Source organism: Dromiciops gliroides, chromosome 2, assembly GCF_019393635.1.
Source record: "Dromiciops gliroides isolate mDroGli1 chromosome 2, mDroGli1.pri, whole genome shotgun sequence".
In the NCBI taxonomy this organism is placed as follows: domain Eukaryota; kingdom Metazoa; phylum Chordata; class Mammalia; order Microbiotheria; family Microbiotheriidae; genus Dromiciops; species Dromiciops gliroides.
This window is the reverse complement of record NC_057862.1, coordinates 681,574,388-681,646,476: the sequence shown is the minus strand read 5'-3', so window position 1 is coordinate 681,646,476 and position 72,089 is coordinate 681,574,388. Positions and strand designations below refer to the sequence as shown.

At 39.6% G+C, this 72,089-nt stretch overlaps 1 non-coding gene and 1 pseudogene across 1 annotated transcript; one reads left to right on the top strand and one right to left on the bottom strand.

Moving 5' to 3' along the window:
- Positions 1-21,257: 21,257 nt before the first annotated feature.
- On the bottom strand, positions 21,258-60,634 carry LOC122739632 (annotated as a pseudogene).
- LOC122744895 lies at positions 42,447-42,553 on the top strand. The gene has a single exon (XR_006355231.1). It is a non-coding gene; the product is annotated as a U6 spliceosomal RNA (small nuclear RNA).
- Positions 60,635-72,089: the final 11,455 nt, after the last annotated feature.

Genomic DNA, 72,089 nt, shown 5'->3' with positions numbered 1-72,089 from the left:
ATCCTTTTATAAGGAAAAAAAATCTTGTTTCCACTCACTTCCCTCAGCAATACCCCACTAGAATCACTGCTCTACATGTTTGTGAGTGGAGAAACAATGAATAAGAGAGACAATGTGACTTAGACACCATTCCATCTCACCAGACCACAAAGATATCTTTTAGCTTTTAGAGAAGACAAAATGTATTGGGGACATAAAAATAGGACGTCAGTATCAATTAGATTCTCTCTCATTTAGTTCAAGAGCTTCCCAGTCAGTGGGGAAAAAGAGCTCCGTCTTTACAGACATTCTGATTGAAAGAATATGTCCACTCTCTCTCATTATCTCTCACACCCCGCTGGTCTCTGTCTGTTTTTCTGTTTCTTCCTTTACAAATAACGAGGGACACAATCAGGGACAGTTGGGTTATCTTTTATCCAGCTGATATATCTACTAATTAAAACATTAAAGCATAAGGTAAAAATGCAACTTTGTAGGAGAAAGGAGGAAAAGGAGGAAAAGGAGGAAGAAGAAAAAAAGGATAAAGAAAGAAACAGGAAAAGGAGGAGGAGGAAGGGAGAAGAGGAGAACACCATCATCATGTACATTAGCAAAACCAAGCAGCCAAAATATCTTTTGTCTTAGCCCCAGCTGTTGTACTATGGCTTGGTCCCTAATTGTGATATTGGCATCAAGGGCTGTGGTAGCCAGTACTTCCTCAGTCTTCTTGCCAAACCCAAATTCAAAATGCTCACACTGCTATGTGGGTATTCTGATCTTAAAACCAAAGTCTCCTTGTGGGGCAGCTAGGTGGTACAGTGGATAGAGCACCAGCCCTAGATTCAGGAGGACCTTAGTTCAAATCCAGCCTCAGACACTTGGCACTTACTAGCTGTGTGACCCTGGGCAAGTCACTTAACCCCAATTGCCTCACCAAAAGAGAAAGAATCCTTATCCCCTCATTCCCTACTTTTGTTTCCCCTCTGGTATGTGGCAGGGGCAGCATTTTCCCATTAGGATTCATGTTGACTCTTAGAAATAACTCTTCTTCCATCTGTGTGTCGCAACATGCCAAGGAATTAAATTCCACCAGAAGACCCTTGTTCCTCACTTTGGAGTTCTCCATGTCTCAGAGGCACCAAGATCTTATAAGGAAAACCAAACTAATTTAAAGAGAGAAAGAGGACTAACAAGTGAGAGCATTTATTAAAGCTCTCTTTCCCGAGTGCACTGTCTCTGTTAGATACAGGATGAAAAGACAAGCATGAACAGACAACTGGTGACTCATTGGGTTTGTTGTCCATTAAGCCTTACTACTTTTTGAAGGCAAATTGCCACATTGCTACACTTGCCTCATTTTGGATTTACAAAGTTTTTATTCCAAGTTAAACAATGAGATAAATTTGCATACAGATTCTGTGACCCAGCTTGTTAGCTGCCCCTCCCATCTCTATATCCTCTAAAAAATGGATGTGTATGTTATTTATATCTTTATTCCAAAACTTTATATTTTTAAAAAAATGTTTCCTGTGTCAGGGCCAAGACTAGATCATAGGAACATTGATTTAAAACTGTGAGGTTTCTCAGAATCCAGAGTCTAACCCATTCATTTTATAGATAAGGAAACTGAGGCCTAGAGATATTAAGTGAATTGCCCAGAGACACACACATAGCAAATAATAGAATCAGATTTGAAATTAGGTCCTCGAATTTCAGGGCCATTAGGCAAGTGAAGCAGAAAGGTTAAACAATATGCTAGTTGCATAGCTAGTAAGTATCTGAGGTATTATTTGAACCCAAATCTTCCTAATGATCCTGTGGACATAGGGGTGGTCTTAAGAGTCAGGAAGACATGAGCTCAAATCCTGCCTCAGATATTAATAACTGTGATGTCCTGGATAAGTTACTTAACTTCACTCAAGAATGAAAAGTGGCCACATTTTTCCTCTTCTCATGAAGTGAGGATAATAATAACATCTACCTCATAGGGTTATTGTGAGGATCAAATGAGATAATGCAGGTAAAGTGCAGGACTAAATAAATGCTGGTTGTTGTTGCTATTATTTATTTATTTACTCCTGCATTCATTTCTTGATTCACTTTAAAAATTGTTTATTACTAACCATTGTGACACACGGCCTCAGTCTTTAGAGCAAAGTTTCAAAACCTGTGGGTTGTAACCCCATTTGGGTTTGCATAACTGAATGTGGGAGTCACGAACAATTTGGCAACAGTCAAAGGTTATGTATGCCTATTTTATAGACCTATATACTCTGGGCCATGTAAAATTTTCTCAGGTGAAAAGGGGTCTTGAGTGGAAAAAGTTTAAGGAGCCCTGCTCTAGGGAAGTTCACTGTGGAAGCTAATAGGAAGCTGTGAGGGACTATAGCCGGTCAATCAGTCTTGAATCCACCTAGCTCTCATTTCCACATTGTCTAAAAACTTATCATCATCATCATTAGTCCTCTACACTTTGCCTGGCACAGTGCTAAGTGCTTTCCATGTGATTCCTCTCATTTGATTCCTCAGTGTAGGAAGGAGATTGCAAGATTCAGTAAGATGGGGAATCTTCAGTGCTAAACATCACTTTTCTAGTTAAACATCCTAGAAGCCTATTCTCTCTTGTTATATCTATTGTCTGGCCAGTCTCAATCATGGGGTTTCAGCATGTGGCAACTTTGTCCCCTTGTCTCTCATCTGATGATGTGGCCACTTTCCATTATCGAGCAGCTGCAGCTCCTTCCTCCATTATCGACAGCCATCTATAGAGGGTCAGGTGTGGTGGCTTGGCCCAGGCTGACCCCTGGTTAATGTGCACTGAGGTGTAATCACATCAGCTCAGGGGGGAATTGGGAGAATTGCATTAGCTTGCTGCACAAAATGACCTTTGCCAATAATTTATATGATGGCCTTGCAATTAGTCCAGAGAGCTTTTGTTTTCCCCATTATTTTCCTCTTTTTTAAAAAAAAAGGCATTGAAGTTTTGAGTCACATTTATTGGTTTGGCATAATTAATATTATTCTATGCCTTGGCTGTCTTCTCAGGTGAAGGGCATAGAAGTACAGAATGCAAGAGCTGGAATGGGCACCAGAGATTTCATCCAAAACTCCCATCTGATTTAGAAGGGAGCCAAGGCCCAGAGAGGGGGCAATCGCACTCAGGACACCGCAAAAGAAGGAGGAGGTGACAGCTCTGCTGACTTCTGCTGTCCTGGTCACATTGTATTTGGAATATCATCCTCATGTCTGGGAGCACGTTTGAGTTTATAGCTTTAACCTGGACAGTCTACAATGGAGGGCTGTCAGAAAAGAGATGAGACTGCAGTCCATACCATATGAGGATTGGATGTAGGAACAGAAAGGAGGGTTAACATGGAGTAATAATTAAGGAAAAGATGAGAGGAAGACATAATGCAATTCCTCAAGTAGTAAGACACATTTTGGATACTGGAGGAAAGTAGAATAAAGATGTGATTTTAACTTTATTTTGCTGGTTCTCCAGGTTAGAATTAAGAATAATGGGTGGAAGAGATGGATATGCAGATTAAACTTCAAAGGTCCAGCAGTATAATGAAGAGAGCTGTCCAAGAAGGGCATAGGCTGCTTTAGGACAGCGTGGAATCTCTTTCATCGGAAATCTTCAAATCAGAGCTCTGACAGCCAGTTGCCACAGCAGATAAAGCTCCAGGACAGGAATAAGTCTGAGTTCCAATCCTGCCTCAGACATTTACTAACTCTATGACCCTAGGCAAGACACTTAACCTTGCTTGCCTCAGTTTCCTCATCTGTAAAATGAATTGGAGAAGGAACTAGCAAATCACATCAGTATCTTTGCTAAAAAACAAAACAAAACAAAAACAAAAACAAAAAACAAACCAAACCAAAACAAAACAACCAATGGGGTCACAAAGAGTTGAATGGGACTGAACAACAACAATCTGATGTCAGTCAAACACTTCTAATGAAATGCCTTATTTCTTCCAAGTACTCCACCATTTTGCCAATTACTCAGGCTTGTGATTTCAGGATTATATTACACTACTCACTCTTCCTCACAGAGCTATGCTGTTGTTAAGTGGTAAGGGAAGAAGGATTTATACAGCATTTACTTTGTTGACTGTGTTAAGTGAGGTTTTTTTTTAACAAATATTATTTAATTTGATCCTCAGAAGAACCTGGGAGGTAAGTGTTATTATTGTCCTAATTTTACAGTTGAAGAGAGTGAGGAAAATATAATTAAAGTGACTTACCCAAGGTCACAGAGCTAGGCTGCTAACTGGTACAGATAATAGAGGGCTAAAATTGAACTCTATTACCTGTACCAGTTAGCAGCCTAGCTCTGTGACCTCAGGTAAGTCACTTTAACTACATTTTCCTGCATGATTTCTGAATGATGATAACATTGTCTGTGGTGCTACTGCTCAGTCTGGAGTTTGCTACCATCAAGGGTTTCTCTCTGGCCTTTTCCTATGTTCCTATTTATAAACCTATCAAACAAGGAGAGGTAATTCCAAGAATGGTTAAAATAAGGAGTCATGGTTCTAAATCTATTATCTTTTTGTTTGTTTTTGCAGGGCAGTGAGGGTTAAGTGACTTGCCCAGGGTCACACAGCCAGTAAGTGTCAAGTGTCTGAAAGCCAGATTTGAATTCAAGTCCTTCTGAATCCAGGGCTGGTGCTTTATCCACTGTGCCACCTAGCTGTCCCATAAATCTATTATCTTTTGATATTTCATAGTAATTCAATTCCAAGTAAAGTGTTACTAATCCTACTCAGACAACATGGAGATCTCTGATGGGGGCTCTCAAAGAAGGGCAAGCTCTAATAGTCACATTCCAAACAAATAATCAGGATCTTAAAGCACACACAGGGCAGGGGAAGCATTTCATCATTCATGTTTTCTTGGGGATGGAAGTCTTATTTGACCTAGATGGTGTGAATTCTTGAAAGCTAGGCCAGAAAAATGCAAGTCCTGACTGGCCCTAAAAATCAGAAATGATTCTGAATATAGACCATCCAATTTGTTGTCTGAGATTCAGCCCAGCTACACCTCAAAAAAGATATGGTGTGTCCTCATATATTGTATGATAGGACCATGGGAAAAGGCACCTCACTTGTCTGGGTCTTAGCTTCTTCATATGCCCCAGGCTACTCTCCAAGACTGTATGTTACAGAGGACTTACTGATTACCATAAGAGAAGTGAATTACACTAATGAAACCAGGATTGCACTGAAGAACAGGTCCTCCTCTCCCCTCCCCCAAAGACTGTGTGAGCTATTTTTTTTTTTCTGCTTCCATGTCACACTGTGACTTTCATTGAACTTATAATGGGAGCTTTCCAGAAAAGCGAACCTCCAACCTGAGCAAGAAAACTCTTTACAATATCACCTGAAAAGTTCAAGCTTTGCTTAAAGGTCCTTCCTGTTATTTCCCATACTCCATAAAACTACTATCCATTCTTCCTGTATTTGCCTTCTGGGGCTATGTCTAAGAAATCTAGTCCTTCTTTTAAGTAAGAGTTTTTCAAAAAATTAAAGATGACCATTATCTCCACTCCCCTCCCCAACACTAAGCCTTCTCTTCTCCAGATCAATACCCAGTCACTTCAAATGATCTCCTTATGGCATGGAGTCAATTATTCCCATATGACATGATGGCAGAATGATAGATTATTAGACTTGGAATCAGTAAGAAATAGGTTCACATCATGCCTCAGACATTTATTAGATATGTGGCCCCAAGAAAGACACTCATCAAGATAATATAAAAAGGGAAAAAAGACCTGTATATACAAAATATTTATAGCTGCTCTTTTTTTGTGGTGGTAAAGAATTGAAAATTGATAGGGTATCCATCAATTGAGAAATGACTGAAGAAGTTGTAGTATATGATTTTCATAGAATACAATTGTGCTGTAAGAAATAATGAGCAGGATGATTTCATAAAAACTTGGGAAGACATATGAACTGATGCAAAATCAAGGAAGCAGAACCAGAAGAATATTATACACAGTAATAGCAACATTGTGTAATGATCAACTATGAATGACTTAGTTATTTCCAGGAATACAAAGATCCAAAACAACTCCAAATGACTCATGATAGAAATTCTCTCCACATTAAGAGAAAGAACTGCTGGAGTCTGAATGCAGATCAAAGCATGCTATTTTCATTTTTTTCCCTTTTGGTCTGCTTCTCTCGCAATATGACTAAAATGGAAAAGTTTTATATGATTGTACATATATAACTTATATCAAATTGCTTACCATTTTAGGTAGTGGGAGGGAAGGGAGAAAGGGAGAAATTTGGAACTTAAAATTTTAAAAATAAATGATGAAAATATTCTTTATATGTAATTGAAAAATTAAAACATTATTATAAAAAAAAGAAGGTAGCAGAAAAAGAAACATATTTTCTGTCCCTTAATTTTCTCATCTGAAAAGGAGATTTTAAGGTTCCTTTTCAGATCCAAGTCTATGAACCTATCTATGATCCTTAAATTTCTTGTTTGCCCCTTTCTGAATGCATTGTATGAATATCTTTAAATCATTGTATTATTTATTTGTCCATTGTGTGTTCTTAGTTTTCAAAGAAGACCCACAACATCACAGGATGATGTCTTGACTTACTGCATTGAGGACAGAACACAAGACTCCAGATGAAGTTTCAAGGAAAGCTATTAGCTTGAAGTGGAATTCTAGAAGATGAAAATGTTTTTGAGTTGAAATATTGTTCTCATATATGTCCCTGCCTCAAGTCTCTCCCTACTCCAGTCCATCTTCCACTCAGCTGTCAAATTGACCTTGTAGAAGCACAAGTCTGAACATATCATCTACCTTCCTTCATTCAACATAAAAGGGACTTCTCACCTCCAGGAACAAATATAAAATCCTCTTTTGAACATCAGAGTCCTTTACAACTGGGATCCTTTCTACCTTTCCAAATGTTTTTTTTTTTGTTTTTTTTGTTTTTTTGTTTTTTTTTTTGTGGGGCAATGAGGGTTAAGTGGCTTGCCCAGGGTCACACAGCTAGTAAGTGTCAAGTGTCTGAGGCCGGATTTGAACGCAGGTCCTCCTGAATCAAGGGCCAGTGCTTTATCCACTGCACCACCTAGCTGCCCCTGCAAACTTTTTATATCTTCTTCTCCTCCACATATACTTCCAGCCAGCAACAACACTGGTCTCCTGGCTTTTCTATGAACAAAGACACTCCACCTCTCAGCTCTGGCTGAGAAAATCTCTGGCTTCTCTTATGCCTGGAATATTCTCTCTTCCTTTCACCTTCTGGCTTTCCTGGTTTCCCTTAAGTTCCAGCTCAATTTTTACCTTCTGCAAGAAGTCTTTTCCCATCACCCTCAATACTAATGCTTTCCCTCTGTTTATCTCCAATTTGTCCTATATATGTATGTATATATGTGTGTTTGTATATATATAAATGTGTATGTATACATACATATGTCTGTATCTATCATCTATCTATATCTTGTTTATGTATAATTATTTGCAGTTGTCTCCCTCATTTAACTATGTCCTTCTTGAGATCAGTGACCATTTGGTATTGTTGTTTCTATCCCCAGTACTTAGCACAGTGTCTGGATCATGGTAGATTCTTAATAAATGTCTTTTGGTGAAGTCATTTGTAATTGTGTCATTGGAATCCTGAGTAATTAATTTATCAACAATATTAACCATGAAAAGCCTTTTCACCATTTTTAGGGGAAATCTAAGGACATTTCCCAATTACTTGGAACTAGGCTGAGGTAGCTGGTTCAATATTCCTTTGGCACATGTTTCCATGCCCCTAGATAAACTTTACGGGTTGTGCTTTATGGCCTCAGTAGTACAGGCCTGAGATGGAGGCTATATTTGGTAGGTGTTATTTCAGCAAAACCTTCATCAATATCAGGGTCATATTTTACTGTGGAAGATGGAGAAGTCTAGTATAGGAAAAGAGCAAATCTCTCATCTTGAAAGAGAGACAGTAGCATATTGTCCAGGTTTCCCAAAGTGAACCCTGGAGCATTTCTTTTATTTGTGTGTGGCAATTGGGGTTAAGTGACTTGCCTAGGGTCATACAGCTAATAAATGTTAAATGTCTGAGGCCAGATTTGAACTCAGGTACTTCTGACTCCAGGGCTGGTACTCTATCCACTGCACCACATAGCTGACCCCTAGAGCACATCTTGGTGACATCAGTTTCTTAATCTGTGATTTGGGAAGGGGAGAAGATGGATGCATCCTTAAGAGTAGGACCACTCCTGCTTCAGGTTGACTGGAAAAAAAAGTTGATCATCTCTAAGAACTCTTTCAACTGTATGCTTAGCCCTTCATTCTAAAATCTCCATTCCCATCTCTATTTTTCTATCCTTTCTTCAAACCTCCCTTCCACTTTTCTTTCCTCTCTTTCTCCTTCCTTTCCATATTTTTATTCTTTTTTCCCACCTCAACTTTTGTATCCATTCCCTTCCTTTCTTAAACAATACAGTTTTTATTTCTTCTTTATTTTGGAAACAGAGAAAATTTGAGCTGGAAGGATATATTAGAAGTCAACTCTCCTGCTTTCCCCCAAACCACTTGTCCTCTTCTTCCTGGAAAATTAATATTTGTTTTGAGCACATTTTCCATTTTGTTATTTATCTACCTTTTGCTTCTAGCCAATAGAATGTAGGTTCCTGAGGTCAGGGAGCCTTTTTTATTATTTTGTCTAATACAGTGCCTGGGATTAGAAGGAATTTAAACAATTGTTGAATGAATGAATGAATGAATGAATGAATCTAGTACAGCAACCTTATTTATTTATTTTTTTTTTGGTGAGGCAGTTGGGGTTAAGTGACTTGCCCATGGTCACACAAGTAGTACCTGTTAAGTGTCTGAAGGTGGAATTGAACTCAGGTCCTCCTGAATCCAGGGCCAGTGCTCTATGCACTGCACCATCTAGCTGCCCTACAGCCACCTCATTTTACAGATAAACAAACTGAGAATCAGAGATGATAAATTTTTGCCCAAGGTCACACAGCTCATTAAGGGATAGAGCTGGTGTTAGCATTTAAGTCTTGATACGTAACACTGTAATCTTTCCCTTCTACCATTTTCTTTTCCTCCCCCTGTGCCTCATGCCTATCAGTGGCTCCCATGGGCTTTGCTAAGCTGCACTGTAGGCACTTGGTATGAAAACAGTAATGACTCAACATTGTTTGGAGCTAACAGAAGGAAGGGAAATAGGTGGTTTTTTTTTCCTTTAAAATGGCCTTTCCAACTTACAAAAGACCACCTCTTCAAGTCTTATTAATGTGGATCCCTGTAATTTAGAAAGTGTGATAATGCAGCAGAAGTAGATGGACGAAAGCATTTGCTATGAAAATAGGACTCTAGGCTACATAGCTTGTGATAATAGAAGTCCTTGATTTTGGAGTGGTGGAAGACAGTAGTGTTCATAGGAAGGAAGTGCCCCATCATTGGGAGGGATAGTGACCTCCCATCTGTTGGCCACATAAGTCAAAGCCCCATTCACTCTGTGCTAGCTACAGCTCTAGTGTGACATGTTTCAGAGAGCATTCCTGCTCAGCTATGGGCTGGAGCTCATGGCCACTTTGATCACTTCAAGGTCAGATCTGATGACTATATGAATCTCTGACTTTTTAAAAATCATGTAGCAAAACACAGATATAGTCATCTGAGTTATAGGATTTATAGAGGTCCCTCTTGTAAAACAGGACCATTTAAACTGTGTTTACAATATCTATTTATCATTTTTGTCTTTTCTTCTCCGGGAAAGTGTAATGCCACAGCCTTGTATTTTTTTTAAATGGGAAGCATCAACTTTATGTACTCCCAGGGGTCTCTAAGCTCTAGGCCTGCTCTTCAGCCTCCCTCCTTATTGGTTTACTGACTGGGAGTTATTTTTAGACTGCCTGAAACTCCTCTGCTGTAACAGTTCTGAGGTGGCTCCGTAAAACACCAACTGCCATCCCAGCACTGCCTTTGCTTAAGATAGTGGGGGATCTCACAGAACAACAACAATGAGACACAAAAGGAGATACAAATCCCTGCTTTGTTAGTGTCCAAGTCAGTATCAATAGGAAGCCAAATGATGCAGTAGAAAGACTCCTGAACCATTCCTATTAATTAGAATGCCAGGCTTCAAATCCTCCTTTTGTAACTTAGTTTCTGTGTTACTTTGGACAAGTCACTCCCCTTCTGGGCTTTGGTTTCCCCATATGCAGAAGGAAGGGGATTACATTAGTTGGACTGGATGATTTCTAATGCCCTACCTTAGAAGTATTATCTATATGACCTACAATATAGCTCTGTAGCCTCGAGCAAGTCACTGAGATTTTCTGGGGCTCTGTCTTCTCACCTTTAAAATGATCTTTGCTGTTGTTGCTGTTATTGAGGTGTATCATTGGTATCTGGGTGGGGGGAGGCTTTCTTGGCAAAGATAGTGTTTTCCATTTCTTTTTTTTTAACAGGTAAGGAACTGAGCAAAGGGGGTTAAGTGATTTGCCCAGGGTCACACAGCTAATAAGAGTTTGAGGTTGGATTTGAATTTAGGAAGATGAATGTTCCTGATTCCAAGCACAGTGATCTTATTCACTGAGCCATCTAGCTGCCCCCCTATAAAATGAGGGGTCGTATATTTCTAAATCTATGTTGCTACAACCTACCTGTTTCACCTTTGGCAAATAACTTGACTTTCATGGACCCAGTGTCTTCTGTGAGTCAGGCTAGAAAGCCTTTGAGGTTGTTTCTAGCTCTAAAAAAATATGATGCCATCATCTACCTGTGTGACTTTGAGCAAGGAACTTAATTTCTCTGGGCCTAGAAAGTGAAAGGGTTTTTCCCAATGACCTTGGAATTTCGTCCCAAGTCTAAATGTATGATCTTATTATCTTTAAGTTACCACTCAGCTCTATGATTTTTATTGCTTTAGCTCTGAGTCTTTGTGTCCTCATCTGTAAAATGGGGATATTGATACTGATGCTACTTAACTCCTAAAGTTGTTATGAGGGAAGTATTTTGTAAACTTCAAATTGTTTTGAACATACAAGTAGTCCCCATCCAACTTAGTCCAAGTGCTTATTATATGTAGACACTTTGGAAAGTATGGAGGATATGGAAGGATCCGTGGTTTGAAGAGTACCTAGAATTCCTCAATGAAATGACTAACTACACCAATGTAGAGTGATATATTCTCCTTAAATTAGAGTCTTAGGGAGTTGCCTAGGGCACTTAGAGATCATGGGAATTTCCCAAGGTTACACAATCAGTGTGTCCTAGAAGAGGGAGTTGAAATCAGGTCTTCCTGACTCTTAAGTCTCTCCTTCTTTTCCAGTATTTCATGCTGCATCTCCAGGTGAGAGGGTTAGAAATATAAAAAGGGAAGTGTCCTGCTTTCAAGGAGATGGCATTCCATATTGGACAACAAAATTTCACTGGATAACTAGAGGATTTTGTTGTTGTTGTACATTCTTTGTTCTTGAAGACAAAAAATGGCATCCAAAGGTGATATCTTGACTTAGGAGGGAATTGTATTTAAATGAGCCAGAACTGTGCAAAGTCATCAGCCTCACTCTTTCCTTCAGAGTCAGAAATTGGGAGTTGGGATGGGCAGGAAAGACTTCCTATAGGATGGGCTGTGCTCAGAGGGACATAGATGTAAACCTAGGTGGGAGCTTAGCAGTCCTCTAGTCCAATCTTTTCCCTTAACAGATAATGAAACTGAGGCGCGGAGATGGAAAGTCACTTTGTCAGTGTTGCACAACTCTGAGTGTCTCAGAAGAAATCAGAATGGCTCTGTCCATGATACCACATTGCCATTTAAAAGTCAAGGAAGGGATCTTTGTTTTCCTGGATATTCTCCACTTAAGCAGAAATTTATTGGATCACAAATTCCACTGAATATTTAAGATGTAATCTCCGTGAGGCCAGATGCTGTTTAACTTTTTTATTTATCTATCCAACATCTAGCCTTAGCAGACACATAGTAGGTGTTTAGTAAATGCTTAGTGAATTGAATGAATGCGTAGAAAGCCAATGATAGATTGTATTTTCCTCTGATAGTGAAGTCATATTTCCTCTTTGAGGGAAAATTATGTCATTTTGGCTGTTTGGCTTATTGCTACTAATAACACATGGTTTGTTAAGTTTTCCAATATGCCTAACACTTTGAGGCCCTTGCCAAGACTCTAAATTTGCCCTCTTTAAATACCTTGTTTTTTAAATCTCCTTTTCACCTTTTATTCTTCTTTCCCTTGAGGCTGACCATCTGTCTACCTACCTGTATTTTTCAAGAGCAGGAGGCTGAATGAGTAAGGGGGATTGAGGTATCTAGCACATGTCTCTCCATCAACTCAGTTCACAGAAGTCATCTTTGATCATCAAGGGCGAGGAGCTCAGGACCTGGGGCATCTTGTACAAAACAACCAGCATCTTGTGAGCCTGCAAGGCTGCAAAGTCAGCTGGTCAGAACAGGACAATAATGAGGCCAAGGATGTTAGCTGAACTTTAATAGAGTTTGGATACTTTGATATAGAATGAAACATTACTCCTTGGTCAGTTTCAGAGACTGTGTGTCTTATCCTGATTGGCCCATCTCAAAAATGAAATGGGTATAAGGGAACATGGTGACAAAGTGTGGAGACTCATTTGTCAGCCATATGACCTTAGACAAGTCACAAGATCTCTGGGCCCTTCCTGATCTAATTCCTAATTTTCTTAAATGGCACTTGATCAGTTGTCCTATGTGCCTGAAATGTTCTCCTTCCTCATGTCTGCCTCTTAAAATCCCTGGCTTCTGTCAAGACTCAGCTCAATTGCCAGCTTCTTCAGGAAGCCTTTCCCTGTCCCCCAAAGTTCTAGTGTTTTCACCTCCAAAGGTCATTTTGTATGTACTGTGTAGGTACTGCAGGGATCTAAGTGGTTTTAATAGATAGAATACTGGATTTAAAGTCAGGAAGACCTGAGTTCCCACAGACACTTACTAACTCTATGACCCTGGGCAAGTAACTTAATTTCTCTCAGTCTAAGTTTCTTCATATGTAAAATGTGAATAATAGGACCACTAACTAATAGAGTGTAACAATCAAATGATATGAATAAAGTGCGTTGGAAATCTTAAAGAGCTATGTAACTGCTAGTAATAATAATGAAGAAGAAGAAGAAAAAGAAGAAGGAGGAGAAAAGGAAGGACAAGGATAAGCAGAATGAGAAGGAGGAGGAGAAAGGGAAGGAGGAGAAGGAAAGGAGAAGAAGAAGAAGAAGAAGAAGAAGAAGAAGAAGAAGAAGAAGAAGAAGAAGAAGAAGAAGAAGAAGAAGAAGAAGAAAAGACTAGAAGAGGAGAGGAGAAAAGAAAAGGAACTAGACCTTTGTTTGACCACCTGACTTCCATCTCCTGCTGGGTGTACCCCTGAGGGAAGTTGGAAAGGAGCCAAATCTCTCCAGTTTATCTGCCCCAAAGCAATTTCCCCTTGCATAGGAAAACTCCAACTTCTTGCTGCACCCCATCTGATTTCCATTCTCACATAAATAAAGGAACAAAATATTCCTCTGACCATGTGCCTTCCAGTTCATGCTTTTCATGTCCCCTGAGGGAACGTAGTCAGAGGATGGGGCAGCAATTTCCATCTGGTTCTACACAAGGCAACTTCTACCTCCTGGTCTTCCAACCTTAGTATGGAAAACCTGATTGTGAAGAGGAGCAACCCTCCCTTTGACCTCAGGACTTCCATTTCCTGCTGCAGTTTCCTGCTTAATCTCTAGCCTTTAATGGGAAGATAAGAAATGAAGGGAGTAATAGCTTCCCATATGATCATTGGATCATGCACATTTTGCCTCTTTTTTTTTATCCCTAGCACTTAGTACACTAGTATGTGTTGTTATGCAAGATTTAATAATTCAGATACAAATGAGATGATTAATGAACATATGCATTACCTGGATTTGATGGAGTTGCTTTATTATCTAAAAGAATCTTATGACACCTTGGATCAACAAAATCAAAATGCCCTCCCGCCAAACCGAGACAATATACAAGTGGGTGCCAAGCAAACCCCAGAGTTATTTGGGGTGTTGAATACCATTTGCCTCTCCAAATGTCTGGGAGCTTATAGCTAGCAGATAAGCTCCTATCTATTGTGACTTCTTTCTTCAGGGTAATTGGTAGATTTTATGGCTCTCTAATGAACACCTTCATCTGCTGGAGACATCCTGTTTTCCTCTGCAATACTTGTAAAAAACATCTGGTATCCTTATCTGTGACAACTGCTTTCAAATAATATACTCTTGTCATATTGTTTGTTTTCAGGTTTGAACTATCAAACTGAGTTGTACTTCATATACTCTTGTCATAGTGTGTGCTTTTCAGTTGAACTGTCAAACTGATTTGTATCATGCTAATAAAACTGATAACATACTGTTCTAATGAGGCGGGAAAACCAAACTTTAATCAATTTGGATCTGATTGATTTACCAATAAAGGCCTAAAACGTGGATGACCAAGGTCTGTAACTAGTGAGCAAAGAAGGTTTAAATACTTTCACTCACAAAGACATGTTGAGCTCTTTTTGTTGGAAGGAGAATCCACCTGTACATGCCTGTTTGCTCTTGGGACAAAATATTGTTGCTTTCCTCACTCCTCTCTGATCCGTTCCATGAATTTCTTACTCTGATTTCCATAGGAAACAATTATGCAAATATATTTTTCTTAACACTGTTTAATAAATATTTGTTTGTTGGCTAATATGAATATTAATAATTTTGTATATGCCAATGTATGTGCATGTGTTTTCCTCCAGTAGACCACAAGATCCTCAAAGGCGGGGGTTATAGGGTCTGGCATATAGTAGGTGGTTAATAAATGTTTATTAATTGGTTGATTGTTTTTAAAATTTTAGTTATTTTATTTTTGATTTATGAAATAAAACAAACATTTTGTTATATATCAATTTCATTCATGAATATTGATGCAAAAATCCTAAATAAAATATTAGCTAAAAGATTACTACAACATATTACAAAGCTTATATATTAGAAAAAAGTGGGATTTTATACCAGGAATGCAAGGATGGCTTAACATAAGGAAAACTGTCAACATAATTGATCATATCAACAATAAAAGTTTTAAAAATACCCATATGATTATATCAATAGATGCAGAAAAATCTTTTCATAAAGTATAACACTAATTTCTATTAAAACACTTGAAAGGGGCAGCTAGGTGGTGCAGTGGATAAAGCACCTGCCCTGGATTCAGGAGGACCTGAGTTCAAATCCAGCCTTAAACACTTGACACCTTCTGGGACCCTGGGCAAGTCACTTAACCCTTCTTGCCCCACAAAAACAAAACAAAATAAAACAAAAACCCCAACAACAACAACAAACAAAAATGAACAAAAAACTTGAAAGTATAGATATAAACAGATTTTCCTTAAGTTGATAAAAAGCATTTATCTAAAACCATTGGCAAGAACTATTTGTAAGATGGATAAGCTAGATGCCTTCCCAGTAAGATCAGGCATGAAATGATGATGCCCTCGTTCACCAATATTATTCAGTCTTGTATTGGAGACCCTAGCAATAGCAATAAGTACAGAAAAGGAAGAAAAGGAATCAGAATAGTGTACGAGGTCATAAAACTCTCTTTTTGCAGATGACAAGGTTGGTTATTTTGGGCTTTTGTGTTGCGGACTCTCAGGTCATTTCCTCAAGTTGTTCTCACATTGGCAGAACGAGTCCACAGAGGACAGTTTACTACTTCTATTCTAAGGGTTCTGTGAATAATGTTGAGAGACTGGGGGTCTAGTATTCTTGCTCCTGCTTCCTACATGTATCTTCCCTTCATAAATCAACCACTGATTCAGTTTGTAGAAAGGATGTTTACTAAGAAGACAACACAGCAAGAACAACTGGTGCAAACCCTCCAAATTGGGTTATACTCTGCAACAATACATGGAGTCCATTTGGAAAAAGACACTAGCTTAAGGCCCAATGGAAGTGAAGTATACACCAATAAGATACGTATGACGCCAGGGAAACTCCTGACTCCTGGGCCTGGTTGGCATTATTTCCCTTTGTGGATTTCTCATGATTTGCTACAAAGCATGGCATTGGTGCCAGACATGTGTCTGGGTTGCTAATCTGGTCTGACTCCTTGTAGGAAGTAGCATCTCTGCTGGATGGTTCAATTGCTTATGGAGTTGGTCAGATCTGCTGTGGGGCTGAGCTATTTTTCATCAGGTCGGCTACTCTGCTCCCATTGGCCACTCTGATAACTACCACTACTCTCACCATTCAGCATCTGACACAGAAGGCCCCTCTAGCTCTTCCAAATCCACCAGGTCAGTGCCTTCACATATTTGAAGGTTTCTCAGACAAAGAAACATCTGGCAAAGAAGAAGGAATGGTCAGAAATGTGAGGGAACCCCCAAAATATAGACTCTTCTTTTGGGTACCTAATACCCTTCCAATTTGTCTCCAAGCTTGTTTTCTGGACTGATTGGACTTTATTGCTCCATACACACTCTACAATGCAGCCAAACTGTAACATTTACTGTTCCTAGTACTCTGAATTCCTCTTTGTCTTTGCACTTGTCTCCCAAGCCTGCAATGCTGCCCCTGCTCACCTTAGTCTCTTGGCTCCTTTGAAGGCTCAGTTTACCTTCCACCAGTTCTCTTCCCCAATGACTTCATATTTACTTGGAGCATTTGTCATTTTCATCCAGGAGATGGTAAGAGCCTTGAGAGGCAAGAGTACTTAATTATTTTCTTTATATTCCCAATATCTAGAACAATGCCTGCAACATAGTAGGAATTTAATAAATGGTTATTATAAATGTACCTCACAGCACAGCTGTGAGTAGAGACCTTTGTTTGCTCAAAAACCCTACAGAAGCATGGAATCTCCTCTGAATTCTGACTGGGACCCAATTTGGTACAGAATCCTCCACTGTGGCCCTAGATTGTGACCCCAGAGATGTTTCCAAAAATTGCATAGGTCCCTACTAAGAGCTAATATTTAAGGTTTGTAGAGCACTTATATATATATATATATATATATATATATATATATATATATACACACACACACACATACATACATATACACATACACATACACATACACATACACATACACATACACATATACATATACATATACATATACATATACATATACATATACATATACATATACATATACATATACATATACATATACATATACATATACATATACATATACATATATAATTTCATTTGATCCTCACAAAACTCTTTGAGGTAAATGATATTATTCCAGTTTTAAAAATTGAGAAAGAAGCCGATCAAGGTTAAGTGACTTGCATAGGGTCACACTGATAGTAAATGCTTGAGTCCAGATTTGAACTCAGCTCTTCTCAACTGTATATACAGTGTTATATGTCACCTAGTACCCTGCCTTTTTTATCCTATTAGAGAAGACCTGAGTTTCAGTCTGTTCGGCTAGCTCCTGGTAAATGGGGTCACGGCCCCCTAGTGATCCCAGGAGGGGTGATGAAAACATGACAAAGGGGTTTTCATTTCAGAACTGAGGGGCCCTCCCCCACTCCTCCACCAGAAGTAATCTCTGAATTCCCTGTTCCAATTAAAAGGAAGTCTTTATTCTACATGACTTTCATTTGCATTTTGCTGCCTTGCAAGCCCTGCTATCCCATATAATTTTTTTCTCAGAATTTTACATAATGCCCTATGCCTAGATGCAATTTAATGTCTCCTGCTGAGTACTCAGAATAATCAAGTGGGAGGGCAGCCTGGATCAGTGAGCAGCTCTTAAAATGCACAGGCAGTGACATAAACACCAGATAATTAGTACTCACAGCAAGAGACACTGAAACAAGTTAAGCTGGGTATTTCCTTCACTCCCTGACATCAATCACATGGATGGCTACCTATTTGGATCTACTGTGAGCTTTCTTGTAATGGGATTACAGATCCTTGAATGGGCTGTAGATTCCATGGAACCCAATCCCTCTTCCCCTCTATGTTATTGCAGTGACCTGTCCCCTGGATAGCAGGTCTGAGAGTTGACCATTCACTCATATTTGAATACATCAAACAATGGAGAGCTCAGCACTTTATTAGGCAACATGCAGCATGACTGTACTACCCTAGACTGAGGCTAAGACAGAAATCTGTCTCCGTGCAATATCATTGTAGCATAGACTTAGAGATGAAGGGGAAATTAGATGTCATTGAGTCAACCCCCTTCATTTTAAGGATATGTAAACCGAAGTGCAGGGAGGTGAAGACTCCCCGACACCACCACCACCATCTTTTATACAGACAATAAAATAGCAGAGCCAGAATTTGAACCTGATATCTCTAAGTCCGGATCCTTGCACTAATCTTATTTCTATCCTTTGGAGGTATATAGAGTGCATCTACTATTACTGACATTTAGTAACCTTTCAAACAGTGCTCTGAGGCTGACCCCAAGCCTTCTCTTCTCCAGACCAAGGACCAGGACTTGGAAATAGGAAGACCTGAGTTTGACTTGGGCTGCTGATCTTTATAAGTTGTTCAACCACAGATGAATTACTGAGACTGGGGTATTTATACATAAAGTGAGAGTAATGGCAGCTGGGAGACTTAACTCAGTGATCCATTGGAAGGACATCAGCTTTCAAGCATTGTTGTCAGTTATATTGTTGCTTCTAGGCAATGTGGTATAGTCTGACCTTGGAGTCAGAAGACCTGAATCAGTTCCCATCTGTGACACACATTTTGCTGTCTGACCCCAGGCAAGTCACTTAAATTCTGGACCTCAACAATTCTCTAAAACTGTAAGTTGCAGAGAATGTGCAAATGTGTAAGTGTGTCCTTGGCATTCCTCAGATGGGATATGCCCTATATTTGTATGTGTCTACATACAGATTTATGTGTGTATATCCATGTATGCCTACATGCATATGCATATGGAGAGAGAGAAAGAGAGAGAGAGAGAGAGAGAGAGAGAGAGAGAGAGAGAGAGAGACTGATTAAGTGCCTGCCAAGTGCTTGCCACCATGCTAAGTGTTGAGGATACAGAAAAAGGTAAAAACCAATCCCTGCTTTGAGGAGCTCACAATCTAATGAGGGATACATATGAAAAGACTGTGTACAAACAAGCTTTATACAAGATAAATGGGAAATGATGAACAGAGGGAAGGTGCTAGAATGGGGGGGGCAGAGCAATGAGGGTTAAGTGACTTGCCCAGGGTCACACAGCTAGTAAGTGGCAAGTATCTGAGGCTGGATTTGAACTCAAGTCCTCCTGAATCCAGGGCTGATGCTTTATCCACTGTACCACCTAGCTGCTCCCAGATGGTGCTAGTATTAAGAGGGATTGGGAAAGGTATCCTAACAAGAAAGGAAAGCTACCCCTTACTTGGGCATGACTCACTTTGTGACTGTCCCTCCTCAAGTGTGGGCCATACGACTGGACATGAGGCCCCAGTCATTTTATGAACAGCCTAGAGTACTATGAGGCTATCACCTTCGTTCCCTCTTTTGAATAGTACACTCATATTAATGTAGCCTGACATTAATAAACTTACCTTAGTTCCATTACATTAATAGAATCACATTAGCTAATTGCATTAGCAATTTGGGCAGCCACATGGTTAATTCATACTGATCTCATCCTATTTCACTGAGAAAATAGAGGCTATTGGCCTCGAGTTCCTCCTTCTACCCTTGTCTGCATCTAAAAACTTCTTGCATCATTCTCCCTGCTCTCCTTCTTCATTCCATTCTCAGATGACTTTTCCCCAACCCTTTTCTTCTCCTTGACTGGACTTGGACAGAACCTTCCCTGTAGTTAGGAATACCTGTTAAAATCCAGTGTCAGACATTTTCTAACTGTGTGACCTTGGGTAAGTCACTTAGCCTCTGTCTTCCTCAATTTCCTCATCTGTAAAATTGGGATGATAATAGCACCTACCTCCCAGGGTGGTCATAGCAATCAAATGTGATAGTAATAAATGTATTGTAGCACAATTCCTGGCACACACAAAGCACCATATAAATAATCCAAACAAAGGCAAAAGGTAGTCTCTTCTCTGAGGGGGGAGAAAATGAAAACAGCTATAGACAAACAAGATGGATGCAGGATCATTTAGAAAAAAATCAATAAGAGGACACTGTCATTAGGTGGGGATCAGAGAAGGATTCTTCTAGAAGGTAGGACTTTAGCTGAGCCTTGAAGGAAGTCTAGTATGCTAGGTGGCAGGGAGGAGGAGGAAGAGAGTGCCAGGAATGAAGGACACCCGATGAAATACTGGAATTGGGAGATGGAGTTTTGTTTGCAACAAACAGAAAGGATGCCAGTGTCACTGAACCACAGAGTAGATGTGTGTGTTTGTGTGTATATATGTGTGTGTGTATATGTGTATGTGTGTATGTATGATTGTGTGAGTGTGTGTGTGTGTGTGTGTGTGTGTGTGTTTAGGGTCAAGTTCTAGAGGGATTTATAAGCTTGCACCAATGGAATCAGAGGTCCAGTCCAAACGAAAGTGATCCTAATGGTAACAAGAGCTGACTTGAATCACCTTATGTTCATTCTATAAAGAAGGCAATATAGTTTAGCATAGAGAGTACTAGATATCAAATTAAGAAGGAGAGCACAGGATTTAGAAGTGTTGTCACATCAAAGATGACCTTATACAACTCTCCATATTTAATGGATGAAGAAAATGAGTCCCTCAAAAGTGGTGAAGGTGACTTGACCAAGGTGATATAGAAAATAAGTAGCACAGCTACCATTTGAATCCAAGTCCCCTTGCCTCCAGAAATAATGCTCATGTGATTCAATTGCCTTCATTTTACAGATGAAGAAACTGAGTCCCAGGAAGATAAAGTGACTCTGTCCACCCAGGCAGTGCATAGCAAAGCCAAGATCTGAACCAAGCTCTTCTGATTCCAAAGACCCACTGCACTCCATCCCAGGAAGACACTGTTTCTTGGGTCTCTTACAGAAGGGCATCCCTATAAAGCAGGAGGTACTGGTCTGGCTGGGGCATTGCTGAGGCAGCTGGATGCTGGAGGCATCAGTGGTGTGCATCTGTGATTGTTCAAAGCTGGGCTTCCCCCCTGGGGCCGGCGGTGCCTCTGGAAAGCCAGGTGGGTACAGACAGATAATAACTCAAGCAGCCCCTGTAGCAAGGGAGAGGATGAAACTGACATGGTTTTTAAAATAGTGGCTTCGGAGCACTAAAGAAATCAGTCAGAGAGACGAATGCTGGAAATATGCCTACAGCTTTTCTATTCAGCAAAAAGCAAAACCTGTCGGACTCGCAAAGAGATGAATAGTTTCCTTTTGAGAATTGTCTTCTGTCCAGGTGAAGCCGTTTGATTCCTTAAGGAAGGCTGATGATGCAGCAGCTGCCTGAGCAGTGTGAATGGTGTGATTGTTGGGGCCCCGGGGAGGCCCTATGCCCCAGATATCTCTGCCGCCATATGGGACAGTGGCGTAGATGCTGCCATTGGTGAGCCCCAGTGCCTGGGAATCTGAAAGGCTTTGTGGCCAGAGAGTCTTATTAAATTTCAATTTACTATCTATTGTTCACCTGTCCATGCTTGTTACATGCATGCTTGTTACATGTGCATACACAAATGTGTATACACATGTGTGCATACACATACATACTATGTGTACATCTTTCTATTATCTCTCCATTCATCTATCTTTTCATATACTTAGAATTTAACAGACACATCCAAGGTAGCATTTGAAGTGCTGGAGATACAAAGACAAAATGGAAAAAAGGGGGGAAAAACAGTTCCTGCCTTCAAGAGGCTTACGTTCTGGGGGATTGGGGTGGGGAAATACATAAATGGAAAAACATAATTTAATAATTCCTAATAAATCAATGACAGAACACTAATCAGGGGATCAAGCTGGGTTCACTTTAGGAACAAATTATATGAATAAGCCTTGAAGGAAGCCGGGGGCTCTAAAAGGTAGTGGTCAAGAAGGAGCACAGCACAGGCCTGGGAGGGAAGGCAGCCTGCACTACCTGAATGTCATGTTATCGATATCATCTCACAGCATGCACCTTTTGGTGAAGCATAAAGATTTTAGTTTTTTTAGAAATTAATAAAATTGATCTCCCCTCTCATGCTCTCCAACCCCCTCATACATACTGAAAAAGACGAGAATAAAAAGAAAAATTCTCACAACACATATTCACAGTCAAGAAAAAGAAATTCCTGTGTTCTCCATATCCCCCACTTGTGTTTTTCATTCTGTATCAACACTAGGTCAGGAAGCAGGTAACACTCTTCATTATTCATCCCCTGAATTTTGGTTGGTCAGTATGTTGATTAGATTTCTTGAACATTTCCCAAAGGCCTTTGCTTCAGCATAGAATCCAAGTCCTCTGGGTGGATAATTCTCTCATTGCCCTATTTTGAGCCTTCACAGGCACCTTTTACTCTGCTTACTTTTTGTAACCTCCTGCAGAATTTCTTCTGTGTTATTTTAGAATCACTTTCTCAGGACCCAGGTGGAAGATGGAGGTGCTTATGAATACCTAACTCTATGTGGATTCCCTACGAGATAAATCTTAGTCACGTGCATCCACTGATAACTTCATTTTCCTTCTGGGAGGCCCACCTGCCTGGCTCACACTCGCAAGTTTATTGCCTTGATCTTTTAAAAATGCTAGTAAAATTTTTGTAGTCTGATCCAGGATGATAAAGAAAGCAGGCACACTACTTCACCCACACCCCCAGCTGCAGAGTTATCAATGAAGCCAGGCAAACTGAGAGCCCAGAGGAAGCAGAGGATTCTGGGGGAAAGTGGGGTTAGAAGCAGGATTAGAAGTAGTTAACTGCATGACCCAGATTGCCTTAGCTTTTAAAAATCACGTAGAGGGGCAGCTAGGTGGCTCAGTGGATAAAGCACCAGCCCTGGATTCAGGAGGACCTGAGTTCACATCTGGCCTTAGACCCTTGACACTTACTAGCTGTGTGACCCTGGGCAAGTCACTTAACCCTCATTGCCCTGCAAAAAAAAATCACGACGGGAAGGAGGGAAGACTAATTAGCCCATAGGTTTTAGAGTTGTAAGGAATCTTAGAGGTCATCTAATCCAACTCCTTCACTATTTAGAATGTAACCCCTCCCCTCCCCCAAGGACAAGGATTTTCTTTAATTTTTGTCTGTCTCCCTGGGACCTAATGCTTAGCATAGATCTATATGTAATGAGATGATAAGCAGAACTGAGGAAGACTGACTTCCTGCTTAGACTACATAGACATTCACCTGTTTGGATTGAAGGATGCTGGGAAGTCTTTTATCTTGCTTCATCTTCTCTCCTAATTACCCCCTCCCCCATCTTGGAAACTTCAATATTAGAGTTTGGTCTTTTTTGGCTTTATAATAGAGGAAAATAGAAAAGTACCTCCTGGTTTTCTAATATATTTACATTTATTATGTCAGAACCTTGTTTGTTAAAAATGATACAGAGAGGATTCTAATTCAGGAAGAAGTGGTCCTTGATGGCCTCTGTCATCCCTTCTTGCTCAGAGACTCTGTGACACAGAATATGCACATCCTTAGGATCAGATATTTAGAACATGAAGAGAGCATGCAGTCCAATACCTTCTTTTTATACATGCTGGAACAGAGAGAGGACCAGGGAGGTGAAGTCACTGCCTCAAACACCTACCACCTCTCCCATGTCCTCTGCAATTCAGGCCTCATGGCTCTTCCTTGAACAAAATGATCTATCTCTTGGCTGCAGGTATCCTCCATGATCTCTTGCCTTATCTCCACCTCCTAGCTTCCATGGCATTATTCAATCCCATGTAAAATCCTACCTTCTACTAGAAGCCTTTCCAGATGCCTCCTCTTTCTAGTGCCTTTTCTCTTGATTTTTCCAAATTTTTCTGCATATCACTTGTTTGTACATAAATGTTTGCACATGAGTTCCTGGAAGGAAGCCTTTGATCTTTTTTTCTTATCCCCAAGGCTTAGCCCAATATCTGGAACACGGTAGGTGCTTAATAAATTTTGTCTGATAAACATAATCAGTGATAGAAGAAGAGAGATCGAAACAGAACTCTTCCACTAATCTTTCTAGATTCTACCTTAGGAAGTTTGTCTGATCATTTTTCTGGGGGCAGAGAGGTAGAGTATTGTGGTGCTAAGGCGTTGGGGAGTCAGGTATTAGAAGGGTAGAGGTTCACTGGAAACAAGCAATGAGGGCTATAATGAAGACAAAATATCTACTTAGAACTGGCCTGAGAAACAGGAAGAAGTTGAATTTCCCTTTCTTCTGTCCTCTAGTCCTTTGCTCATGTTGTTTCTTGATCATCTTTTTCTCAACCTGCTATCCCCTTTTCCAGTTCACGAAGGGTTTCATTGTTACTGTGTGGTAAGTTTCCAATGGGGGAGGTGTGGAGCAGTGGGAGGAACACCTTATCATAGGGCAGCAGAGGGAACTGTCAGAGCCACACTGGACCCATGTTCCCCTGACTACATCTTGAGTTCAGACAATCAGGATATCCTGGCTGTAGTGACTACTAAGACAATCCATAATGCTGCCAGTGATACTTATTAAAATCTGGCCCCTTTTCCACCCTTCTATAGCAGGGTTTCTTCATTTCTTTTGTGTCCTGGAACCGCTTGGTAGGCTCATGAAGCCCATATAGATCCCTTCTCAGAAGAACATTCTCAAATACATGTTATAGTACAAAGGGACCCAATTATGTTGAAATAAAGATAAAATGTTTTCTCATTCTAATTCACTGACCCTTGAAATTTGCCTATGGACCCCAGGCTGAGAATCTCTGTATTACAGAGATGCTACTGGTCAAAGCTTGTGATTAGAGAGAACTCAATGAGAACACATGCTTGGGACCATTCACTGGGGAACTCTACCTAGCAGCCTTGGGTGTGTGGTCCCCATTTCTCTTTGTGTCAGAAACCTGTGCATTTCTTCCTGTGTCATTGTATTGCATTCTAACCTGGAGAGATGGATCTAGCTGTTTGGAGGCTCTAAGGAATGCATCAATCTTCACTTTGTCTGCATGGGTTTCTATGGTGCTGGAGGTAACTGTGCAGGTCCTGAGACGGTCCATTTACCAGTGAATGGCAGACTCGAATGCAGGGAGACTGAACCTTTGTTTTCTGTAATGGATCCCCTGCCCCTGGCAGTTTAGGGAAGCCTAAAGACTCCTTCTCAAAAGAATATTTTTCAGTGAGAGAGAGAGAGAGGGAGAGAGAAAAGAGAAAGGAGAACACTTGCTCTGAGAAGCTCTTTTTTCCTTCTGGTGAGTTTCAAGAGTGTACCAGAGAGGGACTGCACAGCTGACTCCTATTGAAAATATGGACCCCAGGTGGTGAGTTATTAGGGTTATAAGATAAAACAATTTTATTGAAATGAAGATTTTTTTTTCCCAATCAAGTTCTTGGATGCCTTAAGGTCCAGGGGATCCCAGCATAAGAATATCTGCTCCAACAAGAGCTTAACTTCAGATTTGTTAGTAAAGACTCTGGTGCTTAGCAAGGAAAAGGGGTGAGTGTGGGCTGAGTTGGTACCTTTGTAACTAATTGCATTTGGTCTGGGTTCACAAATGTGCTGATTTTCTGCTTCAGTGGGCACAAAATTGAACAGATTAATCATATAACTTATCTTTATTAAATTAGAATATTATGCTATTATCAAATGTTAAATGTATATAATGACATTATGGAGAGAGAGATATTTGCTATGTTCCCTTAAAAAGTGTTCAAGTCAGGAAGCCTGGATCTATTTCTTTCCTGGACAGTTTCTGCCTGTGTGGCCTTGGAGAAGAAATTTTACAACCCTGAACCTCAATTTTTTTTCATTTGTAGAATGGGCTACATGATCTTATGTTTGGTTTCAACCCAAAAGTGCTGGACCTAGAGTCAGGAAGACCTGGACTCAGATGCTTACTGGCTGTGTGACCCTGGATAAGTCACTTTAAAAAATCTGTTTGCAAAGCTGTAGGGTGTGGAGCCAAGATGGTGGGGGAAAGGCTGTGATTCTCCCACATTCCCGACAAATCCATCCACATACCTCCAAAAAATGCCATAAGATAACTCCTGTAGCAGAATAATCCACAAAAGAACAGAGTGAGACTATTTTCCAGCCAAAGATGGCTTAATTAGGTGATTAGAATCATCTGCTGTTCATGGTGAGAGAGGAACTCAGCAAGCTGCACAGATGTAGCCTCAAGTAGGCTATGGCTCCAGAGCCTTGGGATCTTCAGCTGCTTCTTCTAAAATCTGTCTCATGGACTGGTGAGGTAGTCCAGCAGCTGGCGGGGGGGGAAGGGGGGGTTGGGGTAATAGCTGTGGTTTCTGTTGGAGCTAAGGTGGAGCAACCATATTCTGAACCAGTAAGCAGACTCAAGCATCAGTGGCCCAGTGGGGTAGGGGCACAGGCACACCAATCTTCTGAACATAGAGAATAAGATTTCTTTTTTTTCCCTTTTTTGAAATTTATGTTTTTAAGAAAAAGGAGAAAAATATACACAGGGGTTTAAATTCATCACAGTGAATGAATGAATGAATGAATGAATGAATGAATGAATGAATGATGGTCTGATTCTGAAGCGCCTGAACATACTCCTTGCCAAGGACTTAGCTCATCTTTGGCTGCTCAGGAGGAAGAGGGGGTCCTTCTACCAGTTTCACAAAGTAATGGTGATAAACCTTCTCCATAATGCCATGGAAACCTCAGCCATGGTAGCAGATGCGTTTTAGACACTGGCCTCATCCAGAGGTGGCTTCAGCTATGTACAAATTGGATCTGAACTCTACATTGTGGTCTCTCACTGCCATGTCTTGTGCTTCTAAGAAAACCTCTTTGGTTATTTTTGTTTCCCTCTTGTCACTGAATTCCATTTGGGCAAGGGCTTAATCAGTGGACATTCCTTTTATCAGTTTTGCTAAGTACCACATCTTGTCTTTGCTGTATTTTATTTATCTTTGACAGTGGTATATTTCTGCAGGTCTCCGAGGCTCTCCCAGCAGCTGTGGAGGATAAACTATGTTATTCTTCTCCTATTTCCTTGAGATGTCAAGGGAAGTACTTGTGTGGTTATCTGACAAAGGTAAAACATTTTGCGAAGAGAGCAACCCTGAACCACACAGGCCATGGCTCATCAGACTCTTCAACCAAGAAAAACCTGTAAAAGAAACAGAACCTGTCACCTCAGGCTGGCTTTGGCTCCAAGTCCTGGACCCAAAATGAGTATAAGATTTCAATCAGATTTCTGCTTTGGGGTTAAAGCAAAGCAGACTGTGGTTACTTACAGGGCGGGTAGGCTTAGAATGAACCTAATGGTACCCCCTGGTACCCCCTGTAGCTTTGGTCAGTCCATCCTGGAAGCAGTTCTACATGTTAAGAAGGAGTTAAAAGCCTAAAATAGGTGGTCAAGATGAACAGATAGAGAAAGCAGCAGATCATTAAAAGCTTCTTTGGTGGCAAGGTAGATCAAAATACAAGCTCAGAAGAAGATAATAACAAAGTCAAAACTCCTATATCCAAAGCTTCCAAGAAAAATATGAATTAACCTCAGGCCATGGAAGCACTCAAAAAGGACGTTGAAGATAAAGGAAGAGAAGTAGAGGGAACTGTTAGAGACATAGAGGAAAAATGGGAAGAGAATTGAGAGTGATGCAGGAAGATGGAAAAAAAGTCAACAACTTGAAAAGCCAAATTGGCCAAATGGAAAAGGAGGTACATAAACTGTCTGAAGAAAATCATTGCTTAAGAATTAGGATAGAGCAAATAGAGGCTAATGACATTATGAGAAATCAAGACACAGTAAAGCAAATCCAAATGAATAAAAAAATAGAGAGCAATATGAAATATCTCCTTGGAAAAACAGCTAATCTGGAAAATAGATCCAGGACAGATAATTTTAAAATCATTGAACTACCAGAAAACCATGATCAAAATAAGAGCTTAGACATCATCTTCCAAGAAATTCTCAGGGAAAACTGCCCTGATATTCTAGAAGCAGAAGGTAAAATAGAAATTGGAAGAATTCACCAATCACCTCTAGAAATAGATCCCAAAAGGAAAACTTACAGGAATATTATAGCCAAATTCCAGAGATCCCAGGTCAAGGAGAAAATATTGCAAGCAGCCAGAAAAGAAGGAATCTCCATATTCTGTGGAGCTACAGTCAGGATAGCACAAGATGTAGCAGCTTCTACATTAAAGAACTGGAGGGTATGGAATATGATATTCCAGAGGACAAAGGAACTGGGATTAAAACCAACAATCACCTCTCCAATAAAGCTGATTATAATTTTTCAGGGGAAAAATGGGACTTCAATGAAAAATAGTACTTTCAGGAATTCATGATAAAATGACCTGAACTGAATAGAAAATTTGACTTTCAAATACAAGGCCCTAGAGAAGCATAAAAATGTAAACAGGAAAAAGAAATTATGAGGGATATTTAAAAGGTCAAACTGTTTACATTGCTACATGGGAAGATAATATTTCTAACTCATAAGGACTTTCTCAGTATTCAGGCAGAGGGTACAGGTATTAATTGAATATAAAGGGATGATATCTGTAAAACATTTATTTTTTGTTTATCCTTGTTATTTGTGGGGCAGGAAGGGTGGGGTGGCTTATGTCTGGGGCCAGATTTGTGCTCGTAGCCTCGTGGGTCCAGGGCTGGAGATTTGTCCAATGTGTCACCTAGCAGACCAATGATGCCATCTTTTAAGTAAAGTTAAGGGGTAAGAGGAATACACTGGAATAAAGGGAAAGGGAGAGGTGGAAGGTGGTTAAGTAGCTTAATAAAAGAAACAAAAAAAGCTTATGGAGTGGAGGGGAAGATAGGGAAGGAGCACGGGAATGAATGAGCCTTACTGTCATCAAAATTGGCTCAAAGAGGGAATAACATACACAGTCAAGTGAGTATAGTAATAAATTTTTCCTAAGGGAAAGTGGGAGGGGAAGGGGATAAGGGGGGCATCGAAGGAAGGGAGGGATGATTGGGGGAGGGGGCAGTAAAAAGCAAAACAGTTTTGAGGAGGGATAGGGTGAAAGAATATAGAAAAGAGATTAAATATCAACAGGAGGAAATAGGATGGAGGGTAATACAATTAGTAATAGCAACTGAAAGAAATGATGAGCAGGATCCTAACAGAAGGACATATGAAAAATATAAACCATCGAAAGAAAAAGAAATGATTGAAGTATAACTTTATTTGTTAGTTCCACTTTCTAAAGTTATTTTGTCTATTTTCTTTAACAATCTAACTAATGTGGAGACGTTTTGCATGATTGCACATGTATTACTTATATTGAATTGCTTGATTTCTTAGGGAGGGAGGAAGAAAATTCAGAACACAAAGTTTTAAAAAATTTAATGTGAAAAAATTAGGGTTTTTTATGTGTTACTTGGGGAAAATTCTAAATACAACATAGCATTATGGAAAAGAAATTTTAAAAATCTGTTTGCCTCAGTTTCCCCATCTGGCAAAGGGGGATAATAATAGTACCTACATCCCAGCATTTTGATAAGGATAAAATGAAAAAGTAATTGTACAGAAGTGCCTGGGAGATATTGCAGGTTTGGTTCCAGACCACTCCAATAAAGCATAATAATTCTGCTCTTTCCAAATCAATTACTTATTTCAATCCCCACAGCATCTGTTTCAAATCTTCTCTTCCCTCAGTAAATAACCTCATTCCCTGTATCAGTAGCGGAACTTGCTTAGTTATTTTATTGAGAAAACTTAAACTGTCTCTCAAAAGCTCCTACCTCTCCCCACTTCTGTCGCTCAAATTTCCTCAGCTGCTTTTCTCTTATGCTCCTGTTTTTCATTAGTCTTGGAGGAAGAGGTGATCCTTTTCCCCCCAAGGTTGACCCACAACTTAATTTAATACCCTTTTATAGCCTCCTTGAAATTGAGTCATCCTCTCCCCATTTATAATCTGCAATCTATTTACTCTCTAGTCCCTTCCCTAATGCCTAAAGACATATTCACCCCATCTCTAAAAATAAAAAAGAAACAACTTCACTTAGTCATTTGAATGCTGACATCACCTTAAGCTATCACCCAATATTTCTGTCCCTTTTGCTTCCAAACTCCTAGAAACAAAAGTTGCTTGCGCTTGTGTCCATTTTCTTACCTTTCACTTCTTAATTCTTCAAAATCTAGCATCCAACTTCACCACTCTAAGGATACTTTCTCCAATGCTAACAAAGGTCTGGGATCATGGAGCTGAAAAGGAGGTCAAAACTAACAATGCAAAAGAAAGATCCCACATTTTCACATGGGAGGCAGCATCTGAACTGTGCTAAGACAAGTTGGTTGCAATCTACCTTTATGGAGCACCCACCTGAAGAAATGGCCCATCCTTGAAGCATCCAAGAATTGAATAAATAAATAAATACCCATAGGATGGACTCATAGGCCATCCAGTCTAACCCCTTCATTTTATAAATGAGGATACTGAGGCCCAGGGAGGTAAAGTTACTTGTCCAAGGCCACACTATTAGTGAGAGATAAGATCAAAGTGCAATCTTCTAACAGTAAAGCTAGTGCCTTTTCTATTACACCGAACTGCTAAATCCAAGTCCTTTTTCTATCATCACCACCACCACCATCATCACCATTACCATTCGTCTTTTACTCTGCAGCTTCTGATATTGTCAACCACACCCTTATTATACTCATTTCTGCTTCCTCCTGTATTATACATTTGTAACTGGGTTGAATTAAGTGAATTCTTTGACTATTCATGGAAAGACTTGGACCATAAAAACCTTGCTGTGCTTACAACCAAGAGAGCAGACTGGGGATGAGGCATTAGGATAGTGATTTGGAGATGAGAAACTGCCCAGTTTCTTGTCATCCATTCAGGATCCTGTAGACATGATGACATTTGGGTGACTCTATGATTAGGAAATAGTAGGCATTTAATAAATGCTTGTTAATTAATTGAAAATAAGTTGTCTTGTTAAGATAGGCCTCTGGACTTAAGATTGCTGTATAGTTGCTTTCAGTAATATTTGACTCCTCGTGACCCCATTTGTAGTTTTCTTGGAAGAGATACCAGAGTGGTTTGCCATTTTCTTTTCTTGCTAATTTTACAGATGAGGACACTGAAGCATACCAGGTTAGTTGACCTGTTCAGGATCACGCAGCTAATTAATGTCTGAGGTTAGATTTAAACTTAGGAAGATGAGTCTCCCTGACTCCTGGCCTGGTATTCTATCTACTGTGCCATCTAGCTGCCCACAGATGGAATATTTCCTTGTGCCTATATATGGCTGAAAATAATGGTTTGTCCTCTGGGGAAGAAGGTCAAGAAACTTTTCAAGCTCCACTTTACCAATTGCTTTCTTCATTCAAACGATTTATGTGTCAATTACAAATGATTTATGTATTTACTAAAGCTCTTATGAGATTTTCAAAGATATTTATCTCACTCCTACCTCAACTGTCTGCAGTGCTGCAGTGGGCATTTATTTATTTATTCAATTCTTGGATGCTTCAAGGATGGGCCATTTGTTTATGTGGATGCTGCATAAAGGCAGATTGTAACCAACTTAGCACAGTTCAGATGCTGCCTCCCATGTGAGGAATGTGGGATCTTTCCTTTGCATTGTTAGTTTTTTCCTCTCTGTCTGTCCCTGTCTGTCCCCGTGTCTCTGTTTTTCTGTCTCTGTGTGTGTGTGTCTCTCTCTGTCTCCATGTCTCTGTCTCTTTTTCTGTCTCTCTGTCTCTGTCTGTTTCTGTCTCTGTCTCTGTCTCTCTCTCTCTCTCCCCCTCCATCATTCTCTCTTCTTTCCTCTCTTTCCCCACTTCTCTCTTTTCTCCTTTTCCTCTCTCCCTTCTTTTTCTTTCCTCTCCTCTCCTCCTCTCTCATATATTTTGTTTTGTTTTAGGTATTTGTATTCACCCACCAGTAATCATGTTATTTCCCTTCCCTCTTCCTGCCAAAATTCAAGTGGAAGAAAAGCTCATTGAACACAAGGGGCAGGAATTTTTTTTTCTTTTCTTTTCCTCTTGTCTTGTCTTTATATCCAGGACATTGTGCAGAACCTTGGACATAAATATTTGGTTTTTTTTTGTTTGTTTTTTAAAATAAAAGTATTTTATTATTTTCTAGTTACACGCAGAGATAGCTTTCAGCATTTTTTTACATAAAATTGCCAATTTCAAATTTTTCTACCTCCCTCCCTCGCTCCCCCTCTCCCCCAGACAGCAGGCAATGCAATATATTTGTTGAAATTAATTGAACTGAGATTTAGGTTTGGAGATGTTGTTGCTGAAGAAAATTCATTACCTCGCTGCCCACTTGAATCGTGTTATTCCAACTTAGCTCATTCAGTCCTTAGAAGAGAGCCCAATAGTCATCTCCATGACTCTTAAAACTCTTAGCTAACTTCAGGGTTTAGTTCAGGTGCCACTTATAGGACTAGGACTACAGAACTGGAAACGATCTTAGAGGTCATTAATCCAACTACCTCATTTTACATGTGAAGAAACTGAGTCCCAAAGAAATAAAGTGACCACAGCATCCTAGACTTAAAGGCAGAGAGAACTTAACCTTTTTTCATGTGTCATAGACCCCTTAGGCAGTCTAGTGACACTTATAAAATCCTTCTGAGAATAATATTTTTTAAATCATAAAAGTAATTTATTATTTTCCAGTCACATGTAAAGATAGTTTCAGCATTTGTTTTTATAAAATTTTGAGTTTCAAATCCCTGCCTTCCCTCCCAACTTCCCAAGACAGAAAACAATCTGATATAGGTTATACATGTACAATCACATTAAACATATTTCTGCCAAGAATAATATTTTAAATTCATAAAATAAAATAAAGATCATAAGGAAATTAGCTATTTTGAAATAGAATTATTAAAATATATTCTAAAAACAGACTTACTGACTTCAGGTTAAATAGCCCTGATCTGGTCCAACCAGCAGCTCCTTTTTAAATTTTTTTTTTCTGAATAGAATTTTATTTTCCAAAATATATGTAAAAACAAAATTTTAACATCAATTTTTAAAAAACTTTGTGTTCCAATTTCTCCTCCCCCTTACATTCCCACCCCCCATCCACAAGAACTCAAGCACCTACTTTTACAGATAAAGAAACTGAGGCTCAACAAGGTTGTGACTTTTCAAAGATCATAAGTGTTAAATGATAGATCTGGGATTCAAATATAGGACTCTAACTCCAGATCCATTTTCTTTTCTTTTTTTTTTTTTTTGCGGGGCAATGGGGGTTAAGTGACTTGCCCAGGGTCACACAGCTACTAAGTGTCAAGTGTCTGAGGCCGGATTTGAACTCAGGTACTCCTGAATCCAGGGCCGGTGCTTTATCCACTGCGCCACCTAGCCGCCCCCCAGATCCATTTTCATTGTACACCACTGTCTTCAGAGGGCTTTGGTGGGTAACTGTATATATTTAAAAATAAGCAAACTACATTTAAAAAAGGCTTTACAATTCAGGGTATTCAATAAGTCAGCCTGACATTTCAGGTTTTAATAGTAAGCACTTTTTTCTTTCTTTCCTGTATTTCCAGTTAGCAGTAGATAATATATATGAATTTAAAAATATATTTATGAATTTATACATACATACATACATACATACATATATATATATATATATCTTTCAGAAACAGAGCAGGTTGGATTTTATTTGAGAACTTGGGCAGGTCTCTGAATGGCCCTGTGTTTGTCTCTGATAGAAAACTTCTATCAATGGTATCAAATTCAAATAGAAATGGATTCCTACAGGCTAAATATTGACTTAGTAAACAAAAAAATTGTTTATGTTGAATTATATTTTTAATTATTTTGTTAACCCTTTTCCAGTTCCATTTTCATTTTATTTTCCATCCCCACCCCCCAGGGATTTGTAGACTAAAACCCTAGGACCAGAGTTTGACACCTCTGCTCTACATAGCACACACAGTCTCCTAGCGATCATGCACTGGTTTGAATACTAGAACATCATCTAACGGTGAAGAATTACAATTTTGAGTTTGGTAGTACAAAAAATTATTAGTCCCATTGAAGGGAAGAGGAAATTGATATTTATAGAATTTTAGTGTTGAAGTTTGTATACATAATAAATTCTAGAGCTAGGTTTTGGACCCATACCCATATCACCTGACTCAATCCAGTATTCTTTCTTCTCCAACTTGCTCCCTTTCCCCCCATCTATAATAGCAGACTCTGGTCCTGAAGTCCAGAAGCCCCACCTCATGTTAATCCACTTGACTTTTGAATGCTCTCCTGGGGCTGAGATGTCCTCATTGGTGAGTAGTTAAGCACAGTTTCAGCTATACCTAGGCAGCCCCAGCTGCTTCATATCCCACTTAACCTGGACATCATGTCATCTGTCCTGCCAATAACCTCCCTCCCCTACAATTGATTGATTTCCACCTCTTCAGTCGGTCAACAAACATCTATGTACCAGCCACCATAAATACTGGGGAAACAAAATGAAATAGGATCGTCCCTGCCTTCAAGGAGCGTACAGTCTAATGGAGGAGATACAATGTAAACAATAATGTACATGCAAGACATATACAGGATAAAGGAGAGGGAATTTAAGCAGAAAGGCACCACCATGGGAATAGTAATCAAATCAAATTGAGACAGATCTTACAGTGTGCTGGGTTTGGGCTCAGGTGATCTAGGGTTGAATCCTAATTCTGCCACTTACTATCTGTTTGACCTATAACAATTCACTCAATCCCCCTGTTAGGTGGCACAGTGGCTAGAGCACTGGCCCTGAAGTTAGGAGGTACTGAGTTCAAATTTGACCTCAGACTCTTACTAGTTGTGTGACCCTGGGCAAGTCACTTAACCTCAATTGCCTTAATGCTTGACACTAGACCCAGATGGCTCTGGAGGAGAAAGTAAGGTTGGTGACCTTGCACAGCCCTGCCTCACTTAAATTCAATTCAGTGCATCAGGGTGATGTCATAGTCCTCTTTGAGAATGAAGGATAAACAACAGTAACAACAACAATCCCTCTCTAAGAACCACAGTGATTTGAGTTGAAAGACATAGTCAACTAGATTCATTTGCATCCCAATGGACTTTATCAAAGCCTGGTTCCCAGTCCAGTACTCACTTGCTCATTGTTTGGGTTTTGATGGCTCAGAGTGAGCATAAATAGCAATGGTTTCCGTTCTGGTTACAAACTCATAGGATCTTCCCCTCTCAGACCAGTTCTTTTGTGAAGGTAAACTAGGACATCTTTAGCTTCCATTTTTACCTGGCCTTTAATTACTAAATGCGTTTGGTCTCAGACAAACTGACCAGGGAAAGACTTAGCTTAAAAAGGTCATGATCTCCTACTGCATCTGGGGTCATGACCAGTCATCCCGACCGATGTCTTGCCACTGGATTCAGATGACTGGAGGAGAAAGTGAGGCTGATGACTGTGCACAGAACTGCCTCACTTAAACCCAATTCACTTGCAAGTCAAGACATCACCCTCCTGATATCATTGGTCCTTTTTGAGGATGAAGGACAAACAACAGCCCTTCTGTGCCTCAGTCTTTGAATCTTCCTTGAAAAAAGGATTACAACTACAAATATATATAAGATCCTGTGAAATGAACACAACCATCACTTCTGAAAAGGGCATAGCAACTGACGAACAGGACTCTATCCACCATTCCTAAACTCCCCAGACCAAAACTTCATTCTTTGGTTATCCCTACTCTCCCTGTATTGTTTTTCCCTATTATAATGTAAGTCCCTTGAGAGAAGGGACTGTCTTACTTTGTGTTTTGGTATATTCTGGGTGCCTGACATGGAACTGGTGCTTCTTAATGAGTGTTTTTTTCAAGGATTGTATAATGAGTCTTCTTTGCTCTTTTCTCTGACTACAATATCCATAAACCTCTTCTTCTTCTTCTTCTTCTTCTTCTTTTTCTTCTTCTTCTTCTTCTTCTTCTTCTTCTTCTTCTTCTTCTTCTTCTTCTTCTTTTTGTTGGTCTTTTTTTCTCATAAAGAAACCTTTGCCTATATGCTGATACCTATGGGCACCTCAAAATAAAATTTTCTAATACATAAGATTATAAAAGAAACCATTTACATTGGGTTGAATTTATGTGTATACACACACACACACACACATTTGTACCCGTGTGCGCGCACACACACATATAATTTCAAGAACACCAGATTAAAAACCACTGCTCTAGAAGGTCATTTTGTTGTTATTTTGTCATTTTGATGGAGGAGGAAAAAAGGGGTTAACAGATAAATTGAGGCTTGAGTCTTCATCAATAGTACCTAAAAGGGTTAACAGAGAAACTAAGGTTTGTGTTCTTACAGTAACCAAGAGGATTTGTCCCTATCAACCCTTAACATCAACAGAAACAGTAATCAGGGACAATTAACCATTAATAGCCATTAATATTCCTAGATGACAGGACACCTAGAAAGCAGATCTATAGTAAAGAAATACCCAAAACAGGGAGACCCTCTGGCTCTGACAAGTTTAAACATGTCTTTAGGAATATTTGCAGAGAAGGCCAAATGTGTCCTTAGGTTCACCTTATGGTGTGTAAACCCCCAAAACACATCTCCAAGGAAAAGGGTACCTACCTCAGAGATTGTCTTAGGACCCCAGGAAGTCCAAATTAGGATAATACCTCTGATGAACCTGCTCTAAGGAGGAGATTAAGATAATGAGGAGATAACCTACTTTTTCTCACTATAAATATAACCATCATTAGTTCCTCTATTTGAGACACCTATCTCCATGGTGCTCTCCCTGTGGTCAGCAGTCTTTCAATAAAACTTGGGAAACTGAGTCACTGAGTCTTATAATTCTTTGGGATGCCTCACGATCCATTTGATCAATTAAACCCATCCCCCACATCAATTTCAGTTGTGTTCAACTCTTCATGACCCCATTTGGGATTTTCTTGGCAAAGATACTGGCATGGTTTGCCTTTTGTTTCCTCAGTTCATTTTATATATCAGGAAACTGAGGGAAACAGGCTTAAGTGACTTGCCAAGGGTTATACAGCTAGTAAGTGTCTGAGATTGAATTTGAACTCACAAAGATAAGTCTACCTGACTCTAGTACTGGCACTCTATCCATTGCAGCTTATAGCTGCTCATGTCATTAATGGAGGTCATTGATGATGGCAGAAGCATAGTACATCTGAGGATAACGATGATGAAGGGAGGAAGAGGAAAAATACTTATTGTTGGAGTGAAATATACAAGGAAGCCATGCCAGGATGAGGTGTAGTAGATAATCTTAGTCACAGGGAAAGGAAGGTTTGGGTTCATATTCTGCTCTAAATATATAATAGCTATGTGATTCAAGCAAGTCATTTAATTTCCTTTGAAACTCTGGCTTCAGTTTCATCATCTGTAAAAATTAGGTAGTGGCCTAGAATATCTCTGGCACTGCATTAAGGATCCCATGACCTACTTCTTCCTGCCTCAGTGTGGTCATCTGTAAAATCAAATTGTTGGTCTAGATGGTCCCTGAGGTTCCTTCCAGTTCTACTGGGTTATCCTGATTACCTTATTCATAGATCTTGTCTAGGCTTAATGCATCCTTGGATAGGATCCTTGGAGGGCATTCACAGGAGATATTTAGTACAAAAAGAACAGAACTTGACCTTGACCTCTTTAATGATTGGAATGATGCCACCTGCTGGAGATTTACTGTAAGAAAGCTCTGGCATGAGGCGAAGGTGCCTGAGGGCAAGCTATGTGGCTTTTCTTTGCTGTAAGGAAGTGACATTTGCTTGTGGGAGGAAGAAAGGGGGAGACTGGCTCTCTCACTCTCTTTCATCTGGACTCTGGTGGAGAGTGGAGCTAAAAATGCTCTCTCCCTTTGACAGATAGATGAATATAGGCCTTTCTCTCTCAACCAAATTTTTATTTTCCTTAATTAATGCTTAAAAGGGGGCAGCTAGGTAGCGCAGTGGATAGAGCACCGGCCCTGGATTCAGGAGGACCTGAGTTCAAACCCAGCCTCAGACACTTAACACTTACTAGTTGTGTGAGCCTGGGCAAGTCACTTAACCCCAATTGCCTCACCAAAAAAAAAAAAAAATTAATAAATAAAAAATGCTTAAAGGTCTAAACTCTTGCTAAAGCTTATAATTTATTGGCGATCACTCATATTTAAGACAGTATAGTTAGAATTTTAGCCCCTTATACCTCTTTGAAGCCCAGAGAAAGTTAGAATTTGCCTGTGTAAATATGTGTATGTATGTGCATACATACATGCCAGTCACAAGGAAATAAGCTAGAAAATGCCATGAAGTTGTGATGTTTAAAATCTATATTGTGTGATCACCTTAAATTAGAAGCTTCAGCACCAGTCTTTGGGCATTAAACATTTATTAAAGCATACAGGTATTAACATGGAATTCAGAAAGTTAAGAAAAGGCCTATCTAGCCTAGAGTTCCAGCCTGGTTGGGTTCTTCCTCAAGTCCTCCTCCATGAACCTTCTTTATTCAGGAACTCCCCAGCAAGCTGATTGTGCAAGCTTTTTATAGGTCTGGAACAGACTACTTCAAGCTGATTGGTTGGTGTCATCCAAATCCATTGGTTTTGAAGGTGTTCTCAAGTTGAGTTCACAGTCTAGCTTCTGAGAACAATACCTTCTTAAGGGTTAGGCAGGTCTGGTTACAATCCAGTTAACTTGAAGTAGGCTAATCAGCAGTCAATCACTCTCACTTGATTCAATCAGTCTAGATTAATCTCCAGGTGGGTCTTTGAGTATCTGCTAAATCCCATTATTTCATCACACAGTGAAACATGCAATGTTCTCTCCTACACTGCTTCCCACACAGCCTGGATGTAATCAACTATAGAAATGAATTAAATTTTTTTCTTAATATCAAATAGAAAGCTTTGTGCTATCATCCCAGAGACCAAGTTTCTATGATTACTCCTCACTCAAGGTGGCTAATTGGGCATTTGGGAGTCTGAAATGTCATTGAACACACAGGCTGCTTGTGTAGTAAAAAAGGATAAACAGTCCACTGGGAATCAGAGTGGCTTGGGTCCTAGTCTCTGTTCTACCACTTAGCATGGGACAAGTGAACAGATGGTGATAATGTGTCTACTCTTGGTAATGTACTCTGTGTGGAAGATGTTTTTATTAGCTCCATTTTATAGATGAGAAAATTGAGGCTCAGAGTGACATATGCAGAGTTACAACAACTATAATTATAGACTTAGAACTGGAAGGAACCACAGAAACCATCTAGTTGAACCATTTCATTTTACTGGTGAAGAAACTGAGGCCCAGCAAGATGAAGGGATTTTCCTAGCATCACATATAGTATTATGATATCATAAAGCATGAGCTCATAGAAGGAGCACTTGTAGGGACCTCAGGAGTCATCCACTTTGACCTCTTCAATTTGTAGATGAAGAAACTGAAGCTTACACTTGACACTTATTAACTGTGTGACCCTGGGCAAGTCACTTAACCTTTGTTGCCCTGCAAAAAAAAAAAAAAAAGAAGAAAAAAAGAAACTGAGGCTCAGAGCAGTTCTGACCCTATCCTAGGGTCATATTATCAGCAAGTATTAGAGGCAGAAATGGAATTTGAGTCTTTTCAACCCTGAACCTAACATCCTTCCCATAACAGCAGGCTGTCTCTGTGAAGACGTTTATGCTTTTCTGGGGTACAGTGAACACAAAAAATGTACAGGAAATAAAAAATAGGTTACTCCATAGGATGTGATAGTGGCAAAGGCATATGAGCCAGACAGAGTTTACTCTTCATTTATCAGGAAATTGGGGTACAGGGAGTGTTCAGGGAGGACTAGCACTTCTGGTGTGAGGGCTTGGTCAACTCTTTTCAGAGTTACTCATCCTCCTTTGGTGTTCACCTGCTACACAACTCTCACCAGTGTCTCTAAAGAGCATACACCTGAGCCGCTCCTTGGTAAGATGGGCTAAACCAGGCTGAGGGGAATTGATAGGTCTCAAACCCATTAGTGAGTTAGGGGATGTCTACTCCAAGCATGTGAAGACTTCCCCCCAAGGAATGGGCAGATGAGAACAATTTGTTCCATCGTCATGAATGCTGCTAAATCAGGTGCTGTGGAATGCTTAGAACTTGGTCAGACATAGAAGACAGCAAGGTCAACCACTCTATTTTGGGCCATCACTAGTTATCCTGACTTTTGTCTTGCTACTGGACTTCAATGACTCTGTAAGAGAGAGTGAGGCTGCTGACTTTTTCTTTCTTTTCTTTTTTTTGGAAGGGGGGCAATGAGGGTTAAGTGACTTGCTTAATTTCACACGGCTAGTAAGTGGCAAGTGTCTGAGGTCAAATATGAACTCAGGTCCTCCTGAATCCAGGGCCGGTGCTTTATCCACTGTGCCACCTAGCTGCCCGCTGATGACTTTTTCAATTCTGCCTCACTCATATTCAATTCGCTTGTGAGTCAAGACATCACTCCATGGTGTCATTGTTCCTCTTCGAAATGAAGGACAAACAATATCAGGGAATTAGCAAGGTGTGGTAATACTTCAAGTCTCTCCCAGCTCTCATGGTCTATTTCTCATCTCTGTCATTGGGTGGAGTTTGCCTTTCAAACTGGAGCTGCTGTAGATTATGGTCTATGCAGATGACGCTCTCCATAACAATTAAGATCCAGAGATGCCTAGGTGGCACAGTAGGTGAGAGCATTGGACTTGAAATCAAGAAGAATTGGGTTTAAATACAACCTCAAATATTTATTACCCATGTGAGCCTGAGCAAGTCACTTAACCTCTGTTTACCTCTGTTACCTCATCCATATGATCAGGATAATAGCACTTACCTCCCAGGGTTGTTGTGAGAATCAGCTGATATAATTGTAAAGTACTTTGCAAACCTTAAAGTCATATAGAAATGCTGGCTATGGCTAGAAAGGTCGGTTCTTTCTGAGAAGAGTCACCTAAAATCTCTCCTTCAATTGGCTTCTGTCATTAGAATTTGAAGAGCCTGTGGAGATTTGAAATTCTTGACTTTGAGATTCTCAGTTGGCCAGAGCTGACTCTGAAGTGAACATTTGAACCTAAGAAACTCTAAAGAGATGGTAGAGGAACAAGTGGAATATGTCTTCCCATCCACTTCCCTCCTCTATTTAGGTGGTGGTAGATAGAGTTGTTAATGCCAGACGTAGCACTTAGTGCTAGGTCATGACACTGAGAGTCATTCAAGAGCTCATAGGATCATAAGTGTGAAGCTAGAATGTATGTCTGAGGTCATTAATCCAACCTCCATTCATTTTACAGGTAAGGGAAACTAAGGATCAGGCAGGGTAAGTGATTTTCCCAAGATCGCAAAGGGAGTAAGGGGTAGAGTTTGAGTATAAACTCACCTCCAAAGGATCATAGGTTTAGAGATGGGGAGGAGGGCAGACATCAAAGGCTATCTAGTCCAAAGTCTTCATTTTACAATTGAGGAAATTCAGGCCTAGCGATTTTAAATGGCTTTTCTAAGTTTATATACATGTTCTGTGTAAGAGGAAGGATATGAAGCCAGCTCCAGTGACTACATGAGAAAGTGCTCTCCCCACTGTACCACGCTGCATCCAAAGGTTCGTTTTGTCTTTTTTATTTTAATTTCAATGACAATGCCACACATCTCTAATGTGGCATGAGATGAGGAGAAGATGAGGAGAAAACTAATTAGCTCTTCTCTCAGATGTGTTGATGGGCCATTGACTTAGTTGCTACCCACTGTCATAACATGTGAAGAATAGGAAAGCCATGACAAATCTTCCCTAAGAGGTTGGTGAGGTTCACCGTTCTTTCATTTTTTTTTTAGACTCTTTCCCTTTGAATAATTCTTTTCCCTACCTCCCTCACCCTCCAATTGCTCAGCTTCCTATGTATTTCCTAGTCTCTTCCTATTAGAAGGAAAGTGATATGATAAAGCAATCAAAGCTTGCTAAGAATTACTTTAAATGTTTCACTCGAGTCACAGGTAAGAGGATACTCAACCCCCAGAAAATTGTACAAGGGTTTCTTTAACCCCAACTGTCTTTCTGAAATAAAGGCCCATCTTTTCTTTAATATTAATAGTCTTTCACTGATTCCTTAGTTCTAAAAGTGATGGAACTTCCTCCCCTTAAGGAATCTTCCAACCATGACCCAGGGCTGCCCCAAACACTATCAGGGAAGCCTGGAGGAAAGACCAAAATAGCTACTCTTACTGCTTTGATAAGCTGTCACTGACTAGAAGCCTTCTATAAGAATGAGGACTACTCTACTTTCCCATTTGCTCTGGCCATTGGAAATTTTGGGATTCTTGGGATCTTCCAGGTCTTAGAATCTGATAGATTCTGGGATCCTAGGATCTGATAGACCCTCCAGACCCCCAGATGCTCTCATCTGACCTGATGGTGCATCTTAAACACTCTTGGACCTTCCCATCCATGTCACTTGTTCACCCTTAGAATTTTCAGAAGTTTATATCTGGTGCTTGCTTCGATACCATATATACTTAAATCGGAATGATACAGAGAAGATTAGCATGGCCCCTGCACTAGGATGACACGAAAATTCATGAAGAAATTTATATCTGCCTGCAGCTAGATTCTCTTAAAAGGTGGCTAGGTGACCCAGTGGGTGCCACTCACTGTACACCCTCCAATTACAGTGTGAGCTCCTTGAACAAAGACTCTCTATTTCTGACTAATTTTGCCTCATTTTTCATTGGTATCAAGACTACTTAACACACTACTTGATAATTAGTAAACATTTCATAGTCTTTTTTATCAATTCATGCATTCATTCTCCAGTTTCTGAAGAAAAGGAGTTATGGTTCATTCTAAGGACAAGGGCAAGTCACAAGGAGTCTGAATAACAGTAATCATGAAGTGTCACAGTGGATAAAGTATAGCACTTGGAATCTGAAAGACCTGAGTTCAAATCCTGCCTCAAATATTTATTAGCCATGGGAATCTGGGTAAGTCCCCAAGCCTTTGTATGCCTTAGTTTCCCCATCTATAAAATGGGGATAATCATAATATCTCCCAGGGTTTTTGTGAGGATACAATTTAATATTTGTGAAGTGCATCGTAAATCTTAAAGTGCTATAAAAATGCTAACTGTCATTGTTTGGTGCAGTGGATAGAGCACTGTGCTAGGAATCAGGAAGACACATCTTCCTGAGTTCAAATCAAGCCTCAGACTTACTAGCTGTGTGGCTCTGGGCAAGTCATTTAATTATGTTTGCCTCAGTTTCCTCATCTGTATAATGAGCTAGAGAAGGAAATGGAATACCATTCTAGTATATTTGTGAAGAAAACCTCAAATAGGGTAATGAAGAGTTGAAACAACTGAAAAATTATTATGATTATTAATAAAGAAGTACATAATTAAGGTGATATAAGAGATAGATGTCAAACACATGGCCAGTGGTCCACAACACTTCTGAGTACGGTCTGAGCCAAATCAAGATGTAATTGGGAAATATTGAACAAAATGCAGAAAAAAGACATAATTAAACATAGATAACATTCCATTTTAAAACCAAGTTGATGTGGCTCGCAAAGGAATTATAATGTATGGATTAGTGGCCCCTATTTATACTTGAGTTTGACATCACTGGTATAAAAGGTATGGTCAAAGAGATGTGTTTCCACAAAAGGAGGTGGGTTGGCCATGTAACTTAAGGGTGAGAGACATCCAAGAGAAAGATGGGATACTCCTCAACCATGTTGGCTATGTAGAGATAAGTAAAGGAAAGTCCCTCATGAGCTAGATGGATGCCATGTGGAAAATTCACAGGAATTGAAGAGCAAAAGTTTGATGTGATGAGGAAAGGGTTGATAGGTAGGCTGTAATCTTCAGCACAAGAGGTAGGTCCTATACTCTTCAAGGAGATCATGGCTTCTGCCAAGTAGCCAAGTATCAGCTCCTTGGAGTCACCTGCAGAAGACCCACCTTCTCAGAGGAAAAAAGCAATAATGGAAGAATTTCAGGTCTAATGACACTTGGGTGGGTGAAACATTGGACAGGCAGGAAGGTTTTCATTTAAATAATCCCTAAATGACCTCCCAGGACAGCTAGGTGGTACAGTGAATAGAGCACCAGGACTAGAGTCAGGAAGACCTGAATTCAAATCTGGCCTCATACATTTCCTAGCTATGTGACCCTGGACAAGCCACTTAATGCTGTTTGCCTCAGTTTCCTCATCTGTAAAATGAGATGGAGAAAAAAATCACAAATCACAAACTGCTCCAATATCTTTACCGAGAAAACCCCAAATGCTGTCACAAAGAGTTGGATATGCCTGAAATGACTGAACCACCACAACAACTAAATGACCACATGAGATTAACCCTGTGAACACAAGCTTCCAAGGGAAAACACATGGCGCATCCCATGGTAGTGCTACAGATCTGAAGTCAGAAAATTTGAGTTTGAATCATAGCTCTGCCAAGGACTGTTTGTATTGCCTTGGACAAGTCATTTGCTTCATTTGCTCCTCTGTAAAATCAGAAATGCTTGGCGTACGTGATCTCCAAGGCCCGTTCTAGCTTTACAGCTCTGACACTATGTAAAACATTTTGCAATTCTTATACACTACAGACATCTTAGCTAATATTATTAATGTTGTTGTTGTCGTTTGTCCTTCATTCTCCAAAAGGACCATGACATCAGAAGGTGATGTCATGCAGTGAATTGGTTTTAAATGAGGAAGGGCTGTGCAAGGTCTCCAGCCTCATTCTGTCCTCCACAGTCATCTGGGTATATAGTGGCAAGATATACATTAGGATGAGTGGAGATGACCTGGATGTTGGAGGTAATTGGGGTTAAGTGACTTGCCCAGGCTCACAAAACTATTAAGTGTCCAGTGGCTGAGGATAAATTGAACTCAGGTCCTCCTGAATCCATGGCCAGTGCTCTATCCACTGCACCACCCAAGTTTCTGGACTTTGGAGAAGAATGCTAGTCAGAGAAGACTCCAAGGATCTAACATGACAAGACAGAAAGAGAAGGTGGCTGGCCACATGGCACGTATGAGGGGTGACAGGTGGACAGTCACTGCTACCCTCTGGATGTCAAGAGAAAGGCCTCCACTAGAGGACCAGCCTCTGTGGTGAACTCAGGGGAAGACATGGATGAGGCTCACACTTAAGGGTAGGCTTGGATAAGTTGCAATTAACATCATTGGAGGGAATGGAGGGAACTCTCACACTGATCAGATCACTCATTCACTTAGGGATTTGAATATGTGTGAGGGGCAAGGAAGAGGTCTAGACAAAGAAATGGAGGAAAATCCCAGGGAGCACTTGCTGCATCTTTTTCCCAATTTAGTAACCACACTGTCTTGTCTTCTGCACTAACATTCCTCTTGGTGCTTCATTATGAGTGTGAAGATGACTGAGTTCTCAGAAGCTCTGCCAGCAGAGCATTCACTCTCACAGGACCCACTGAGTCAGAAAGGCTAAGAATATGGCCCTAGTAATGGTTTTACAAGGTGGGGGAAAAGTCAAGGTGTTTTAATAGGTTTTTGAAAATTATTTTTTTTTCATTTTACACCATTTATGAGATTTGAATTATCACATATAATGTAAATCCATTGCCTACACACACACACACATACACATATATACTGTATATGATGCTATGGTATTTTAAGTTAAAGAAAAAAATAAAGAAATGATTAAATATTGAAACCCCTTGGTGACTTTTGGCCTACCTTGTATTTCTGTTATCTGAGACCCAGGCCACCTAATTTCAGAAAGGCTCATTACAGGTTTAGTAGCTTTCTGCTTGACATTGGTCTTTTGGTCCTACCTCCTGCCAAGCCGATGATTAGAAGTTCCATGGAACATATCTAGAACATTGACTCAGGAAGTGAATGTCAAAGGTTCAAATTCTGCTTCTGCTACTTGCTATTCATGTGACCTTGGGCAAGTCACTTAATTTCCCAGGGTTAGAGTTTTCTTACTGAAAAATGAGAGGTTTAGACTAGATGACTTCTAAGGTTTCTTTTACCTCCAGAGCTATCATTGTAGCTAACACTGGCCCTAACCCTATGAATTCCTAACCCTGTTTATTCAATGCCTTTGGTATCATGGAAGAAAAACCTGGATTCAAATCCTGTCTTTGACATTTACTTACTAGGTCACCTGGGCAGGTCACTTAACCTATCTGAGCTTCAGTTTCCTCATGTATAAAATAAGGTGCTAGACCGAATTGTCTTTGATGTCTCCTCCAACCTTGTGTTCCTGTGAATCTGGACAAAGCACTTAACTTCCCCTTCTCCATTGTTTCTTCTCTCCAAGAAGGTCAGCAGGTGCTTACAAAACAGTCACAGTCCCTTGTCAATAAACACAAGAGAGGAATACTGGCAAGGTGCTGCTGCTGTTCCTGGAACTAATTAGTGACTGATCCATGCAGCTGCTCCCTGCACATATGCACATATGCTGGGGCCAGGCTCCCAAGAGGACCCCTGATGCATGGCTCTCCCGGGTCTCCTTCCCTCTCCCCACGCCTGACCAGCTCGAGCACCTGGTCTCATTTCTTTCCTTGGATTATGTGTCTCTTGTGTGTTTAAGCCCCTTGCAGGAAGGGGGAAGGGAGTGGGAAGCAGACCATTGTTCTATAATTGCCTTTACTTTCTAACCAGTTATCCCTTTCTCCCCTCTGTTCCTGAAGAGTGGAAGCATTGTTTACATAGGAGTTGAAACAGGACATTTACATGTCCTTGGCAGGCAAAAATCCTATGTCCATACCTTCTGTCTGCAACACTACCACTGGGGGCTCTAGAACTTAGGGTTCCCTCATTTAGTATAGTTTCTGTCGGATTCAGTGTCCTCCTTTGTTAAATAGAGATCATATAATAATGGATTAAGAGTCCAAAATACCTATAGTGGTCTTCTGGTTGAATGCCTAGTTTTTCATAAGAGGAAAGTGAGTTTCTGAAAAGAGAAATGACGTTCCAAAGGTCATACAGATAGTAAGTGGCAGAGCTGGGGTTTAAATCTCCTGATTTCAAATCCCAAGGGCTTTCCATTCCATGAGTGGGTTAGAATAATGGTCTTTCAAGCCCCTTCAAGCTTCTGTACATCCCATGATCCCCTTCCTTTCACAGAGGAGGCAACTGAGACCCAGAGAAGTCAATGACTTGTCCAACATCACACAGTTAATAGGTAAAGAATTTGAACCCAGGTGGTCTGTTGCCAAATTCAATTGTATTTCTAATATATCAGGCCACCATTCTTAGCCTACACTGCCACCAGAGGTCTTGAGCTTGAACTGCAATGTATTCAATGCTTCATAATATAGATAACCTACATGGTACCTATGGGAAATATGTTCTTCAAGAATTGCTTGAGGCTCAAACTTGCTCCTTGTCACACAGTGGCATAGTGTAAAGATCATTGGGTATGGAATCAAAGGACCTGGGTTCAAATCCCAACTACTTCATTTGCTATCTATTTGACCTTGAACAAACTACTTAAGTTTTTTTTGGGCCTCAGTTACTTAATCTGTAAAATTAGGGGGTTGTATTAATGTGGCATCAAATAAAGCTAATCTCACCTTGGGAAGCATTCAGAGGAGATAGAGCTGTGGAGATGAAACAGTGCCACTGTCCTGTGCCCTTGTTAAACTGCATCTGAAGGAATGTAAGTAGTTCTAGGCACCAAGGTTTAAGAAGGATATTGGTAAGTTGGAGAGTATCCAGAGGAGGACCAACACTTGCAAGTATGTACTGAAGCTAGTTTGAACTGGTTCACTGGACTTGATTGTGAAATTGTCATTGTGGGTATTTATACCTCAGAAATCAGTGTACACAACAAAGTGGGGATTTGTTGTTTAGTTCATTGTCTAGACTTGAGAAAGTGATGGAGAACATGGTTAATAATGTAAATTGAACTTTAAAATGTGTCATGGGTATACTTTTTTCCTGGAGAGCAGGTTGGTAAACATTTACCATCACCCTATTGTAAAAGAGGGTGAGGAAGGAGCAGGGCATTTTTAAACTGTAGAAGAGAAGATGGTGGAGGTCAGGGAAACTTATGATATCTCTATTCAAATGTCTGAAAAGCTATCATGGAACGGGGGATTAGATTTGTTTTGTCTGGCCCCAGAAACAAGACTAGGAACAATAGATTCGAGTTGCAAGGGGGCAGAGTGATTCTTGATGTCAGGAAAAATGCCTTAATCATTAGAGGCATCCAAAAGAAGAGACTGGTGACTGGAGAGAGGAGTGGTGGGGCCCCTGCTCCTTGGACAGCTTTATTCAGAGACTGGGTGACAAGTCATTAGATATGTTCTAGTGGAGATTCTTTTTGTGCGTGTGGGTTAGACAAGTGGAACTTTGCTGCTTTCATCCTCTAAGCTGTGCTTTGATCATTTCTAAAGGCCCCTGCAGCTCTAAACCCATCATTTTCTGATCCTAAATGTCAAATGTGGATTTGTGTCCAGGTCTTCCTAACTCCCCTGAATCTGTTATTCACTGGGTCACATTGCTTTGCAGCTCTTTGCTGCAAATTTCTACATGCCGTGCAAAATGAAATGTTCTGACATGAATTCCATGTGCATTTCTACAAAGATATCAGGAAGCTCCCCTACTTATTCTTCTTCTTAAGAAGCCTATTCGATCTCAGTCCTGTCTCTAATTTCACTGAGCTGTTCAGGCTTGAGAATTCTTTTTTACCACTCCTCAGAGGGGGCTGGGTTGGGCTCTGCCATTATTAATCACAATAATTCAATATTCCTTCCTCTTTGCCCTGGCTAAGAGCTTACTGTGCAGATCTCTTCTTCCCACGGGACTGTGTGTATTTGTCGGGAGGAGGCAGGAACTGGGGCTAGGCAGAGGATGCAGCCCTGCCTTGGGGCTTCTGGTCGGCTCTGGGCAATCTGAGATCCTCTGAGTGGAGCTTGAGAGGGATGTAAAGATGGAAGGAGACAATCTCAAAGGAGTGCTGAGTCAGCATGGTCTCCTCCGGGAAATCTATCAGTTGGTCTCGGGGTCAAGGACATTGCTGAAAGGGCAGAGGCATGCGGCTTGGATCAAAGGATGCTTTACTAGGAGGCAGGCTCTCACTTGCTTTTTAATTCACTGCCTTTTTTGTTTCCCCACCCACCCCCACCCACACATACATACATACTTAGCAAAGGCAAAAAAACCCCTTTCTCTTTGCAGAGGATGAACTAATTCTGGGATGCTCATGCATTAACCTTCTGTCCTCCCTTACATCAGTCTTGCTCTCCCTTCCCCTCTTCAGGCTTTTAGAGCTGATTAAAATGAGTCAGCTCTGCTCTCACTGAAATTCTCCTGAAGGTCTTCCAGCTCCCTCTGGGATGGGGCATCTAACCCGTGTTATTCTCAGAATTCTCTCCATCAGGGAAGAGACTTCCTGAGCCTTCCGAGTAGGAAAAGAGTTGAACCAAGATGACTGAAAGCTGGAGAGGGTGCAGGAGACATTGCTATGGAGGGGAGAGAAATAAACCCAGAGTTTAGAAGCGTACTGTGTGACCTTGGCTGAGTCATTTGGCCTTGATGATCCTCAATGTGTCAAATGAGAAGGATGGTACTTAGAGTACTTTCTTCCAAGGGTTTTTTGGGCTGAACTCTCTTTGTAAAACTCTTATACTATGTCTCTTATTAGGAAATATTTCATCTGGCACCTGCTTTGTTACTTGTATGAACACAACTGCTCATCCTGAGTCTCATTTACATCATCTATAAAACCGGGATACCGTTAATACCCATCTTTCTAGATTGTTTGTTTGTTTGAATGGTTTTTGGTCCTCCAGTTTCTAGCACTCCTTTCCCATGGATGTTATTATCATTCATTTGTTTTCCAGTTGTGTCTGACCCTTTGTGATTCCATTTGGAGTTTGCTTGGCAAAGATACTGGAATGGTTTTCCATTTAGTTCTCCAGCTCATTTGACAGATGAGGAAACTGAGGCAAATGGGGTGAAGTGATTTGTCCAGGTTTTTGCAACTAGTAACTGTCTGAGGGCAGATTTGAACTTGGGAAGAGGATGCTTCCTGACTCCAGACTCAGCACTCTACTATGCCAAAATATTGTATTGCATATATTTATATATGTATTATTTACAGACTCAACTAGGTAATTCAGAGGATAGAGCTTTGGATCTGGTATCAGGAATACCTCATTTCAAATATGGCCTCAGTCACTTATAAGCTGTGTGACCCTGAGCTAGTCACTGGACTTCTGCTTGATTCATTTTACTCATGTAAAATGGGGATAATAATTATACCTACTGGGTCAGCTAGGTGGCTCAGTGGATAGAGCACCAGCCCTGAAGTCAGGAGGACCTGAGTTCAAATCCGGCCTCAGACACTTAACACTTACTAGCTGTGAGACCCTGGATAAGTCACTTAACCCCAATTGCCTCACCAAAAATAAATAATAATAATTACACCTATTTCCTGAGGTTATAGCAAGCATAAAATGAGATATTTGGAAAGTCCTTTGCTAAATTTAAAGTACTATATAAATGCTATCATCATCATTGTATGTGTACAGATTGTCTGTATTGCCTCCCTAATTAGAATGCCAAGTCCTTGAGAGTAGGTGTGGTTTTCTTTTTGTCTATCTTCTGTTCTTGGCCTAGTATTTAGCACACAGTAGGTACTTAATAAGTGCAGGTTGATTGCTTGATTTAAATACAATAATTACTGGAAACCCTTGCCTAAATAGTTCTCCTGAAGAGCTCCAGCAAATACTCTGGGACTCTGTGGCAGGGACTCCTCACTTAGATATCCGCTGAGTAATGACAAGGAGTCAACCCTCACCCTTAGGTTAGGTTCCTGTGAGGGGTATGGACCCTAAACTTCAGATAGAGAATGTGTTTCTACTTAGGTATTGGGGAAGTTTCCATGTAAGTGGAGGGAGATGGAGGTGTGGGGAGGCCTCAAGGTTTTTACCATGCACAGGCTCAAGTATTTTACTTTCTGGGACAGAAAAATGATTCACTGAAGTTGCCAGATTATAATCAGACATCATCTCATCAGTATCTCACTAAAAGCAGAGCCAACTTGAAGGGATTCTGAGTGCGGTTGCTGCTGTGTGTGTGTGTGTGTGTGTGTGTGTGTGTGTGTGAGTCTGTGTAAAATAAAGTGGGGGATGCAGAGGATTGTTGAGAGGATCTGAAGATGGGGATGGGGGAATCCTTTTTCTTTAGGTATTCTGTGAACATTTATTCTTCCTGTTGCAGAAAGCAAGGAAGCTGAGCCTCAAGCCTGGCTTTTCCTTAGTCAGCCACTCATACATAGCATCCGTGGTCTTAGAGCTACATGGGACCGTAGTGATGTTCTAGGCCTCATATTATACATGAGGAAACTGAGGTATAGAGAGGCCGTTCTCAAGGTCACACAGTATGCAATAGTCAATCAACCTATTAAGCATTTATTATTCACCTCCTGATGATATTGGCCAAGTCATTTCACTTATGAGCGCCTAAGAAAACTCTGCCTGACTATATATTGTAGAGAAAGTGCTGACCTGCATTGGTGATGGGGCATCCTCATTGGAAATATCCTAGTTTGATGGGATTGAAAGTGTTGTCATGCCATCCCATCCCCTATGCCAAGTATGATGCCAGCCCCTGAGGATACAAACATTTTTTTAAAAAGAAACAGTTCCTGTCCTCCTCCTCCTCTTATATTCTATTCAATGACATAACATGCACATATATAAAGAAATAAAAATGTATGTTAAATAAATACATATGACCAATATAATTATCTGGAGAAAGTCACCAACAGCTAGAGAGATGTGAAATAGTGACATGCAAAAGGTGAAGCTTTGAAGGAAACTAGAGAAACAGTCACTTCCACTTGTATAGTGCCTTAAGGTTTCCAAGATGTTTTACATATATTCTCTCAGGTATGATTATTACCCTCATTTTATAGGTGAAAAAACTATTCTATAAAGGACCTAAGAGATTATCTAAGCCCGTTTGCTCACTTTACAAATGAGGAAACAGGCCTAGAGAGCTTGCGTGCTTTTCCCAAGGCCAAAAAAGATAATAATCAATGATTAACCAAAAAAGTATATATCAATTACCTACTCTATCCTGCCTCTAACTTGTACCGCATTCATGATCTTAAATAAGTCACTTAAGAATTTAAGTGACTTCATGTATACCCTATATTAAATTGCTTGCCTTCTCAATATGGGGTGAGGGAAGGAGAGGGATAATTTGGAACTCAAAAGTGTTAAAAAGGAATGTTAAAAATTGTTTTTTACATGTAATTGGGAAACATAAAATATTAAATTTAAAAAAAAAAGAATTTAAGTGACTTATCCAGAGTCTCATAGCTATAAAGTGTAAAAAGGAAGATTAGAACCCAGGTCTTTCCAATGTCATCATTTGCTTTAACCACTGGATATACTTCCTCTTAAGTAGAGACTCTGGCTTCAAGTCTTTTTTCTTCTTCCCTTCAAAAAAATAGTGAGCGATGATTCTTCCTGTCTATGTTATGATAAAGCAACCCCTTGGCAGAGTTACCACTGTGCCTTAAGGAGGGCAGAGCTAGGAGTCCATTTTTGTTTTTTAACAAAACAGGTGGCAGCTGAAGTAAATGAGCAAGATGTCAATGGTCCTGCCTGGCAGGCTGTGATAAAGAGCCTAATGGAACTATCCCAGCCTCCAGGGTTGTCTGCTTTTAGAAAGAAAATGGCACTTGGTGGCCCCCAAATCAAAGAAGCAAGTAACCTGACTTTGAGACTGACAGAGAAAGGATGGCTCCACTGGGATAGGCCTTTCACAAGCCTTAGACATATTTGTTAGAGGAATTATTTGCAGTCAATCCAGGATGAAGTCATCTCCAAGGAATGAAGAAGGGCGACAAAGGTCAACTTGATGGGGGGGCGGGAATGAGAGGTGAGGTGGGGGTGGTGGAGGCACTTTCTACATTTTCAATAGGGCTGTGATTTATGGCTTATTGCTGGAAGCAGACATTTTATACATCCCTTCCAAAGGACTGGAGCCAAAGAATTAGCAGAAGAAAGAATCAAAGGGCAGATGAGTTAATCAAACAGAAAGAACAGCTACAAAGGATAGACTTGAGGTGGAGGGGGAATCTCTTCCCACACTTAGTTTTCTTCTGAATAGTCTCTTCTCCCAGGACCATTTGTCTACTTCCTCCCTTCAGAGAATCATCAGTCATTCAATCACTCAAACATGTCTATTTCTTCAGGCGTATATTGGAGCTGGTACATATTGACTCATAAGTAACAATTGTTAGATGTTCATTGTGAATATTTAAATACTGGAAATCAACAACTGAACAAATTCCAATTTATTGTTTTGTTGATTGTCTAGATTTAAGAAAATTATGAAGAAAATGTTAAAAAGTTTTTCATGAGTACATTGTTTTTTCTAGAAAGCAGATAGTTAAACATTCATCAGCACACTGCTGTCTGTCCATGAGTCTGTCTGTCTCTAATATCTATATACTGAGAAGTTAAGTGAAGTGACTTACTCAGGGTCACAAGCCAGTAGATATCAAAGGTGAGACTTCAACCTAGGTATTTCTGACACTGAGATCAACATATCTACACACGAATCCATATAAACTTCCATCTATACATATGACCACTTGTGAAACAAGCAAATATATATGCATATATATGTTGTATGTATGTATGTATGTATGTATTTGTGTACATATGTAATGTTATTCAATATATTATTAAAATTTTTAAATATGCTGTTATTTAAACTAGCTAATTCTGGCAAGATTAGAGTAATTTTAGACAAAGTTTCCCACCCTTTCCAACTTGACAGTTGTCTCACTTATTTTATTCTCCCCATGTTCCTTTGGTTTGCTATCAAAATTATTTTGAAAATCACTTCAGGTGTCTTAGGTGAACAAGATGGTTTATACTCTCTCATTCCTTTATGAAGTGTGATCCCCTTTGAATCGAGAAAGGAAAAGGAGTTATTGGCTATCTGAAGAAGCCTCTTTAGCCTTAATTAGGTGGGGTAATTTCAGCAAGGAGACATTAAATTGGCGGACCTGCCCAGAAGTAGATGATCTCAGTTTGATGGTTGGCAGCAAGCCCCTGAAAGAAAATACCTATTGGGAAGAGAGAGATTATTTTTCTCTCTCTCACTATTTCTCCTGCCCCTACTCCCATTGAGACTGGACCAGTAGCATGCTGGAGTAGGGGAAAAGAAGCTGAGGAGAAACATGGTAAAATTGAAATGCAGAAAGAGCCCGATGGGGGAGGTACCAGCTTCCAGGAGTGTGATTCCCTATAATAGAGAAGAATTACATCAATGGGCTCAAGAAAGAACTTCTAGGAATCAAAATCTGTGCTATATATGTTCCCTTTAGTTGTTTGACTTCATTATTTCTATAGATTGTGTAGTTGTGGGAGAAGGTATCTTAGGATTTTGTTTTTTGGGGGGCGGATATGTTTTGTGTCACCCGTTCTCATACTGTTGTTAAAGTCTTTACCAAAACTAATTAATTAGCCTTAGTATTAATCTGGCTGATTACTAGTGAACAGCACACCAGTGGGGCCTCATATCATACTCAAAACAGTCTCTCAGGAGTGACCCTAGAATTCTTAGTAGCATCAGCTATATTCTAGGGGAGCAACCTAGGAGGGTTAGCATAAATGGGTGGAGCAATCCTAGAAGGACATCCTAAATAGAGAAGGAAACTGAGGTGCTGGAGAGGTTTGATGGCTTGTCCAAGGTCATAAATGGCAAAGAAAGGTGGGAATTTAAATCCAGGTTCCTAACTTTAGGTACAACTGTACCACTATTTCTCAGTTCATTAATCTTAACGTGTTTTGAGTTATTTCATTTATTAATTAGAAACAGCTAGATCTATTTTGATTTTAATTTTCTTACTCAAGATAAGGACTACATTTTTGTGAAGGTAGGGGTGTGGGGACCAGTCCAGAGGTAGTAGTTGGGTGTTTTAGTGGATAGAGTGTTAGAGTTGGAGTTAGTAAACCGGTTTTCAAATCTGGCTTCCCATATTTATCAGCTGTGTGATCCTGGGCAAATCATTTAACCTCTGCCTGCCTTGGTGTCTTGATCTATAGAATGAAGGTCATAATAGCACCTATTTGTTGTGAGACTTGCGAGGATCAAATAAGACAATATTGTTAACCAGGCTTTGCAAATCTTAAAGAGCTATAGAAATGATAGCTATTATTATTAACACACAATGACCCCATGGTGTGCTAGGAACTAGAGATAAAATATGGAAAACAAATGGTTTCTTTCCTCAAAAATATTACTTTCCACTGGGAAGAAATGACATATAAAAAGATAAGTCAATCCAAAATATCAGGCATGATAATTACAAAGTGATTGTGGAGAATGAGGAGGAGGGAGGTCCTTGTAACTGGATTGGGGTAGGACCTCCCTAGTACCTGGACTGTGGTAGCCTACTGAAGCTGATGGCACTTGTCAAGAGGCCCAGGTAGAGGAAGGATGGGTCACCTACATATGTGTGTGTGTATAGGGGAGGAAGCCCCACTTTTGCACAGGCATGGAGGTGGAAGAGTGAATGTTGCATTCAGGGGGGTAATAAATTGGCCAATAGGCCCGGATTGTTATTGCTTTTACCAAGTTCCTTGGTGTATGGGCCAGCCTTTTTAATATTCTGGGAAAGTAAACAAAACCCAGATCCTCCTTCCTCTAGGAAATCCCATTTGATAAAACTCACCAAGTGCCTTCTGTGAAATATCTTCCAGTAATTCAGCAATGTTGTACACATCACCTGAGGCAGCTTGAGAAGAATGGTCCCCCCTTCCTGCCCACCCCCTTACACAGCAGGTGAAATTACTGTGGATTATTGATGCCAACTCAGTTATATAAACATCTCTAAATGTAACTGTAATAATGTATTAGGGATGCTTAATGAGAGATGAATGATGGGTGGCTAGAAGCAATTTCACAGTGAACTTGCCTTTGTTTGTGTGCATTCATCTGTCTCAAGGACAAACCAGCCCATCTTTTATCTCCCAGGCATCTATTCTGGACCATCTTTTGCCCTCTGAACACAACTCTGACTTTCTCAAGCTCTAACACATTGCCTGCCACCTTGCTTTTTAAAGACATTTACAAATGAACTTTCTTAGCCATAGGCTTGGGGATGTGCTCATAGGGAAGAATCCATGAAGTCCAGATTGGACATTTTCATCATGTTGGGCAGCCCTGCCATTGATTATCCTACCATAGAGTCCAAAGCCATTCCATTGGCCCTATTTCATGTGTCTGTAAGAAAAGGAGAAACAGGAAACCACTTGAAGGAGGGGTAGCCTAGGGCAAAATGGTGAAATAAATAAGGTCTTCCCATTCAGAGGCTTCTTTGGGGCATCCCTTGTACTATTGCTATGCAGTCCAGAGGCACCATTTTTGGCAGCTGGACAGCTGCTGCACCTCAGGAAAACTTTCAAATTGGATCTTGTTAGTGATATCCTCCACCAGTTGCAGGGGTCCTTCACCTACACTCTTACCAGTTCAGGTTATTCTCTTAATTTATAATCCTAGAGATTTTTCTGAACAAACTTGCCGAAGAGTCACATAGCCAACATGTGTCAAAGGTATAATTTGAACCCAGTTCTTCCTGGATTTGAGGCCACTGATTCTGCCATGCTGTTATAATTATGATAGCAATGACAATGATCATATTGATAAAGATGGTGAGAATGATCATGGCAATGATGACCTTATATAATGTCCATTAGGATTTATGAAGAAGTTTCCACACAACAACCTTGCAATAGTGTGAAGTTAAATTATATTTAAGAAACTGAGGCTCAAAGACATAAATTGATTGGCTCAAGTTTAGATACCTTGGAAGTGGAGATAGGGATAAAAGCCAGAGTTTGAGATGCTAAGCTCACCATTCTCTCCAGTACACCCCGTTTTACTTTGTTTCACACTTCCTTGTCTTCATGCTGTAGCTTTCTTGCCATTCCTTAACCCCACTAATTTTTTTTAGACTTTCACTTAAGTGTCTCCTATGTGCCAACCTTGTGCTAAGTTCTTGGGAAAAAAAGACCAAAATGATAGTCCCTGCTCTCAAGAAACTCACATTTTGTTAAGGGAGGCAGCATGGACATATATGAGTATATAGAATAAGTATTTACAGAATAAATTCATGGGGACTAGCTCAGTGGTGCAGTGGATAAAACACTGGCCCTGGATTCAGGAGCACCTGAGTTCAAATCTGGCCCTAGACACTTGATACTTGCTAGCTGTGTGACCCTGGGCAAGTCATTTAACCCTCATTGCCCTGCAAAAAAAACCCAATCCCCCCCAAAAGGAACCCCCCTAAAAAAACCCAACAGAATAAAATCATGGTAGTTAGATATGTCCCTAGCACATAACACAGGGTCTTCCAAATAGTAGTTATGTAATACCATAGAGGTTTCATGGTATAATGGAAAGTTCACTGGATTTGGACTAAGAAGAGATTTGGTTCCAACTGCCACCTCTGTTGTTGCGTACTGATTGGCAGCACAGGATAGTGGATGCAGGGTTGGCCTTGGAATTAGAAATAACAAAGTTTCAGTCCACAACACACAGTAGCTGTATCATGGGCAATTCAATTAATTGTTTATTTTTCCAAGACTCTAAGTTACAGTCAGTCATTGGATATAGTCTATCTTTCTAGCCCATTTCTTCTTCTTCTTCTTCTTCTTCTTCTTCTTCTTCCCTTTCTTCTTCCTCCTCCTCCTCCCCCCCCTCTTCCTCCCCACACAATGACCCCATTGGGTGCCAGGCACCAGGTATAAAAACAGAAAAGAAATGCTCTAAATCATTATTGACCAGAGAAATGCAAATTAAAACAACTCTGTGGTACCACCTTACACCTTTCAGATTGGCAGATATTACAAAAAAAAGGAAAACAATAAATGTTGGAGAAGCTGTGGAAAAAATTGGAACACTAATGCATTGTTGGTAGAGCTGTGAATTGATGCAGCCATTCTGGAGAGCAATTTGGAACTATGCCCAAAGGGATATAAAGCTGTGCATACTCTTTGACCCAGCAATACCACTACTAGGTCTTTAAACTGTGAGGGCCAAAATTTGATATATTATTTGGGTGACTTGCCTTAATGTTGGGGTCCCGGAAATATGAGGGACCTTTTAGGTTTAACCCTCCCCTCTGAACTGCCCTTTTTAGATATTTCTTCCAGGCCAATAAGAAAGGAGCCTCTAACCTTTAGTTCACCAAAGGATTGGATTTTATTACTTGGGAATTAATTAAACAAGAAAGGTGAAACTAATAAAAATCAAAGATAAGGAAATAGGAAAATAGAAATACAGAGAACTGCTCTTAACTCTAAACTTAGCCTATTAGGGTTTTCCGTAATTAAAATCACCAAACACCTGAACAGCCTGCAAGTCTAAGGTTGCTTGCTCATCACCCAGGCCACAGTCACCACACCGAGAGCATGAAGATGTGCCGCCAGAACAGCAGTTGCCTGAGACAGAGCACAAACATGCACTGCCAGTCCAAGGGCCCAGAAAGAAAAAGAACGAGTTCCAGAAGATGCCTAGCCTTCCAGAAGCAGCCTGCCTCCCTTCAGCGAGCACTCAATCTCTCCTCCTCCAAAAGGGGAGGTCCTTCAAAAGCTGCCTTTCTGAGCTCAATAGCATATGTAACCTTGGAGTGGGCCAGGTGTGGCTCCTCCCAAATGAGTTAGCTAAAAACGAGAATATTAATTTTTACTACAAATAATCTTTACCACATTACCAAAGAGATCATAAAAAAGGGAAAAGGACACACATGCACAAAAATATTTATAGCTGCTCTTTTTGTGGTGGCAAGGAATTGGAAATTGAGGGGTTACCCATCAATTGGGGAATGGATGAACAAGTTGTAGTATATGAATGTAATGGAATTCTATTGTGCTGTAAAGAAATGATGATCAGGCGGATTTCAGAGAAACCTTGAAGGACTGAAATGAGAACATTGTACACAGTTTCAACAACATTGTGTGTTGATCAACTGTGATAGACTTGACTCCTCTCAGCAGTGCAATGGTTCAAGAGAGTTCCAAAGGACTCATGATGGAAAATGCTCTCCAAATCCAGAAAAAAGAACTATGGAATCTAGATGCAGATTGAACCATACTATTTCTATTTTTTGGTTTTTCTTTTTGAGATTTTCCTTTTTGCTCTGATTCTTTTTTCACAGCATGGCTAATGCAGAAATATGTTTAATGTGACTGTACATATGTAACCTATATCAGATTGCTTGCTGTCTTGGGGATGGGGGAGGGAGGGAAAAATTTGAAACAAGAAATTTTATGAAAACAAATGTTGAAAACTATCTCTACATGTAACTGGAAAATAATAAAATACTTTTATTCAAACCAACAGAAAAGAAATGGATTATTTCCTTAATTATTAGAGAATTCAAACAAAATGACCTACTTGCTGTTCCTAATATGTGGAATTCCATTTCCCATCTCTAGGTCTTTGCATGGGCTGTTTCTCATGTCTGGTAGTCACTTTATATTCACCTCTCCCTCATAGAATCCCTGGTTTTCTTCAAAACTTAGGTCAGGTACCACTTTCTACCAAAAGGTTATCCTTATTCCCAGCCTACTGTTAATATCCTGATGGAAAAAATTACTTTTTATAACATAAATTTTATATTTAATTTTGCATTTACCTGTTGTTCCTGCACACACACAGACACACACACACACACATACACCCCTCTAAGACCTTTTTTGTGTCTTTGTATCCCCAGTCTAGAACAGTGTAGATGCTTAAGAAATGATTTGTTGTTGTTGATCTGCATTGGTGAATGAAGTTTCCTATACGTAAAAACAAACAAAAACATTTCTGAGCCAAATAAATGCACCAATCCAAAGTTACCTGCCTAAGGGTTCACTGATAGTTAATGCTGGAAATGACTCTAGAATCAGGTTCTCCTTTGACCTTGACTCAGGGTATTCAGACTAATTCATTTGGTTTCAGTCCTCAGGGAAATTAGCACGTTTCCTTCTCTAGGAGATGTGAACAATGGTCTCTGTCCCTTGTCAGCACAGAGAAATAAACGAAAGTTTTCCTTAGATGTACTTTGCTTTGTATCAAACTGCAAGACAGTTTTAATTAGTAAACCATTTCTTTTCTTGGTTTCCCACTGGTGCAAAATGGAGCCAACAATGACTCCTTTGTCCTTTTCTCTTTTTTTTCTCTTCTTTTTTTTTGTGGGGTAAGAAAGCCAGGTCATAAAATTGATCAGAAAGCCTCTTATAGCCAAACCATTACTTACTAAATTGGATGTTCTACAAGCATGTTATATCCCTAAGATTTTAATGGTTCCCTGCTGCCTACCAGATAAAGTGGAAACTCTCCAGACAGCAGTGTATCCCCAACCAACATTTCCAATCCCATTTTTCACAGCTCTTCCCCATGCCCTTTCTGCTCCAGTCCAATCAATTTATGAATCATTAGCCAAAGAGGTCTTGAAATTCCCTACTTGTTTTCATCATTCTCATCACTAAACAGAAGCCCCCTCCCTGCCTAAATCCTACCCAATGTTTTAGGCTCAGCTCAGATTTCACCTTCTTTTTGAAGCCTTACCTGACCACTCATACTTGATGGGGCAAATGAGCATCCAATGTGTAGAAAGTGTTTCATGAACTTTAAGGATGGGGACCTGTGATTTCATTGGTATAGGGAACTCCTAGGTGAGGCAACTCCTCCTGCCGTTTCAGGTTGACACCTCTGATGCTGACAGTCTTAGAGAGTTGTCTGGAGCATTGAGAGGTAATAACTTGCTTCTGTTCATACAATCAGTATGAATCATAAGAAGGACTGAGCACGGGTGTTCCTGGCTTTGAGTCATGCCTCTCTATTTACTTGACCACACTATCTCTTTAAATGTAAACGGAATTAGCTAGTTGTGAGAGAAAACAGTCAAAAAAACTCCCAAAACTTCAGATTAATTTGTTGTTGTTGTTGTTATTTCTCTTCTGACCTCAGATAGCATTTACTGAGGACATGGATTCTCAGATTTCAATTTCTTTGCTGGAAGTTTATATGTCTCTATCTTTATTATTGTCTCAACTTGCAGTTGTCAATTTTGATAGATTTATGTGTTGTTACTAAGCTAGAATTTATTGGCCACCTGGCAAAACTGATTATCCTTTCAAATGTGTGCTTCTTGCAACTCCTATCTAGATCATAAACTCCTGAAGGCAACAATATTTGCTAGACTCTTTTTCCCAGTCTAAACTTAGAAAGGGCCTAATACAATGACCACAAAAAGGAGCCAACTTGGATGAACCCTATGGAAACATTTTCCTCAATACAAAAAGCTAAAGCATTAAAGGTTAGTTGAAAAGAAACACAATTATATTCTTTTTAAATACAGATGTCACCCTAAAAAGGCTAATGAAGTTACGAAAAGGGGGTTCTCATGGACCTGATTTAATGCAAATTCCTTCAGAAGATGCTTTAATGAAAATTCTTCTAGGATCTGCAATAACAAAAATAAGTTTGTTTATTTGTTGTATTTTGTTTTTGGCAGGGCAATGAAGGTTCAGTGACTTACATAGGGTCACACAGATAGTAAGTGTCAAGGATCTGAGGCTGAATTTAAATTCAGGTCCTCCTGAATCCAAGGCTGGTGCTTTATCCACGGTGCCACCTAGCAGCCCCTGTAAGTATGATTTATAACCAGCATATTACTTCTTGTATTTTATAAATGGAGGTTTCTGAAGTCTGAGACAGATTGTTTATATTAAATATTTTTCTCTCATGTTTATATCATTCATTTGATTGACTATTTTCCCCCACAAAAAGTAGAAAGACAAACTCTAGCCCTCTTCTTATTCAAATGATCACAGATTCTAAGTGGGAATTGATATGGATTGATGAGTTATTTTGTTTTGGTTTGTTTTTTTTGGGGGGTGAGGCAGTTAGGGTTAAGTGACTTGCCCAAGGTCACACAGCTAGTTAAATGTGAAGTGTCTGAGGCTGGATCTGAACTCAGTTCCTCCTGAATCCAGAGCAGGTACTCTATCCACTGAGCCACCTAGCTGCCCCAATGAGTTTTTAATATACATTTTCTTTCTTTCTTTCTTTCTTTCTTTCTTTCTTTCTTTCTTTCTTTCTTTCTTTCTTTCTTTCTTTCTTTCTTTCTTTCTTTCTTTCTTCCTTCCTTCCTTCCTTCCTTCCTTCCTTCCTTCCTTCCTTCCTTCCTTCCTTCCTTCCTTCCTTCCTTCCTTCCTTCCTTTCTTTCTTTCTTTCTTTCTTTCTTTCTTTCTTTCTTTCTTTCTTTCTTTCTTTCTTTCTTTCTTTCTTTCTTTCTTTTTTGTGAGGCAATTGGGGTTAAGTGACTTGCCCAGGGTCACACAGCTAGTAAGTGTCAAGTGTCTGAGGCCGAATTTGAACTCAGGTCCTCCTGACTTCAGGGCCGGTGCTCTATCCACTGTGCCACCTAGCTGCCCCCTTAATATACCTTTTCAATCAACAACCATTTATTACTTACCTACTATGAGCCAGGCACTGTACTAAGTGCCTAAATATGAAAAGCAAAAGTGTCCCTATCCTTATGGAACTTAAATTTTAATGGAACAGACATGTACATATAGAAAGTATAATGCGTTCCCTTTGGGGCTCACTAACTCAATTCATACTGACAGTGAGTTTTTAATATTCCTTTAGTGGGACTAAAACAAAGGGAAGGAATTTAAATAATTCCACTAAGTGATAGTAGGTATTTTAGGTAACTGATTGATTGATTGACTAGTGGATGGATTTATTGGAGGTCCCCACTCAAGATGATCATGACTGGAGAAGCATTTCTTTAGATGAGTGTTTCTTTTTTTTTAAACATCTCAAAATTGGAGTGAGAGGAATGTTGGGATTTAAAACAACAAATTTAAAAACTGATTTCTTCCATAAAATTTGAAAAGTCAGAGTCTTTTTTGGAAAGCAATCAAAGGTCAAAATGCTTAGTTCAGCAAATGTCTCATTTAATAATGAGTTATAATAATAATTTAATAATGATTTATAATAAGAATTATTTTTTAACTTTCGGGGGAAGGTAGGTGGCACAGTGGATAAAATGCTAAGCCTGAAGTCAGTAAGATTTTTCCTGAGTTTAAATTTGGTACCATAAACTTATTAGCTATGTGAGTCTGGGTAAGTCACTTAAGCATGTTTGCCTCAGTTTCTCATCTGTGAAATTAGTTGGAGAAAGAAATGGAAAACCACTCCAGTGTTTTTGTAAAAAAACAAAAAACAACAAACCCAAACTTAAAGGGAGTCATGAAGAGTCAGATATGACTGATACAACTGAAATTCTTTTTTGTATGGCACATACAAATAAATTTGCCTTAATAAAATATGTTTCTGGGAACAGCTAGGTGGTGCAGTGGATAAAGCACTGGCCCTAGATTCAGGAGGACCTGAGTTCAAATCCTGCATCAGACAGTTGCCACTTACTAGCTGTGTGACCCTGGGCAAGTCACTTAACCCTCATTGCCCCACAAAAAAGAAAGAAAGAAAGAAAAATAATGAATCGTTTAATTGTATCAGTAAAGAACCACCCATGCTTGTGTAACCTGGTTTCATTTAGGGTAAGGATTATTAGACTAGGCCTTAAGAGAATGCCAGGAATATAGTATATTAAGACAAAGTATCTCACAGTGAAACAAGAGGAGAAAGCTGAGTGATTGTAATTTGGAGAATTGATTGAAGGCCCAGATTAGTTGATGTCACTATGGAAAGTGTCATGAGCAGATAGTGCCAAGAATGTCCCTTCAGATTTCTCTGGGACTCTTTTTCTTCATCTGTAAAATAATAGGTTTGAACTGAATGACTACTGAGTTCTCTGTCAGCTCTACATTTGTTCTTCTATAATCTTCTGGCTGTATCCTTGATCTTTTCTTGTTCTGGTGCTAGCCTTAAGAGTCCACATTTTCTTTCCAAGCTAAACATTTCCTGATTCCTCAGCTACTACATCTCTCTACTCCTCCTCAATTTTTTGGATTTGATATTAGTGTTCAGATCCTGCCTGAGATGTATATGAGCTAGGTGACCCTAAGGAAGTCATTTAACTGCCATATTACTTAGTTTCCTCACCTGTAAAATTAGGAATTTGGATTCAGTGGCCTTTAAGCTACTTTACAGGCATAAACAACCTTTTAATGGTATTTAGTGCATGCCAATATGTGTATATGGTGTGTTCTCCAAAGAGAATGTAAGCTCCTTGAAAGTAAGAACTGTTTCATTTTTGTCTTTGTACTACAAGCTTCTAGGCTAGCGCCTAGAACAGAGGAGAAATGCGACATGTGCTTTTTGATTGCTGGATTAGTCTATTCACCATATTTATTACAGACTCAGATGAATGAATGCATATAGGATACAGAGTTTTGAAGGATAGCTTACATATATGACAAAGTCAGTATTCTGAGAAAAAAATCTTGACTGACTGAGACTGAAGAAGAAATATAACAGGAATCACAGAAATATAAGAATTGAGGCTGGTAGAGATTGTAGAGAATACAAGACCTGAATTTAGGAAGTCCTGAGTTCAAATCCATTCTCAAATACATATTAACTATGTCCCCTTAGAGAAGCTTTTTAACCTCTCTCTGCCTCAATGTCCTTACCTGTAATATGTGCATAATAATATTACCTATCTCTCAGGTTTTCTGTAAGGATATAATCAGGTAATATTTGTAGAATACTTTGTAAATCTTAAAGTGATAAAGAAATGCTTTCCCTCCTCCTATCCATTCTTCCTCCTTTTTCTCTTCCTCCTTCTTGGTTTCTTTTTCTTCCTCCTCCCTTTCTTCCTCTTTTACCCCTTCCTCCTCCTAGTTATTTTACAAATAAAACAACTGATCTTTAGAGACATTAAGTGATTTGTCCAAGGTCTCAAAGATGGTATGTGATAGGGCTGAGATCCATACCCTCTCTATTATCAGTATTCTTAGTAATACAAACTAATGAATAGCAGGGTTGGGATTCAAACCCAAATCCTCTGACTGAATCTAGTATGTTTTAAACTCTACTCTTCGACCTACCATAAGGTGCTGTCCAGCATTAAGACCTGTTTTTGATCGATAAAAATGATTGGACTGCAAGGGAGTGATGAGCCCTATTCTGACACCTAGCCCAGGGTATAGATCACTCCCTTTCAAACTTGCAAGTCTGCATGCGGGAAAAGTGCTATGCTCCTTTAATCATGGAAATAAAATGCAACACACATACACTTATATGTCCTTGGTTTTACCTTTATTCAATGATTCAGCCAGAATGCACACCCACTGAAGCTGGCCCTGACAGAGATGACACCTGGCTATTTTCTATTTTCCTTTTTATGCATATTTCTATTACTCCCAGAGGCATACCTCATAGCCCTATGTCATGCAGACTGACGTCAACCATAAAGTATTGCTGGGTCAAGCAATAGCCAGAATGGCCAGCCTTTGTATCTTTATACTCCAAGGGGCACTGCCTTCGGGGTATAAACTCAAGCCACCTATTTTGAAAGCTGATCTATGGACATTATGGCATTTTAAGTAGTTAGGAAACAGGTGTTATCTTTTCTGTCTTCTAAATTTTCCCACTAAGCATCTTGAATCTCTTAATTGGATGGAGAATGTAAAAAAAAGGGGGGGCTGTCCCAGATTGCCTGAACATTAAAATCTGTCACATACCTTGCTCCTTTACATGGACCTGCAGATATTTATTCACCATCTGAATACACTTAGCCCAAGGGTAGAAGGACAGATTACAGAAATGTAACAAACAAATAAAAATCTATATGTAATTTATATGTACATATACATATGTTTTTGTTATATAGATATGCACTACATGTATTATATTTTAGATTATTTCATGATATATTCTATTAAGCATGTGTATAACATATATCCATGTATATTGAATATAAACACTCCTGCCATTAATTAAACTTTCTTGTACAGGAATGTGCCTTGCATGTACATCATATAACTGTGATCAGAATTCATGGTTGACTCATTTGAAAGTCACTTATTTGAAATAAAATTATCCCCAATATAGAGAAAGATGATCTTTGGGAAATGATAAGAATTACATAAATTCCATTTTAAGATGTAAAATTATTTCCTGGAAAACAATATTGAACAATGACCTTAACAGGTATAAATATATGGAGAATTTGTTCATGAACCTTAAAATAAGAATATGAAATTTAATTATTCAGAGTTCCTTGTCATTAAAAAATATGGAACAAAGGAGGGAAGGAAGGGATTATGTAAGAAAGATAGGAAGGGGGAGAGGAGGGAAGGGAGAGAGGAAGGAAGGTGATTGTTGTTCATCCTTCTTTTTTTTTTTTTTTTGCGGGGCAATTGGGGTTAAGTGACTTGCCCAGGGTCACACAGCTAGTAAGTTTAAGTGTCTGAAGCCGGATTTGAACTCAGGTACTCCTGAATCCAGGGCCGGTGCTCTATCCACTGCGCCATCTAGCTGCCCCTCATCCTTCATTTTTGAAGAAGACCGATGACATCATGGGTGATGGCTTGACTTGTACAAGAATTGGATTTAAATGAGGAGATTATTAGGGGTGGAACCTTCAATTACTAACTCCCAGCAAACCAAATGTGGAAGCATTTTACAGGTCTGCAGCAAAGGCAGTCCTTACACAATGCTTCAAGCTTATTGGTTAGTGTCATCCATATTTAACAAATGGTCAATTATTTAAACCCTATTAGATTTTAAGTTTCTGGAGGGCAGGGAATGTCATTTGATTCTTTTTATATCCCTGTCAGGGCCAAATTTAATATGGGGAGAGGTAATTGGGTGGCTCGCCTCAATATTGGGGTTCAGAAAATAATGAGGGACCTCTAGGTCCAAAGTTTCCTCCCCTCTGAACTGCCTTTTTAAATTATTTCTCCGAATCCAGTAAGAAAGGTGATTGACAGCCTCTTTTCCACAAATGAATCAGGTTTTATTAATGGGAATAAAATACACAGAAATGGTAAAATTAATTAAGCCAATGACAAGGGAATAGGGAAAGAGGAAAATGAATAATCTCCCTGGCTCTAGCAAAGGTTGTCTCAAAACCCAAACTTGCTTTCAGCTCAGCTAATTCAAAGAGCTGGATTTTATTAACTCACTACCAGGGGTCTGTAATTTCTATGTCGCCAGTCTCCAGTCTGCTCTGAAAGCTCCTCCAAGGCCAGAGAGAGAGCTATTTCCTGTTGGAGTCCCTTTTTCTACTTTTTTCTCCCTCCCTGAAAGGGGAGGTCCTTCAAGTTGTGTGGCTGATACTGGTTCACAGTTCACAGCCTCTGAGGAAACTTCTTCTCAAGGTTGGCCAAGTTAAACTAGGTTTATCAGGGTGGGCCAGGTGTGGCTCAAAATCTAATCATCTTAAATTTCTCATTCACACCCAATTCAAACACTTCTAAATCAATCAAGTCAGACCCCTGGGCATCTGCCAAATTCCATTATTTTACCACATCCCCCTTTTGTTTCTTTGAGGAACAGGAATGTTTTCTTGATGAAACAATAGGACAATATGATGCTATCCACCCTCACCCTGCTACTTTTGACATATTGAGCTATATTTTAGAGTCTCAAACCCATTGGTTTAGAACAGTGGCTTATTCAAGGGAGGAAAATTTGACTTTTCCAACCATATGGCTTAAAGTCACCCAAATCTCTCCAAATTCTTTTGATTGTCCCCTAATGTCCCATTCTCAGAGGGGCCACACCATTTAATTTAAAAAATGGAGAAATCTTGTCTGGCTTCCAACTGTCAGCTTTCACTTCATTTTTTTAATAGTCCATTTATAAAACTCCATGGAGACCAGAACTGTACAGAGGGGATGATAGTGTCCTCACAGCCGCCTTGATCATAAAAGCAGTGCTGAGCTGAAAACACATCTTCCCCACCTGGAATGCTCCATGTATTTTCTTTATAACATTGACAGTAGTGCCAAGTAAAACAGCTTGTAAATCATGAATTCATCATATATCAGGCTTGCTCCTAAATCAATATAGATCTGCCTTTAGTGTTTTCTCCCCATTCCCATACCAGAACTGGCTCAAAATGAAATGTTTTATTGCTGGAATTGGAAAGTCGTAGCAGTACAGCATGTACTCTGCCTGAATGAAATTGGAATCAAAGAGGCCTTCAGAACCATCTGGATTGAAATATGTAGTTTACAGGGGAAAGAAGTGAGCCTCAGGGAGGGGGAATGACTTGTCCAAGGTCACATAGCAAATTAGTGGCAGAACTAGAAGCTGCACCAAAGGCTACTATGGTTTGAAAAGGTGGCAAACTTTCATTTTCCCTTCTTAGGAACCTCCCTATATTTATTTATTTCAACTCATTTTTGGGTAAAATTTCTATTGATAAAATACTTTACATCACTATTCTTGTGCATTGGTGATGCAACACATACAACTAAAATCAGGGAAAAATTATTTTATATATGTGTATATACATAACATATGTGTCTATACATGTATATATGCATATACACACATGCATATGAATGTATATATATGTATACATGCATGTATACATACACACATCATTACTGACCTGAGAGGTATTCCTAAAATCAGCTGTCTGGCTCTCTATAGAGCCAGTTAGACCTCTAATTTATGAGTAAAGATAAAAATTAACCAAAGATAACAAATATAAAAATAAACACTACTAGAGAGACTAAAAATAAAAAAATAATACATTGTTCAATGTAAACAACTCCAAGCTGACACATTTAAACATGTTTAATGTACAAAATCAGATTGGGACAGATAACAGGACATTGACACCCATTGCAATGTTCTCACACAGATGTTAAACTGATGTGCATCAGTTGTAATGTTTTGTTGTTCAATCATTTCACTCCTATCTGATTCTTTCTGACCCCATTTAGAATTTTCTTGGCAAAAATACTCGAATAGCTTGCCATTCCTTCTCCAGAGCAATAATGAGGGGACTAAAAGAAGTTAAGAACTGCATTATCAAATCTTGACTTTGTTTTTACTAGGATGAATGATATGAAAGGTAAGAATATTAACATTACAAAATATTCTGGAGAAAATGAAGGATGTTTATGAGCATTACTGTCTCACAAAACAGAAATAATTATGAATTAAAACATTTTAAAGAAAATTTGATAAAAGGACCCAACTAAGCAAAATCATCTGAAGGAAATTTAGGAGCGAAGCTAGATGGACAACAACAGCTGAAAGGAGTCAAAAGTCAGCAAATATACGTACACATATGCATCAACAATGTAGATGTGCCTTTGCTGATATTTATTCCAAATATGTCTACAGATAGATATAGATAGGTAGATACTTGCTATATTGAAGGGAGATTAGATAGATCGATCAATAGATAGATAGATAAATAGTAGGTAGGTACATAATAGTTGTTCAGTGTTGTCAGTGGGGTTTTCTTGGCAAAGATACTGGATTGGTTTGCTATTTCCTTTGAGGTAAAAATTATTTGTGATAAAGATTAATATTGCAGTTTTTAGCTGACTCATTTGGGAGGGGCCACATCTGGCCCACCCTGAGGTTACGTATGCTACTGAGGTCAGAAGAAGAACTCTCCATAGGCAATTTTTAAAGGACCTCCCCTTTTAGTGGAGGGAAGATTGAATGCTCCTTGAAGGGAGGCAGAGGGTTCTTCCGGAACATGCTCTCTCTCTGGCGTCTGCTGTCCCCATGATGTGAGCAATTGCAGGTAGAGTGTACAGGTTTTGGTGAGTTAATTAGGGAAAACCCTGAATTCCTTTGAACTAGCTTAATTGGAAAGAATCTGGGATTTCATAGGTTAAGTTTACAGTTAAGAGTATTTATCTGTATTTCTTTTTTTCCTATTTCTTTATCTTTGATTTTTATTCGTTTTACCTTTGTTGTTTAATTAATTCCCAAGTAATAAAATCTGATCCTTTTGTGAACTAAAGCTTAAATGCTCCTTTCTTATTGGCCTGGGAGGAATATATAAAAAGGTCAGTTCAGAGGGGAGGGTGAACCTAAAAGGTCCCTCATTATTCCCGGGACCCCAATATTCCAGCGAGTCACCCAAATAACGCTCCATATACCCAGTTTTTGCCCTCACACCTTCTATAATAGATTAAGACAAACATACTGACGTTAAGCGACTTGCCCAGAGTCACACCTTTAGGAAGTGTCTGAGGCCAAATTTTGATCACAGATCTTCCTGACTCCAGGTTCAGTACTCTATTCACTAAGCCACCTAGCCTCCTCCAGATAGATAAACCACTTTTTTTTTTCCTCACAACCAACAGCAATTCAGCTTCCAATCTTGGATTGTAATGTAGTAGCCTGGGCTGAACTCACAGAGGAGGTAGAAATAGAACTAGAGTACCCGAAACTAGGGAAACAGCTTGACTAGAAATAACATCTGCAGAGGAGGAGTCTGTATTGTGCAGGAGGTGACACAATGGTGAGGTCATCAAGGGACTGATTTTCAAGTTAATTAAAGGGGCAAGGGGAAACTTAAAAATCTAGGAAAAACTTCAATCTTAATATTACAAAAAGAATAACCAAGATAACATCAGGAACTCTTGAATGAGATCCCTCTACTGTCTATTTTCTCTTTCCCAACATCAAGTACATCATGATGAGATCAATGAGATCAATAAGAAATATTGAGAATTTGCTAAGTGACATTCCACAGTAGACCACATCTTACCATCATGCAACTGAATGAAAAAATGTAGAGAATATTGAGATCCTACAGTTTTGTGATAACAATGTGATTATATAATAATTGTGAAAATAAAGGAGAGTAAAATGTTGCTTTAAAGAATCTCTCCCAATATTTTAAAGGTCATACTGATGCATATTTTAAAATTATACCAGAATCCTGGGAAGATATTGCAATAGAGATAACTTTGTTCAGTGAGCCTCTCTGATTATTAATATTAAATGAGGCCTAAAACAAAAAGGTATGAGTTCTCTGACAGTGCTCATTGCTATTGTGGAAGCCCATAGGCACATGGAACTAGAGCTAAAAGGGAGCGGAGAGAACATAGAAACCAACCCCTTCATTCATTGGATGGCGCACTGGACCTGGAGTTAAGAAGACCTGAGTTCAAATGCGGCCTCAGACACTTACTCTTACTAGCTGTGGGACCCTGGGCAAGTCACTTAACCCTATTTGCCTCAGTTTCCTCATCTGTACAATGAGCTCGAGAAGGAAATGACAAACTACTCCAGTATTAAAAACATAACAAGTTAAAAAAGGAAAGGAAAATGGGGCTCAAAGAGATTAAGTGATTAACCTAAGGTCATACAGAAACTTTGCATCAGAGGTAGGATTAGAACCCATGGTACCTGGTGCCAGAACCAGTAATATTTCCACTATCCTATGCTGGGTAGGATCCAAGTTTCCAAGGGCCTCAACCAATAATTCTTTAAGCAAAATGATCCAACAAAGAAACCATTATTAAAACTGATGGCTTCAAGTATCTACACATAGAGTGATGAAGCATATGTGTTGAACAAAATGGTGCCAAGGTCCTGATTCAAGGAGATGAATTTGATGTCATAGGTATAAGTGAGTTATAGTGGGATGAGTGCTTTGGAATGGGCATATTGTGTTTGAAAGAAATAGGATAGGCCAAAGGATACATAACATTATATGTTAAAGAAGTATACTCAGGTTGGTGCATCTAGAAATCAAGGGGAGGGGGAAAATATGATGGAGAATATTTGGGTGACCATCAATAGATGTTGAAATAAAAGCAGTATAATTATCGGAGCACACTGCAGATCAAAGGTGTCAAAGATGAGACTCACTGAGCCTGGAATACTTGTAAGTGTGTCCCAAACCAGATGAAAATGTAATTGGGAAATTTCTAATAGAACACAGATAATGTTAGTATGTGTTTTTCTGAGTCAACATGTAACATGAAGAGATAATTATTAATCATTTACTGGCCCTAATCCTAATTAAATTTGATGCCATGCTATAGATGATGTGTACATAGAAAGCAAATGGATGATGAATTAGAGGATAAAGGTGGAAATTCATTAAATCAAAAAACCACTCTACGCCAATAAAAGAAACTGTTTTAATCAGATGAGAATACCTTTATTGAATCAATTTTTGGAAGCCATTAAACTAG